Genomic DNA, 72,089 nt, shown 5'->3' on the forward strand with positions numbered 1-72,089 from the left:
AGAAATTCCTTGACTGAAACGGTCAAGAAATTTCCTACAGAGAGCCCCATTTGTAATGACATTTCTTCTCAACTGCGTACTGCGATCAGGAAAATGTGATTTTCTGGACCATTTCTTGGAAGAAATGTTCCACGCATCGAGATAGGCGATTTCTTTTCTTATCAGTAGCAAACCAGCCTTAAAACAGTATTTTTTGACGAGCGTGAAAAAATGCGTGAAATTTTCAACACGTGGGTCATGCGTAACAGAAATAAAAAAAAAATGTTTGGAAGAATTCGCTATCAGCTGATTTTACAGAGCTGATAGCGAATTCTTCCAAACATTTTTTTTTTTTATTTCTGTTACGCATGACCCACGTGTTGAAAATTTCACGCATTTGATAAAATTAAGATGAATATGTAAAATAAACTGGACAGTCGACTCTCCACATTTCGATATCGAAGGAACCATTGAGATAGCGAGAGATCTAAATGCAATAGAAAGCAAGAGAATGAAATGTTCAGAGATAGCTTTAGGTATTCAGTTGATTCAGTTCGATTAATTTATGGTTTACACAAGCTAAACGTCACATCAGGTCCGTCATACTCGGGCTCAGATTGGGTACCACTTCTAGTACTGCATTTGGTCCCTCGGTATGGCAAAAGATACCCAAGTTTGACAGATCGCAGTACACTTTGAACGACATTCTAGATTACCTTATTAGCCATAAAATTTTGGGCAACTGCAAGGGACATGGGGGTCTTTAATTTGTCTTTGGTCACATCGTTCGATCCCTACCAGAGAGAGGGAGCATGCTTGTGTTCTGTAGTATTCGCTCCCAAAACGACAATTCGTCCGCTGGGGTGTGCTGCAGTCGTCATGATTATGTTTCACGAGAGCAATGTCAAACCCATTCAAGATTTCAAAACATTCGGAAGAATATATTTATTTTCCCCGCTTAAGTGAAGTAATGTATGAAATTGAATGAGATCCAATGGTAGAAAACTCATTTATCTATCCACTGGTATTTTTAGTGGCAACGGAGAATGTTCCGAAACGTGTTTTATTCAAGCGCAAAAATCGCGCAAGCGAAAGTTCCAATGAAACTAACCTCACATATCCTGGTTTTCCAACCTCAAACTAGTGCTCATACCAGCCGGATCTGATTTTTTTATGAAAATAGTGCAATAATACAAAAAAAAAAACAAACGTATGTTGAACATAGAGAATGGATATTCCTATCTTTTCCGCCTAACTGTTTCACTGTTAACCGTCCCGGTCAACCAGTCAGTGATTTTCGATAGCGATCGATATAGATTCGTTTTGAACCGTTAGCGATCGCCATCGTTGGTCAAAGATCTATAAAGAATTATGAAGACTGGTTGGTCGGGGTCTTATATCAGGAAAATAAAACATTTACATTTTCCCCCACAGAGGCATGTGATGAATGCGTGAAAAATCAAATCTCTCATCCTCTGACTAGTTGCGCTATCAAAGTGTAAATGGCTAATTCGCTCCCAATGCGACAATTCGTCCGGTGGGGTGTGCTGCTGTCGTCATGATGATGGTTGACGAGAGCAATGTCAAACTCATTCATGGTTTCAAAACATTCGGAACAAAATATTTATTTTCACCGCTTACTTCACTTATGTATGAAATTGAATGAGATCCAATGGTAGAGAATTCATTTATCTACCCAATGGTATTTTTAGGGGCAGCGGAGAATGTTCCGAAGCGTGTTTTATTCAAGCGCAAAAATCGTTCAGGCGAAAGTTCCAATGAAACTAACCTCACATATCCTGGTTTTCCAACCTCAAACTAATGCTCCTACCAGCCGGATCTCAATTTTTATGAAACGAGTGCAATAATACAAAAAACGAACGTATGTAGAACAAAGAGAATGGATATTCCTACCTTTCCCGCCTAAATGTTTCACTGTTAACCGTCTTATATCAGGAAAATAAAACATTTTTCCCCATAGCGGCATGTGATGGATGCGTGAAAAATCAAATCTCTCATCCACTGACTAGTTGCGCTACCAAAGTATAGATGGCTAACAGTATGTTGCGTTTTGCGATTGGAAGCGTATAGTATGTTGCGTTTCGCGATTGGAAGCGTATCCTCTGACTAGTTGCGCTACCTAAGGAAAGGTGGCTAACAGTATGTTGCGTTTCGCGATTGGAGGCGTATTTCCTGGAATCAACCTTAAATGAAATTATGAAGAATCCATGGAGTTCACTCGAGAAATGTTTGAAAGAATTGTTGGTTCTTGAATAAACTGATGAAGAAATCCCGCATAGGAAAACACAATTTGCCATACTTTCCGCACAATATATTCCTTATTTCTGTTAATGTTAGTGTATCACAAACAGTGTGTTATATGTGGAACAATACGAGTTTGATTTTTGTTTACTGTAAAAACTGGTTTGTTCAATCTATACCAAACTGTAACAATATACCGAAAGGTGCATAATTTGTTGGAATATATGAGAATGAAAGATCGTTAGAAATAGTAGCAATGTATGACCACCCTCTCCCAAATGGTTTGTGCATTTTTTGTGCAAAAACAAATACACATGTACATTTCACTATATATTACCTTACTTTTACAGTTTGGTAAATAGTGAGCTGTATTTTTATACACGGCTATAACTTACATGGTCAATAATTCTCACGCAACAATAAAACCAAAATAAAACATTATTTTGTTTTCACACAACTTAGTCAAACATATTCTGGTTCATTTCGAAAAAAAAATGTGTAAGTTAATTCAGTCACATAGCATTTTTTTAGCGTGTTTGTATCCGCACACCGACTGTCAACAAAAGTTGAAGAAAAAAAAAACAGAAATTTGGAAGTTCGCGAAAACTGTACAGCAGCGCCTTGTTGCTTGTTTTTTCTTGTGCAAATTCTATTTCCCGATGTGCAAAAACCAGTGAAACTCGCCACCGTTGCTGCCTTAAATAGCAAGATTTATTGGATTACCTGCGAATGGGACTGCAAATTGGAATAATTTAACCGGATCCGGAGCAACCGAACCCACCTTCGCTAACGGCTTTACGTGCAACAAAATAGGTAAGCTACAAAAAATTAAAGCACGATCAAGACTCGACGTTTTTGTCCACCGTTATGTTTTTTTCTTCTTGTAGGCTGTACTGGTCATACCTTCCGGAATCGTAGCAGTATCTGAAGTGTGAAGTCGTGAAGCTGCTGGGTTTAACCCATCAGCAAAGATATCGTCGGCGGCCCAGAGTCCAAGAACCAGAACTGATTGTGAACTTTTGCATACAGTCAAACCTGCGAGAGTCGATATTTAAATGGTTCAAGTATGGAGCAGAAACAAACAATTTAAAGTTAGGGCTTATTCACAAATTTCATAACGCTATTAGGGGTAGGTGGGTGTTCTCATGATGTTACGGCTCATAAAAAATTTGTAGAGATTTCATACAAAAAGCGTTACGAGGGTGTGGGTGGGTGCCAAGAATGTCCATTTCCAGCGTTATAAAATATGTGAATGAATCCTTATAGCAAAAAATTGAAATTTGCAGTTGGAGAAACTAATAAAAAATTTGTATAATGAATAAAAATAATTTATATTTGTATTTTATTGTTTCTTATTTACATTTAATTACCAATTATTTCTGTACAATACTACAGTAACAGAACTGTACAGTATATGACTAAAATACCATACAGCACCGTAAATCAACAATTAATCAAACATTATTCGTCCTCTTTGTAATTTTATAGTTCAACTATTTTTCAACTATTTGTTCTATAGTGAATTAGGCAAAAATGGATAGTATGTCAACAGTTTGAAGAATTGTGAACGAAAAATTGTGTTCGGGAAAATCTGTGTTTTTTTATGGTTACATAACTTAACCGCCTATTCCCCACATTGTGATTTGCCCAATTACTATTTGCGAAACGGTAAAACCCGTTTCTGGTTTGGTGAGTTTATTGTTATTTTTCATGTAATATGAAACTGTTACGGTATTGTCGCGAATGGTTGTGAATAGTACAGGAAACAGTACAGATATGTTTCACGAGTATGCGGGAGATGATCAGCAGAAGTTTTCTCGCATAATTTTGTATGGGGAAAGGCATCTAACTGCAAATATCTCGTAAATAAAAGCTTAAATAAAAAAAATATATATATGACGCACAACCGGCACCACATTTTTTTTCGAATAGTGTTCTAAATTTCGAGAAATAATTCGTTAGATGCATTTCGCCATACAAATATTTTCCGCGTTACCTTTTAGCGATTTTTCGCCCATAAACACTAGCGCATGTGCATGACTACGTGAGTAGCGAACAGGCATGCGAATTGTTAACACTTTCTACCGCCATTTACGATTCAGCCAGTCAACCAAATCACACAAAGCAGCAGCAGCACAAATTGACTGTTGAACGATAAACTTGCGACAATCGACGCGCCACCATATTTCATATAACGGAGGTTATTAGAACTAACTTGGAGGTTATTTGGCAATTTGGAGGTTAAAATCACCTCCAAACACTAGCGATTTTGCGGTGGGATGTTGACGTTTGATCACGAATACCAACAGGCGCTACGCTGCCAACGGTTCATACACTGCTTGAATGTTTTCTTTCCCTCCTCGATTCGTGATCAAACGTCAACATCCCACCGCAAAATCGCTAGTGTTTGGAGGTGATTTTAACCTCCAAATTGCCAAAATACCTCCAAATTATCAACTCCAAGTTAGTTCTAATCAGCCTCCTGACACCGCCCATACAACCCCATTGAAAAATAACGAGCATATATCTCTGGTTCCTAATGGGAAATGGTTCCCATTGACAGCTCAATGTTTGTAAACAAATAACCGTTTGAGGAATAATAATCGATGATGGTGAAATCTTTTTCTCTGAAAAAATTTCTTTTCCCGCATAACAACAGTTATTCGTATAAACAAACGGTTGCAAACTATTGGATTGCAGTACAGCGAGTCAATTTGGGTTGAAGTGATTAGCTAGAAACACATTTAAGTATTGGAGGAAAAATTCCCTAATATGATTAGGCCGCAGACAGACGTTCAAGTTAGACTCAGCCACTTGTGTAAAAACATGGCCGCCACAAATCGCCAAGTGGCAATAAGCTAACAGATGGCGTTAGTGGCGTATGCGTCCCGCCACCATCCTGATCACATTTCGTTGACGCATGACACACAACCGATCCCACAGTCCACGTGCTCAACGCTAAAAACTATGCACCTTTTTTCGCGCTGGGTGGGTGATGTTCCCTTTTGGTTCTAATTTCTCATGTAAAAGTTAATTAAATCCATTGTAATTTTTACCACAAGTTGGCATTTAATTTACTCACAGATTCATGCTAGTATAACACCATTGAATGATCGTAACTCATGTAAAATAAATTGGCGTGAAAACATCACAATTGTGTGAATCATTTTTAAAGTGATTGTTTTGATATTTTTGTTCAGTGGGTGGTGGACTGGGTGGTAAGCGAGAAGATGAAGCCACGTGCTTTTACGAACTGTCACTGTACTGCAGCAATTTGCTCCCTAGGTGACACCACGGTAGAATTTACACAGGAATTTTGAATAAATTTGTTCCTGCTTAAACGTCTGTCTGCGATTAGGCCATTGTACGTTGTTGCTCTTGAGTTTGATGCTGACCACGAAAACATGGCTGCCTAGCACCGGGTTGGTTCTAATAACCTCCGTTAAATGAAATATGGTGACGCGTCGATCGTCGCAAGTTTATCGTTAAACAGTCAATAACCGTTTTCGGGCAGCTGTTCAGAAGTGAATGATGGGAAAAAAGTTAAATAACTCAATCGCAAATATTTTGCTTGTGTTTTCAATTAATTGAAATCTATTAGCGCTAACAACAAGAGCACAATCATTCCATTGCGATACATATAAACAAGTTCAATTTTATGCTGCTTTTATCGGGCAAAATTGCAAAACCCCGAAAACCGGAAAAATTGTGTCACCACTGTGCTCGAGTCTTCTCGCATTCGGGTTTGAATAGCAGTTGGGAAGAAGAAGATTACAGTTTTGAAGAGCCGTGACATTTTTTTGTTTTGAACGGTCATGGCTTGCTTTGGATTTTGATGGTCGTGTGGAAAGATGTAAATGTAGAGGTGGTAAATGTTTGCTTCAGTACTTTTCCCATCCCTGGTAGCGAATCAGGCCATGCATGTAACCCATTGCCAGAGCTTTTTTGGAGGAACAAAATGAAAACTCCCTTGTCGAATTTATTGTGGAATTTCTGAAAGAGTTGTTAATAGGTTTCCTGGAATGGACCTTGGAGGGGTTTCGGAGAGATTCTTTACACAAACCTTAGGAAAACTACTAATTGAACTTTAACACTTCACTTCTTTTCCTTTGCAAAGGTGAAGTGAAGTGTTAAAGTTCAGTTTGTAGTTTTTCTTAAACGTTCTCTAATAATCCCTCTATATATTTAAAAAAGTGTAGTGACAACCCTTAGATCAATTCTTGTAGGAATCCATATGAATATGGCTAAAAGAATAATTGTAAAATTGGGCGTTCGAAATCCTCAAGAAATTCTTATACAGTTTCCAGGAAAAATCTTTCCGAAGTCTTTCAAAAACTCTGAAATAATCTTTTGAGCATTTTCTTGGAAGAACTCCTGTAGAAATCTCCGAAGGATCTACTGGAGAAATCGATGGGAAAACTAATAGTAAATGTAGAAGTAGGCGCATGCGCAAGTGCGATATTCAAGCATGCCATGGAATAATTAGAGTATAAGTTAATTCGAAATAAACTCTCAGTTATCGTTAGACCATCGTAGGTTATACTTTCATTTAAGGTGAAACATCTCGGAATCCAAAGATGGCCGTCACAATGGCCGACTTGTGCCCCTACTCACGTTTTCAAAGGCACTAAACTGGAGAAATAGTTGGCAAACGATTCTGATCTTCTTATTTTAAGCTTTCTCCTAGTGCACAAAGCCAAAATAAAAATTTCACTGTTGCTGGATGCTTGCTTCCCGAGATTTGTGCCTTTGAAGTTTCAGTGCAATCTTAGAAGTTGATTCCAAGCTGTTTCACCTTAACTCCAAGAGTAAAATCTCTGGAGGAAATCCTATAGAACAGCATCTGAGCAAATTATCAGTTATCCCTGTGGCAATTACTGTTGGTAGTTGCATTTCATTTCATGAAACAAATTCTGGAGAAATGTGTCTGAACATCAACTTAAAAAAATCTCTTCATGAATATCTGGGCAAATCGCAAAATCGTTGGAAGTATTCCAGATGAAATCTGTTGAGAAATCACTAGAAGAATACCTGCAGCATATCCTTGAAAATAATTTACAGACCATTTTGGTTTACAAAAATTGAAGGTCTCTCCATTGAAAATAGAGATAAAAAAAGGGAGCAAGTCTGAAAGACCTAGGATGAATATCCTAGATTTCTGGTAGGAATTCTGAATTTCAGATGAAAATGTTAAGATTTCTATGGAAACTGTAGTTAAACATAAGATTCTTACCAAAACCCCAAAATTTCTTACCAATATCCGAAAGATTTCTACCGACGCCGATTCATTAATATATAAACGTCGGCGCATAGATTTAATGCCATATATCATATCTTCAAGAATATTTATAAATTAACAGTAGGTATACCTATAGGCATTCTGAAGACCATCCTTATAAATTAAAATTAAAAAAAAAAACAGAAACAGCTGAACACAAGACTGAGGGACTTTCTCAAATTTTCAATAATGTAAATTACGGACCCACCTTTAAACTACAATGAAACAATAAGTTATATTATCATTTCCTTGATATACGATAAATCAATGTGTTTACTTAAATGGTTCTCAACGCATCTCGTTTGCACGTGTAGCAAACCTTTCTGGGGTTCACCCCAACCGCACAAACATCACACTATTAAACGATTCTTTTCTATGCTAAAGAGTGTGTAGGATTCCTTATAATGTAAAAAAGACAGTTCATCGAAGGGTGTGGCTGATTACTTGACATGAATGACGATTTTTTTGTTTGTAGAAGATTGAAAAAACTTTCCTCCTGCTGCTCAGCTTCTCTCAGTCACACAATCTATGAGACCCTTACGGTGCGACACAGGACCGCTCCTCGTGGGTTAATTCCGGCTTACGATCCGACGATGATGTTGTTGATCGGGATGTGTATCAGTTTGACGAAGAAACCGATAAATCCCATGATGCAGAACCCGATGGCCGTGGCGATGGCAATCTTCTGGAACTCGCGACGGTCCGGCTTGGTGCAGCGCTTGATCAATCGGATCGAGTCCTTGGCGAAGGAACGGCCCGGCTCGTAGATCTTGGCGATTTGATCCATATTTGTTTAGTTTGAGCTGTAATTAAAAACAAAGCACGTTTTAATATACGAATGTCCAAAAGTCTGTCAATTACAGTTAGCGACTAAGTATCTTGAAAATAGGAAATTTAAAAATACCGTACCTAGGACCTTTTGTCAGAAAAAAAAGTCCAAGAAAAGACCATATAAAAAAAGATCAAAAGAGTGAATGAAGATGATTTTTTGAAGGAACTCATATGAAAAAGCCTGGAAGGAAAAGTGGAGAAATTTCTGGAGGAAATCTTGTAGATCTTCCTGCAAAAATAACTAGACTAATTTCTTAAAAACCTCTGGAATGAATATTTGTGGATTTGCCTGGAAGAACTCGTATAACAACAACTGGAGAGAACAGTGGAAGAATTAGTCATAACATATTTAGAGTAAATTTATATATCTGAGTCTTTTGTAAAATTTTCACAATAATCTTTACGGAAATTACAGGATGGAGAAGCGTTGGAGTACTCCCTGAAAAACCGCTGGAAGAATTTCTGAGACTTAATAAAGGAATCGAGGTATTCTTGTAGGAGTCTCTGATAATCCTATTGAAGAATTCACTAAAAGAATACCTAAAGCGTTTGCTCAAGGAGTTCCTGAAAATCCTGTGCAATTATCGTGTAATAGTATCTTAAAGTTTCTCAGGAACTTCTAGAATTTGTCAGCACGATTCACTGCAAGCAGAATAAGGACAAAGTGAGTTCAGAGACCATTTAGGTTAAAATAGAGACTTTGGAGAGCTTGCGTTAAAACAGATAGTTTTTAAAGACATGAATTAAATAGATACCAAGTCTCTTAAAATAAAACTTTCTACCAGCTTTGAGAATGCCTGAGAAATCTGTCAACCAATCAAAGCAAAATGAGGTAAGCATTCGATCCAGTGTATGAGTTGAAGATGTGGCAGAGAAAGTGAGCCGATTTGGGATTCGAACAAAATCTAATTAGCGATTTTACGCTTGGTTTTAATGCAGTTTTTTGAAATTTTATGTTGGAACTATTTGTTAGGAAGCAGATAGTCATATAAAAAGTCCTTTTGGACCATAAATACTAGTAACCTTTGATACAGAATGCTGATCTTGGCGGTCTGATGGCCAAACGAATTATCGAAATTCTCAGCAAAATAATGAAAACCCAAAACAAATTCTTAACTATTTCGATCAAACTTACTTGTTTAAACGTCGGCGACAGGAAAATCCACACAAACGTGCACTAATTTCACGAAATATTTAACTTTTTCACGCACCACACCAAACTACGTTGCTTCTGCACTGACGAACGAATGAAAAGTGTAATGAATCTGGTCCCCCTTCTTCTGCTCTGCTGATGTGTTGAACCCCAACTGTCAAAATCGGATTCCACGTCGGATGAACGCGAACCAAAACCGACGCAACGTCATCGGGTCAAAATGGCCGCAGCGTTACGCGCTGTCAGTGGTGTGTAACGCGGGTTAACGTGAGGTGACGGATTGGACAGTGATTGAAGTTGAATAAAATGCGGTCAAAATTAAAGAATTCAACAGAACTACTTCAGCAGTTATTTACAGGTCCCCTGCCCTGATTCTTGTAAAACTGGAAACGAAACTGCGGAACATTGTTTAAGAAGGTACCTAATTGATAGTATGCACTTAAACGGAGAAGTAAATTCGTTATTCCTGTAGAATCCCTGGAATTCCTAGAATTAAAAATCAGTACTTACAACAGAGATTGGATTGAGGAAGGATATTTTAGTACCCCAGAATGTCTAGAAATATTTAGGATTTTTTTTTTCAATTCTATTGGAAATTCTCATAAGTCCAGTGCCATCTTGTATTTCTTTCGATTCGTAGGAAACTTGTAATCAATTCCATTTGCTGAAAATTCTGAAATCCAGTTAGGAATGTTGATACTTTTATGGGATTGTAGTGAATCCGGTGGTAATCGTTAAAATTTAATGAGGATCTCCCCTGAAGCACTAGGGTGTTTTATGTATTTTGGACAGAGCGCTAAGCGTATATAATTTGGCCACCTTCATTTGATTTTGCCGTAAATGGCCAAATTATATACACGTAACGGTCTGTCCAAATTACTTTGATCACCCTAGGTCTCCATCGAAATTGTAATAGCACAGAAACGAAACCGTTTCCGAATGAAAACAACAAACAAAAAATCCCATTTGATCCTGATGCTGGAGAGAGAGAAGGGTGCGATAGCCTTATTCTGCTTCGTTCGTTTCTCGACTTTACAATAACGCTTAACACGTGCCTTGCTTTGCGCGTCACGGCACACATGCAAACACAGTTTGCTGCAGCTCCTCACTCTCAGCATAGGTACACAGCCAAACAACTAATGAGCCCCGCCTACTTGCATACAGGCAGATGAAAGATCGAGAGAAAAAGTGTTCACTTGAATTGCAAAGCACATTTTGCTTTTACTTTTTGGTTCGGGTAGGGAAATCCGACGAATGTATCGTGAGATATTGGGGAAGAATAAGAAAGCGAAAAATACGAAAGGTATGTCGCACAACAGGGAGAAACCGCTCTTTTTTTTGTTTGCTAGGTTCAATTTGCTCTTTTTTTGTAAGCTACTTAACCGTTCAAAAGATCCGGTTCACTAAGGGTTCATTCACATATTTCATAACGCTGAAAATGGCCATTTTTGACACCCACCCACCCCCTCGTAACGCTTTTTGTATGAATGTTCTACGAATTTTGTATGAGCCGTAACGTTACAAGGACACCCACCCACCCCCTTCAGCGTTATGAAATTTGTGAACAGGCCCTAAAATGAGTGATTCGGATCGGATCCGTTCACTAAAATGAACCGTTCTGCCCATCTCTACAATCCACAAATGCTAGTTGATTAAGGAACCCCTAAAATTATCAATTCAAGTATCTGCTAAATCGAAATTTGCATTAATGGTTTACATGTCAGTTCAGTGATAACCGAATTTTTACTGGTATGAAGAATTTTGACCACGATTTTGGGGTTCCAAAAAATCTGGAGCCCGGTGCGGACCGCATCCCCTTAGTTACGCTACTGTTTGTGAGAGTCCGCCTTCTCATTGCCATAAATTAAGCAATGTGAGGGGACCCATACAAAGGTAATCTTATAAGATCTTTTGACATCTGCTCTCTATAGGCCAGGAGAAGTGGATGAACTTGTCAATCATTTTCCTGTCAATTTTCATACAAAATCTACTTTTTCTCTGCTATAAATTCACTCTGGGTGAACCACTTCCCCTGGCCTATTTCTTGTAATAGATACATCGATACATCGATCGGAGTGCCTCAATAGAACTGAGACTAACCAAGAAACTTAAGAAGTGGTCGGCAGGCATGTTGGAGATTATCCCCAAAATGAAGTTAATTGCTGCCAGCTCAGCAACGTTACGGTTACCAGACGTACTCTTATTAGAGTACATGTACTCTTTTATCCTTAAAAATGTGCATACTATTCTTTTTTTGCTGCACGGGCTCAAGTGTACTCTTTTTCAGATATTATTGACGATATTCGAAGAAATCAAATCATCCTTGAGGTCAAGGGAGCAGAGTTATTTATATGATTTACCCCCAAGTAACAATTTTAGTTTAACGAATTACTTCCAGGGTGCTATTAATAAACGCCCATAAAACCACGGTCAAGGCGCTGTTGCCTTCATCGCATCCCCCAAAACCTCTTGTAGATTAGACCGTGACTAGTTGGTCCACTCTGAAAGAGGCTATGAAGTGTTTAATTATGTTACACAAATAAAACAAAATAGCATTTATGGTAGTAAATCTCCCTCGGCACTAAAGATTTGAGCACTAGGACAAATAAATCACTTCAAATAAAAAGCACTACGAAATAATTTATCACAGACGTGTTTTCAATCTTCTTTTGTTTGTTTACGTTGGAATGAATCCGGCAAGACCGACATTAGAGATTTACTGTGAAATGTGATGAGAAAGAAGATAATTTGCCTGTGCCCCCTCTGAAAGTGGCATATTTCTAGTTATTAAGCATTTGCTAAAATAATCCGGCTGGTGAAGAATTCAACATTTCTTGGTTGGATTGGTCAGTAATTGTGCTTAAAATTATATTGATTCAGTTTAATCATCATACCGTAGAATGAAATGCGCGAATTCAAGGAGGTAATTTGATTTGAAAAAGTGAAATTGTGGCAACCGGAGTGAAATTAATATGGCGGAACCATAAGTAATAGATTGTCATCGACAAATGCTGTTTTGTCATCACAAATACACAAATAAAGGCACATTGTTATGATTCGGCATTTGTGGATGTAAAATTGCCATAACAAATGCTGATTGAAGATGATGCAGCTTTTTTTCGCTTTTCATGGTAACCAAGCAGCATTGAACAAAGTTTGCAGCATGGAATGTCTGGAAACTCAGTGCAATGCCAAAAACATGCATGCCACTCAGAAATTGATTGTGCGTCTCCCTTTATTTGCGAGTAAACTCAAACCAAGGCGCAGGAGAAAACTTGTTTTTGTGCGAGACAAAGCAAAGCACAATCTCTACTCTTTCAGTCTTTTTCGTGAAAGCACAAAATCCACTCTAGAATATTTTCAACAAAGTATGCTTTGAAAGCGGACAAGCTTAATCACGGTAGACACAACAAGGTAGGCTATTCCCACGTGTAAACAACGATTTTCCATCAAAACATGTGACGTCATTCCTATCGTCAAGCCTGAGGCCTTGAGGATAGCAAAGGAGAGCAGGCCATGCTTTCTTTTGCACTCGTTCGAGTTTGCGATAGGAATGACGTCACTGCCAAATGTCATTTTTCGGAGTGTAATACCTTGCTTCTTTTTACCGTGAGCTTAATATGTGATTTGCAAAAAAATATAGTTGTGGATCTTGACATATTTGGTAAAGTCATAAACATAAGGTGGTGACGAATAGGCCAGGAGAAGTGGATGAACTTGTCATTCATTTTCCTGTCAATTTTCATACAAAATCTACTTTTTCTCTGCTATAAATTCACTCTGGATGAACCACTTCCCCTGGCCTATAGGGTCCTAAAATAATTAATGAAATCTTGTTTTTGTTTCATAATACGAAAGAGCATGTTACTGCAACTACTTCAGCAATTTTTCCCGCTCAAATAGCGGCTATATCATATTTAAACTTTAATTTCAAAAATGGGTCCATGAATGAACCTTGACACTTTTAATCATGTTTGACGTTTGCTTAGTCGACAAAAACACCACAGGGCTTTTAGTTTTAACACTGGGGTTGTTCCTATCTGACATTTTGGAAGGGACACGCGAAACAAAATACACCCAAAATTTGAGTTTAAGCCAAGGGGTGTGACAAAATCTTTGAAAAATATAAAAAAAAAATTTGGACTTAAACAAACGAAAAAGGGTTTATTCACAAATTTCATAAAGCGAAAAACGACCATTTTCGATACCCACCCACCCCCTCGTAACGCATTTTATATGAAAATTTTTCGAATTTTGTATGAGCTGTAACATCTTAAGGACACCCACCCACCCCCTTTTGCGTTATGAAATTTGTGAATGGGCCCAAACATAAAAAGTTGAGTAAACATGTGACACTGACACTGAAGAAGACTGCAAGTGGTAGTCGAAATACGCGTATCTGTCAAAGATAAGCATTTAGGAGCGGAATTAAAAGGTACACGGTACTCCATCTACTTTAAAGTTTCTCTATTTGAGATTCTAGTGTAGAACTAGCCCTCGTGCGTTAAAATACACTCAAATAAAGATTTAAAAAAAAAAAAAAAATATTTGAGATTCTGCTCAGAGGATTCGAACATACATTCAAGAGAAATGGAGGTGGCCAAATTATATACGCGTAGCGCTCTGTCCAAAATACATAAAACACCCTATCATCCTTTTATCAAAGCCAAGTGTAGAACTAGCCCTCGTGCGTTAAAATACACTCAAATAGTTTAAAAAAAAAAAAAAAATTTTATCAAAGCCATCACAAATAAGTATCATTCAGCCACCAGTCAAAAATTTCCAATTTTAGCGTTACGTAATAAATGGACGCTGTCTTATAGGAATTGACATTCTGGTACTTTTAATTGAAAATATGGGGAATAGTTCAACATCGAAGTTGATCTGGGATTCCGTAAATAACTTGCTCCATGGACAGATCATATTCCTCGTTAAAGGATATTAGAATGTATTTAAAATTATAAAGTATTTTTGCCTCAGTGAATCATTTTGATTTTTGGGGTTTTAGCCGGCTTCAAACCACTGTGATGTTGTGCGTAACTCGGAGTAACGCCCGCGGTGACGGATTGGACAGTGATTTAATACGATAATACGTGGCTAAAATTTAAAAATGTAAAAAATCTATTGCCTCAACCTACAAACTACATCAACAACATTCAAAGGTAACCTGCCCTGTATAATTGAAAATAATTATGAACCTAATTTAATTCTATCCTGCAGTAACGACTCTCTCAAAAATGCCACTTTTGAAGTCACAAACGTTGCACTGAAATCCGGAATCCGCCAGCAAGTTGCCCTGAAATGAACAAAAAGAAAACTTTAGCAATTTAATAGACTTATCCCGCCACACCTTACCTGAAGGCAGTAGTAGCAAAAAACATGCCCACATCCCATATGATGTGGCAGCGTTACTCTTTCGTTGCAGTAAACGCATCTACTGCCGGTTTCGAGCTCAATCTTTTTCGCTTCCCGTGATCCGCTTTCCAATTTCAGCATATTCCTCAACCGACGCTTTAAGGCATGATAGTTAACAATTGGAATGGTGAATCCCAGCAGTTCCATAAATCCCGCCCAAATCAGTTCCCTCGTCATGTACGAATAGCCAATGGTTCTCCGCTTGGCTCCATCGATTGACCGGTGATCCAGCCGAAGAATGAAATCCACTAGGGAAGGTTTCCGGCCAGTCCGCAAGAACCGGAAGAAATTAATAAAGTTCAAACAAGTCAAGCAGTTTTCCACAATCGTAATCATCCGCTGTAGGAAGGTAACACCCGTCAACCGGAACTGAATCAGTTCCTTCAGATAAGCCAAGGCTACGGTCAAAGCGTAGTGGGCTTTCAGCTTTCCGGAACCGAGCTGTTCTTTCTCGTAACTAATCGAAAGCATTTGCTGGCCGAAAGTAGCAAACGACTTCCGGATGGAGAAATTCCACAGGGCAGAGTTCGTAAGTAGGTTGATTTCCGGCTGGAAGCGGCTCAGAAGGCCAGGCTGAAACGTTGGACATATTGTTGAACACTTATATCATAGAACAGGTCAAGAAATCGGGTCTTACCGGAAGATTCCGTAAAATGCTGTAAACTTGCTCCTTGAGGATGTTGACGATTTCGTTATCCAACTGAATGGAGTCAAGCTGAAAGATATATCCCGGTAAACCGTGTGACTCAAGCCATAAATCTTGCTACATATTAACACTTTCACTTACTTGATTGACTCTAGGTACAAAGTTAGTTTTCATTTTGCGTTTAATAACTCAAATTTCACTAATTTATTCTAAAAAATTGAAAAATTACAAGACACTTAACTTTGTTTTTGCACTTTTGTTTTCATCATAGCTTTTGTGAGCTCGCAATCTGATTGGTTAGAAAATGCTTAGAATATTTCGTAACGTGGGGCTTGTGTTACACAAATGTTACGCGCCAACAGTAACGGTTGATGGGGTGTACTCACATGGCATGATGAACAAACTCTCCGAAAATAATACTCGCCGCTAGTGTATCAATCACAGCTGTAATTCACAGCTGGGCGGTAGCTCCTTCTTCAGTAAAAAGGTGTGCGTCAGCCGTGTGTGACCAATCCTTAGCCGAATTAGCACACGTTGATCAGCTACGCTGCTACGGTCTGGTCATCGGAACGTGTCGTTCTTCACTTTCCTTAACTTCACGTCTCGAGGTTCATGCCACTTGCTATCCCACTGACCACGCATCGCTTTCTTTACCGCTCTTAATGCATCCTCTCCTGGAAGGGGAATATCAATGACCGGTTACCTACGCACCTCGTCAACAAATCGATCGGCTTCGGTATTTCCATTGATCCCTGCATGTCCAGGGATCCAACAGAATCGGACCGGCTTGGTCCGCACCGCATATTAAATTTTTTGGATCCACGGGTGTTTTGGTTTCCCTGCTTCCAGAGCCTGTAGACAGCTCGCCGAGTCCGTGAGAATAACTATTTCTCAATGAACATTTGGAATGGAGACGGCCATTTTTATGGCGTATGCTTCAGCGGAAAATACGCTGCATTCTTCCGAAAGGCTGTACGTGCCCGCCAACCCGGCTGTATGAAAAGCAGCTCCTACCGTATTGTCTAGCTTGGATCCATCGGTGTAAATGATAGTTGATTGTCAAAAACGGGTCGAGAGTAGCTGTTGAACAATAGGGCGGACTCTTTCTGGTGGATCACCGCCTCGAATATGGCGTTTGACGTCCCACACAATTGATGGCTTTTTTTGCATGCCACACTTGATCACTCGACATTTCCAGATGGTCGATACTGGAGAGCGCTGTGCAAAAGGATAAGACAAGAAATGGTCATGGAATGGATTACCTGCTTTGCTCTTGTCCACAGTTGATCAGCAGAAGTTTTCTTGTTTCATTTTGTATGGGGAAAGGCATGTATCCGGTTTAACCAATGGTAACAACTTCCAAGACCAACGTAATTAGAAACCGCACTTTGCATGAGGAATTATGTTCACTTTTTCCGAATGGTTCCCAATGGCTCCTCCACGTAATCTTCATCCACGCGGTATTAATTGGCGTCTTACATGAAGCTGTATTTCAGATTCAAACAGTTTTAATCGCAGAAAGAGAAAAATGAGAGATAAACATTCGATTTAGAAACATTAAGCAAATTGAACTGTGGGGCGTAATGGTTTGTTTGTTTGTTTTATTTAAAGACCCTTTAATCGGTACGATCATTCGAGTCTGATATGAAATTCATTACAATATCACTTAGGGCCAATTTCTTCACCTTCCTTTAAGCCGTAGACCACGTTTATCCATACTATTAAACCAGGTTTAAGGTCTAAGCGGTGGTAAAGAAACCGTTTATTAATTACTAAAGCTTCTTATGCTACGTTCAGACTAGAGCTGATATTACGTAATATTGGCCATCTTGATATCAAACGTCATACTTCTTATTTTAAGTGAAAACAAGATGTTAGGTTTCTGATATCAAGAGAGCCTATATTACATAATATCAGATCTAGTCTAAACGTAGCATTAAACATACGTTTATCCTTTTCAATACTTTTTTCCATCCAGATAATCCATTCATCCACACTACTTGGTTCTACATAGTTTGAATCACCGCCGAGGTAACCATTAGGCATTGTTATAAGCGGTATATGGGCCGCTAAATTGATTTACAGAGCCAACAGACTTTATATATTTTTTTCTAGTGCTTTTATGCACTGTGACCTTCGAGCACTGAAACAAGCCGTATATGGGTATATAACGCAATAACACAGTGCTTGTAAGCCCTGTGTCTGCAAGCAGCATACAACGGCTGTCAATGCTGTTAAGAGGCTAATGTACATGACGTTTATGCCACCCGAATTATATATGGCTTCGTTCAAAACAAATGTCAAGAATGACAAAATTCGAAGCGGTTTTGAATAGCATGAGGATTGTTACTACGAATGATTTAAAAAAAATACGTGTTAGGTGTGGTGCCGTGATCCTGATTGTAATTTTGGCAATCCGGATGATCTCCGAAACAACGGGACTCAAGACAACGGGGTTAGGGATTGCACTACATCGAATGAAAAAGTTTGAAACTCACGCTTTCCAATCGTTCCAGAGGCTGTCCGGATTGCACCAATAGTTTCCTAAAGCCCTGTCCCGATTTTAGTGCCAAACGCTTAAGTTTTGGCCAAAAGCACATTTTCTAATGTTTTCCGTTGGTTTAAGTCCAAAAACATATTTTTATGTTTTTTTTTTAGATTTTGTCACACTTCTTAGCTTAAACTCAAATTTTGGGTGTATTTTGTTTTCCGTGTCCCTTCCGAAATGTTAGATAGGAGCAACCTCAGTGTTAAAACTAAAACCCCTCTGGTGTTTTTGTCGACTAAACGAACGTCAAACATGATCACAAGTGTCAAGGTTCATTTATGCACCCAATTTTTAAACTAAAGTTTAAACATGATATAGCCGTTATTAGAGCGGGAAAATTGCTATAGTAGTTAAAGTAACATGCTCTTTCGTGTTATTAAATAGCAACAAGATTTTATTAAAAATGTTAGGACTCCATTGCGATCAGGATAGCGATTCTGGGAAACATGAAATACATTGATTTTTAATGCTCTCAGGGGGTTTTCCAGAAGACTTCTCGAATTTATAATTTATTTTATTTTGATTTGAAGATTTTTGTTTTGGTTATGGCCAAAATGTAGCAATAAATTATCCAGGTTCAATTACATGCACTTTATGCCAACACCCAGCATTCATGATGTTTTGATTTACATACGATGCTGAGCAGGGCATATCAGAAAAGCATCGATGGAGCAGATAGGAATGTGGCCGGAATAATCTTAAAATAGTACGAGATGGGAGAACATTAGTTCGAACCACAGTAATTCAACAAAAAAAAAAAATACGACTTGAATGAAACAGAAATAGAAAGAAAAGTACATGAGATAAACAAACTTTTTTTTCTTTTTCATCCACCCACGTGCTATAATTTTTTTGACATCATTCACTTCAGAGACTCGGAACGAGTAGGCCATTTATCAGCCGAATAATTCGCCAAAAGTGGCTTTTGAGCGGCCCATAATCACGATATAGTTCCAATTAGCCCTGTTGGTCATGTCTTTAAATCGACTATAGAACTGATTTGGTGCTGCTTTATACGGCTTATTGGTTACTTGGGCGCTCATGTCATGTCTATAGGCAAATTTAATGCGCCACCATTATAGAGGTCGCTGGGGAGAAGGAGAGAAATGCCATTGAAAATGTTTGTTTACGTCCAAAATTCAATTTTTCGACCCAAAAATTAGCTCGTAATCAATTAATTATTAAACTATTTTCCAACGGCATAATCATTTTGACCCTTTATTATTGCGATACGCGTGATTTCACGGAAAAAATTACCACAAACAAAGAATCCTGAAGTTTATAGCCTATGTAGCCAAACACCAATTTTCTAATTTTATCCCTCTAATCGTACATGAGCACTGGCCGGATCTGTACATTTTTGAAGGAAGAAAAGTTTATCATGTTTTTCAATGCTCTCTGATCGTCTATACAATATAACTATTCCGAGAAAAAGTGTAATATGTGTGCTCCTTCCTATGCTGCACACGGTGCGTTCTCAACCCAACCTCCTTTATGACGGTTCTCCTACTGGCCACCAGATGTCGAGGTGATCGTTTAGCTTTGAAAATATTAGCACAGACAAACAGACGTAACACTTAGAACAAATCTCGATCCAAATCATAGTCACGAGGACATGTACGCCCAATGCTAGAATTAGTGTATGGCCGACGGGCCAACAGATGGCGGTAGTGTGTAAACGTCAAAAACGATGCGAGCGCTGTGGGTGGCGGATTGGCCACCTACCATATATTTGAATCGACCGTTGAAAAGGTGGTTGATGGACAATGATGAGAGTGTGACGTTTGTTTGTCTGTGAATTAGCCTATAGGCAAATTTAATGCGCCGCCAGCATAGAGGTCGCTAGGTAAGAAGGAGAGAAATGTCATTGAAAATGTTTGTTTACGTCCAAAATTCAATTTTTCGACCCAAAAATTAGCTCATAATCAATTAATTATTAAACTATTTTCCATTGGCATAATCATTTTGACCCTTTATTCTTGCGATACGCATGATTTCACAACAAATTTAGCCACAAACAAAGAATCCGTATGTTTATAACCTATGTAGTCAAACACCAATTTTCCAATTTCATCCCACAAATCGTACATGAGCACTGACCGGATCTGTACATTTTGGAAGGAAAAAAAGTTTATCATGTTTTTCAATGCTCTCTGATCGTCTACAACATAACTATTTCGAGAAAAAGTGTAATATGTGTGCTCCTTCCAATGCTGCACACGGTGCGTTCTCAACCCAACCTCCTTTATGACGGTTCTCCTACTGGCGACCAGATGTCGAAGTGATCGTTTAGCTTTGAAAATATTAGCCTATTGCCGTAATGGTGCATTTTTATTTAAGGGTTCTAAATTAGCGGGATTTCCATAGTCTAGTATTTTTCAGGCAAAATTCATGTGAAAAACGAGGAATTCAACGAAATCCGTTGAAATCATGCATTTCACGGTGACAGCAGATGCGACAAAAACAGCTTCAAAGTCATCGGTGACTATGATAATTTTGGAGGAAAAGTTTCGTGATCAATATACTGCCCATAAAAGCATAACTGTCCGATATGGATTTTTGAATCAACACCTTTTTTCGTCGCAACATTCATGTTTTCACGTTATGCCTTTATGGGCAGTATATAGCTCTGGAATTTCTGAGAATCAAAATTTTTCTTGCATTGCGTAATATTTTTCACCCATTTTATATTTTCGGATTCCCTCATTTTATGACAGAATCACTTAGTATTTGAAGATGGGTATATTTCCCAGGGGCACTCTGAGAAAAAATGAAACTAAATAGTTTAAATGCCATACTATTTCACTATCCACCTGGTTGGGTCTAGGCCTCGTTTACCTCCCTACTAAACGGGTCTAGTATAACTTGGATGAAATCGGCGCGAAGATTAGGTTGCATTCATCAGTGTCTAGATTAACTTCGCCCGTGTTCTAAAATTGAGGTTTATCATTTATTAAAAATTAGAACAATGCTAAATTTACCCAAAAACATCTTTATTTATTAATGTTTAATGATTACATTAAAATTAAACCGGGGAATCCTCCACATCATTCATCCTATGGCCTGCACTTGGTGAACACAACTGTGGAATGGGAAGAAAGGGTAAGATGTGAGAATTATCGAAGACGAGTTTTGCTGACGCCGAACTTACCCAACATTCACCCACATAAGGTCGCCCGGCCAGGAGCAACGTTGACCACCGATGTCTATTCGCACAGCGCTTGATTGTCCCCCAGGTATCCGGTGTGGAAAACGATGCGGAATCGCCCGGCCAGATGATGATTTTGATTTAGCTGAAGTTGGTGTTCTCCTGGTGGCCGGGAGTTCTGCTTTCCGTTACTCTCATATAACCCACATGCGAGAGCATATTGGCCGCGGGCCCAACGCGGGCGGACGGTGGTAGTTTCTGCAGTTCCGCAGCTTGATCTTCCATTTGCGTTCATCGAAGAAGTCAACATTCCCTTCCGAAGCGCAGCATTTTTTTTGCTGTTTCTGCCCTTCTACCGCTTGCCGTTGCCGGATCCAGTGTCGTTGATACACCCTTTGATCGGATCTGGTGCACAAGATGCTGGCCAACTTGTCACGTTCCTCCTATTGACGATTTGGAAAGTCCAGGGCTGGTAGCGACTGAGTGTCTTAAAAATAGGATCATTAGAGACCCTGTTTCTGAAAAAATATCAAACAGAGACCGGACAGGACCCTAAAAGAGACTAAAAAACAACAGGAACTAAACAAAAATCAATAAATTAAAAGTAAGAAGAAGATGAAGAGTTTTCTAAAGGTTTTTTTTATAAATAATCCGATTAGGCAATGATATTTTCAACATTTTTTGAAAATTGCTCGTTACATCACGACAAGAATTTTTCATGATTTTCTTCAAGAATTTAATAAGATATAAATACAGCTATTCTTCAAAAATTCCTTCAGATATTACTCCTAACATTTTCTTTAGGAGTCCATATAGCGATTTTTGCCGGACTTCCTCCTACAGTTTCGTTACCTACAAAAAAAATCAATCTAGATATTTTTTTCAAGGATCATCTCAGAAATTACTTAAAAGATTGCATTAATAATTTCTTCAGCAAATCTATCAAAATGTTAGACATTTCTCAAGAGAGTGCTAAGTTTTCCAGGAATTCATTCAGTATTATTTTTCATTTCGTTTATTTTTGTTCAAAATTTTCTTTAGGAATTTTTTTAAAGAGTTTGTTTTATATTTTTTGCAGAAATTACTCACAATTTACAGAGAAGGCTCAATAGTTTCTTATAGAATCATACTAAATTTTTTCTCACGATCTTGTTAGAATTTCCGCCAAAAATTTCGTTAAAATTCACTTAATGAAGTACCCCAGATGTTACTCCTAAGACTGCTTCAAAGAATTTATTATAAATAATTCAAGTTTTTTTTCCGAAAATGTCTTCCGATATTACTCCGACACATTTTTAAGGAGTTCTTATAGTGATTTTTTACAGACTTCCTCGAAGAATTTCATTTTAGATACCTACAAAAAAATCTATCTGAATTTGTCTCAGAAATTACTTAACAGATTGCATCAGGAATTTATTCACTTCATCCCTTAAGAAAATAGTCAGAAATTTCTCAAGGAAGTCCTTAATTTTTCAGAAATTCATTCAGTAATTATTTTTTTGATTTTATTTTTATCTTTTTATTTTAAGAGTTCATTTCATATTATTTACAGAATTTACTAGCAATTTACAGAGATAGCTTAACGATTTTCTTAGAAAATTCTACTGAATTTTTGCTCGCGATCTCGTTAAATTTCAGCCAAAAATTCCCTTAAAATTAATTTCAGGAAGAACTCCAGATATTTCTCCTAAGACTGCCTCAAAGCATTAATCTAGAAATTGTTTCATGATTTTCTTCAGAAAAAATAGTTAGAAATAAATTCAAGTATTATTCCGAAAATTTCTTAAGATATTACTCCGAGGAGTTAGAAGTTCATATAGTGTATTTTTACGAACTTCCTCCAAGAATTTCGTTTAAGATACCAGCAAAAAATCAATCAGATTTTTTTTCCAGAAATTACTTGAGAGATTGCATCAGGATTTTTTTTCGGTCAATTTCAGAAATTCATTCAGTTATCATTTCAATTTGTTTATTTTTCAAGAGTTTAATATATATTTTTTGCAGAAATCACTCCTAATTTACAGAGATGGCTCAACGGTTTTCTTAAAAAATCACACTCAATTTTTAGATCGAGGTTTCGTAAGGATTTCAGCCAAAAATTTCTTTAAAATTAACTTCTCAAAAATTTCTCTAAAAAAAATAATCCAGGAATTATTGCTTGATTTTGTTCAGAAATGCATTAGAAACCGATTCATGTATTTTTGCGAAAATTTATTCAGATATTACTCCGAACATTCTCTTTAGGAGTTCATATAGTGAATTTTTATAATCATCCTCCAAGAATTTCGTTCAAGATACCTACAAAAAATCAATTTGAATGTTTCCTAGAATTACTAAAGATTTGCTTTGGTAATAACTTCGCAATTTCCTTTGAAATTTCCTTCTGAAATCCCTCTGGAATTTCATTCGATTTTTTTTTAATTTTCGTTCCGTCAGAATTCCCATTGAAATTTCCAATGAAATTTCCTTAGGAATTTCTTTAAGAACTACCATTAAGTTGCTTCGGAATTCCCATTGGAATTTCCTTTGAAATTTCCTTCTGGAATTTTCTTCGGAATTTCCTCTAGAATAAACATAGGAATTTTAGTTTGCAATTTCGTTAGCATTCTCCTAAGGATTTTTCTTCGGAATTATTTCTATCGGAATTTCTTGGAACTACCTTCGAAAATTCCTTCGGAATTCCGTTATTTACTTCGGTATTCACTTCGGAATTTCCTTCAGAATTTCTTTGGGAATTCTGTGAAATTTCTTCGGAATTTCCTTTGAAATTTCCTTTTGTAGTGTCCTCTGGAATTTCAATCGTAATTTCCTTATAAATTTATACAGGAATTTCGTTCGAAAATTCCTTTGAAAATTCGTTCGGTTTTTTCTTCGGAATTTCGCTTGAGGCTTTAAATTTCCATCGGAAACTCTGGGAGTTACCTTCGAAATTTCCTTTGGAATTTCTTTCGGATTTTTTTTTTGGAATTCCCTCTTTAATTTTCCTTGGAATTCCCTGCAGAATTTCCTACGGAGTTCTTTTTTGAATTTATTCAGAACTAGCTTTAAAATTTTCATTGCAATCTCAATACTAATTTTCTTTGAAATTCTCTTTTATTTTTGAATTGGAATTTCCTTTGGAAATACTTTCGGAATTTGCATTGAAATTTCTTTCCGAATTTCCTTCGAAATTTCTTTTGAAAAAAACATAAGAATTTCCTCTTCAGAATTCTTTTGGATTTTTTTCAGAATTTCCATCAGAACTTCCATTGACATTTTCTTTGGAATTTCCATTGAAATTTCTTAGGAATTTCCTTTTGACTTTTTTCGGAATTTCCTCTAAAATTTCTTTCGGAATTTACCTTGGAATTTATTTCTGGATTTCCATCGGAATTTCGTTTGGAAATTCGTTCGGAAATTCTTTTGAAATGTTTTTCTGGAATTTTGTTCGGAATTTTCTTCGGAATTTCGTTTGAGGATATTTTATTGGAAATTCCATTTGAATTTCATGGAATTTCTTTCGAAATTTTTTTCGGATTTATTTTTTGAATTTCCTTTGAAAATTGCTTTGGTATTTTCTTTAGATTTCCCTTCAGAATTCTTTTTTGTAATTTCTTACGAATTTTCGTTAGAATTTTCATTGAATTTTACATGGGAATTGTCTTCGAAATTGACTATAAATAATTTTTCGGAATTTTATTTGGAATTTCTTTCGAAATTTCCTTCTGCATTTCCATTGGAACTTCCTGTGGAATTTCCCCTGGAACTTCCTTCGAGATTTCCTTTAGAATTCCCATTGAAATTTCCTGTGGAGTTTCCAATGAAATTTCCTTAGGAATTCCTTTAGAAACTACCATAAAATTTTCCGAAATTTCCTTGTGGAATTTTCTCTGGAATTAACTTAAAAATTTCGATCGGAATCTCCAAAGGATTTTTCTTTTAGAATTTCTATTGAAAAGTCTTGGAACTACCTTCGAAAATTACTACGGAATTTCCTTTGGAATTCCCTTCAGAATTTCTTCCGGAATTGCTTTTGAAATTTCTTCGGAATTTCCTTCTGGAATTTGCTTCTGAATTTTCTCTGGGCTTTCATTTAGTATTTCCATATGAATTTTAATCGGAATTGCCTTTAAATTATTTTTTGGAATTTTCTTCGGGATTTATTTCGGAATTTTCTTTGAAATTCCCTTATGAACTTCCTTTTCAATTTCCTTCAGTATTTTTTGGAATTTGCTTCGGAATTTCCCCTGGAATTCAGAAGAAAGTTCTGAAGAAAATTCCAAAAGAAATTATGAAGAAAAGTCCAAAAGAAATTCCGATAGAAAAACCGAAGGAAAGTCCAAAAGAAACTCCAAATTTTCAAAGAAAATTCAGAAGGAAATTTTAAACAAAATTTCAAAAATAATTCCGAAAAAATCCAAAGAAAGATCCGAAGGAAATTCCAAGGGCAAAAAAAATTCAGATCAAAATTCCAAAGGAAATTAGGATGTAAATCCCGAAGGAAAATTCCAAAAAAATCCGCAGGGAATTCCGAATTCCAAAGGACATTTAAAAGGAATTTCAAAAGAAAATCCTAAGGAAATTCCAAAGGCAAAAGAAATTCCAAAGAAAATGTTAAAGGAAAATCAGAAGGAAATTCCTAATCCCAAAAATAATTCCAAAGGAAATTACGACAGAAATGACGAAGGAAAATCCAAACGAAATCCGAAAGGAAATTTGAAAGGCATGACCAAAGACAATCCCGAAAAAAATATCCACAGTGCATTCCGAATTCCGAAGGAAACTCCAAGTAAATTTAAGAAGGAAATTCCGATGGAAGTTCCCAAATTTCAAAAAACATTCTGAAGGATATTCTTTTGACAATTTCGAAGTAAATTTCAAGGAAAATATTTAAGAAAATTCTGAAGGAAGTATCAAAAGAAATGCCGAAGTAATATCCCTTAAGAATTTCTAAAAAAAACATTGAACGCAATCCCGTAAGAAATGTGTATAGGAATGATCGGAATGATTACTGTAGTATTGGCTTGTGTGGAACCATACATGAAGTTTGGAAGTATATCCATAAAGATTGTTATGAGAGAAATTCATAGTAAAAATTTTGGATGATCCTAACATGGTATCCCTAATCAAATTTATTGGAACACTCGAATAGCTCGTAATAGACTTCCTAAAATAAATTTGGAGCAATTCCTGAGACAAACCGTTGATGATAACGTAAAAAATCCATGACTGAAAGATCTTAAAAAATCGTTCTAGCAACTAAGTACTTGGGGACTTCTTATCTTGGAAAAATCTCCTTAGGAAGTTTCTTTAAAAACTTGAGAATGGACCTTTGAGGATTGTCTTGTAAGAATTATTGAAAACTGTAGAAGATTTGCTAGAATAACTACTGGAGGAATCGACGGAAAAATCTCTGGAGGAAATCCTGGAATAATATTTGGAAAAATCTCCGAAATAATTCCTGTGAAAATAACTGGAGTAGTTGCATTAGATTTCTTGGAGCAAATTCTGGAAAAATTCCTTAAAAATCTTTGAAGGAATTTTGGGACCGATTTCTAGAATCTGAAAATCTTCAAAGAAATTTCTGGAAAAGAAATGCCTGTAGAAGCTCCTAAAAACAGAAGAATCACTATAAGAATCTTCTGTATTTCCCTAGAGGAAAATATTTCTGCAGATAATCGCGTAAGAGTCTCTGAAAGTTTCTCTGGTGCTTCTAGAGTTGTGCACATGCATTGACTGCAAGAATATAGAAGAAAATAGTGACTTTACACTATTTTGGTTAAAAAGAGACTTCAGATGCTTTTCATAGAAAATTGGAATTTTTTAGAGGCTTGCATTAAATTATAAATCAAGTTTCCTCAATTGAAATGCTACCAGCCTTTTGGTAGATATCTTAAACCTCCACTCATTTCAATCTAATCAAACGGAAAAAAATATACCTTGGCCTCCGGTTTTCCAGCCTGTTTCTCTTTAGGTTCCTGGCGAACTATAGCATTCAACGAGCGATCTGACCTCTTCATATCCGACTGGTTGGCCCTGAACGAATCCTACCAAGCTTCTCTGCTCGGATCGCCCCTTCTTGGTCAACCAAAACTCGTGTCATCCAATGGGACACTTCCAACTGGAGATTTTCCGGCCTATTCTTGTTGAAAAACGCCACTTCCTACCGGCGGAAATAGGCCATCCACAGTTGCAGCACCGTCACCCATGGCAAGCGGGATGTTCTGCGAAATGAAAACCGATACCGGATATGAACATAAATTCTCCTGCATATTTGGATAAACTATGAACTTACCTTCTGTTATCTGCTGCGCAAACTTCCCGGTTCCGGGCATATTGTTTACTTCTTATGCACATGATTACCAAGTTCAGGTGGCGACGGTGGACCAAATCAACCAAACAGATCATGGAGGAGGGGAACTTCAGGAGAACATTTTTCCGGTAATTTATATTCCTCTTCTGCGGTAGTTCCAGATGTTGGTTCTGCTCTATTAACCTGGAAGATTCGTTGCTCAAAATTTTGTTGTTTTCCAGATTTTTACGCTCTCCGGATACCAAGCTTTGACGCGGTGAAAACTCAACAAACTGTTTTTTTGGTTATTTTGGTCGACGGTTGTTGACAGGTTGACTTATACACTGGTGAAAATAATCTCGAGCTGAGAGAGACTCGCGAAGAGGAAAAATATCAACGTCATATGCAGCCCAGATTCCGCTGTCACGAAACGTCAAATGCAGCCAGTCGTTTTTGTGGCGGAAAAAGTAAAAAGTATTGTATTCAAAATAAACTATTATTCAAAACCTCAGTCAGTGGAGCAGTTTTCCGAAGATGCTGATAAATCTAAACACAATACTGATTTATTTATAATGTCTGCTACGTTTGCTGGCATTAAATTTCACTCAAAACGCCGTTAATGCTTCGTTGTGATGCAAACGCAATAGTTTTTGGCTGAGATGGTCATGTGAGAGTTTGGACGGCTTGCACAAGATTGATATAAATACTGAGTGGAATAGGAAAAAAACTCAGCAATCGCAGAAAAAGAAGACCGTCTCCGCGAGTCTCGTCTCAGATCTCGAGCTATTCAAGTCTAGTTTAAATTATTATATGAAATTAGTATATTTGTTAAACTGACCCATGTGTATATTTGACAAAATTCTAAAAAGTTTAAGATTTAAACTTTCTACGTTGTGTAAATATTATTTCTGAGTGGGAGGTATACGCAACGAGGTGCGCCTACCGTTCATGTTTTGTGGGTGATTTGGTTTGGCTCACAACGCTGCAAGGCATCCCGCTGTTTGAGTGTTGAAATGCATCAGCATTTGCTGCCTGGCATGGCCCGCGTTTCGACCTGTGCTGTTTGGGTCGGCCCGCGTGAGAGATGATTGTTAGGCGAGCTTTGTTTGTAGTTGACAGCCGTACACCCACCCTGATATTTTCCCTATTTATTTGCAAACAACCGTGAACACAGTACTTAATTTTATATCAAACTGCTTTATGCCAAATGTGTCTGAACCCCAGCACGAATGCAATTTTCTGAACAAAAGCGAAGCAGGAAATCAAAACAAAACAGCCAGAAAATGTTTGTTTTTGATAACGACGGCAAACAAAAATGACCGCACAGAAAAGTAACAGCCATCATGCAGCAGCTGACTCATTATACTAGAAAGAAAAAGTGAAACGAGATCCCAATTCCTCAAGATTTTTTTCACATTCCGCATGAGTTGAACTCAAATTGAATATTCAAAACCATAGTGATAGTGCTAAAGGAGATGTCTTCGGAGTCGGAAGTGCGTGACCTGTTGACCCGTGCTTTGGACGCGGACGAAGCTGGTCAGAAGGAACTGGCCATCGACCTGTATGGCCAAGCGGTGGAAAGTGTTCTTCGCATCGAGAACCGTGAAAAGAGGGACAAACTGAACAAATTCGCCAAACAGGCTTTGGAGCGAGCGGAAGTACTGAAGGGCATCAAATATGTTCCGCCGAAGGATCTGAAAGTGGTTCCGCAGCAACCGGTCCAAAGCAGTGCCGTTCCGGGGAGGAGTCCGGTCCATAGCCCACGATTGGAAGTTAGTGGGGCTAGGTCTGGCTACACCAATGAAGAGAAGAAAGTGCTGGAATATACTTCCCATATCAACTCAAAGGTTTACGTTCCGTTTATGGACATCGATCTGCACGAGAAGTTTATCTTTTCCATTCCTTACACGGATCGGGATGGTCCTCTGGAACTGGCGCCCAAACAGAAGCGGGATTTCGTGCAGTGGATCCGGGTTAGCGAGCTCAGTGAAAATCCACAGTTGATCGCAGGGGACCACGCGGATTTCTACAGCATCCGGCAAACGGTGGTTTCCGATTGTAGCTTTGTGGCCTCCTTGGCCGTGGCCTCTTTGTACGAGAAGAAATTCAAGCGAAGGATTCTCACATCGATCATCTATCCGAGGAACAGTCGCGACGAACCTATCTACAATCCTTGTGGGAAGTATTCGATCCGGATGCATGTGAATGGAATCCCGCGGAAGGTCGTGATTGACGATTACTTGCCCCTAGGGAAGTACAACCAGTTGCTGTGTTCGTATTCAAGCAACAAAAACGAATTCTGGGTCTCGTTGATGGAGAAGGCTTACATGAAGCTGATGGGCGGATACGATTTCCCTGGATCAAATAGCGTAAGTTTTGTGGTTTAATTCGATTAATTTCATAAGGAGAGAATTGTTTATTGATGATCGCCTGAGATATTTCTATCGCCCAGACTGCGTTTCATTCCTTATGCTATATTATTATTATTATTATTATATTATTAGATATGATTAGTAAATATATAGTAGATTTCATATTTTTTCTATATAGGTATAGGTTTTTGCTTACATATATTTTTATATGTTCAAAATACTATTTCAGTATAAAATTAGTTTGATCGCATGCTCTAAAATGATCAATAGAATTTTTTGAACTACGGAAACATTAAGTTTTGCAGCATTTTTAGCATTATTGTGTCAAGTCTATCCCTTTTACCTAACACCCAAGCCTATCCTTTTTTCATTCTCCTATGGCGTTTGCGTGGTCAGCATAGACTATTCAGCCATTACCCCTTCTATCATCGGCTTTGGATTGACTTGCGCTCTTATTGCCTCATCAAACGCTGCAAAATCAAAATTAAAATGAGTTTCTACAGTAAATACTCTAGAAATTGTTTAATGAGATCCTCGCATGATTTGTTCAGCAATTTTTCAAAGAATATTCCTTGCAGAAATGTGTGCAATCTCAAAAGTAATATTTAGAGAGATTTTCTTCAAATTCTGCAGATGAATTGTTAGGGTTCTACGAGAAATTCATAGATAAATGAAATGTGTGGAAATCACGATCCATTTCAAATTTCGTTGCAAAAATCTTTTCAAATATAATAGAAACACTGTACTTTTAGTGGTGGTATGTTTTACCATTATTCCTTTAATGGTGTAAATCATTGGTTTCTCTTATGGGACCCTCCACTATGGGTACTGATGCACTACTATAGATACGAGGGAGAAATTTTGGACTAATGGAACCTCACAGATTTCAAGATTTATGAGAGAATTTTATAGATGTCTGTCAATTCCACACTGACCATGATTCTGGATTTGTACATTATTGCCATAGAAATAAACATTTTTTAAAACAAAAAAAAAACTTTTCAACAAACAATAAGACAACAGTTGAGACAAACGACGTTCATTGGTTACACTTTATATTTATATTTCTCGAAAACTTATTCAAACCGACTCAAATCAAAAAAGTATACAAACTTACTTTATCGATTCTACGTGTTTCGCAGACGAAATTCTACACATTTTGCTCTAAACCAACTCGATTTTTCACTTTCAGAGCGTTTACTTTCCGAATTTACAAAACGACGAAAGTAAGATTTTCAATTTTCGCTACCTAACCACTACTTTCGCCGCTCTGCTGTATGGAGAGACAAAGTGACTTATCCACGAATCAAAACAAAACACTACTTGAGCCGATTTTACACTGATACAAAAACGTCGAAAGTAACTGAATAATTCGGCTTATCATTTTGTAATAAAATTGTTGTGGGAAATAACAGGAACTCCCTAGTTTTTTATCGCGAGCTTATTATATGCAAAATTTAAGCAATGTACACGGCGAAAAAATGTTATAAAGGTGATTCATTTTAAAACAGTTTTAGAAGACAGGTTGGGATTCTTCTGAATTGATTTTCTCAAAACCGTATGGAAGTTACTTACGTCGATTTGAAAAAGTAATCGAGATTTGTGCTTTACTAGACAGAAATAGTCGAGAAAATTCTTTGGGAGCAATCATTTCTCTGAACGGAATCCTTCGATAAAATATTTATAAATAAATTGAGTGAATGTATCAAACTCTTTTTTTATATTTGCAACTAGCTTTGTATCGACATTTCGTGCATTTTCTTAGGGATAGTACACAAGTCATATCACGTTACATTTCGACTTTTTCGATCCCTTCCCCTCTTTGTCCTCAAAAATTCCATCCTCTCCCTTTTGAAGCGTGACATAATTTGTGTTCGACCCCGTATATTGAAGCTTTTTAATCCACGTCGTCCTTTGAATCAACTGCTACGTAGGTACTGTAATATCGTAAACTAAATGGGGTAAGAAATTTGATAATATTTTTACATTAGTTTATTTTATGCTCACATAGAAACAATTCTACATTTTTTTTAATTCAGTTTAACATAATTAGAAAAGACACGTCATAAATGGTACCGACAATTATTCCCACCAATTGTTTTACACCAAAAACATAAAAATAAGATTACGGAGTGCGCTCCGTTAAGTCCGGCAAGCAAATTCGTTTCTCACGCCGCCGGATCGCGCGTCACTGTATTATTTTTGCTTTCCAACTTTTGCGTGTTGATGTCGAGACTTCGGTCGAGGATGGACTACCAACTGATGAGCTCGTTTCATGCTTGTGATAACACAAATTTGTATCGTAGGAATGTTTCATTTATAGGTCGCCAAAGTTGTATAAATCACTAGTTTCATTGCTGTTTAGCAAGCATGATTTATCACACTTTTAAATGATCTAATCCATCAAGTATGCAAAATAGGACTTCAACTTTTATTTGAGATATAATTTAGTTTAAACTGCACAATCAAATTTAGAATAAATCGACTTTTTCAACATGTTTGCAGTTTTCATACAAAATTCTTCGTTTATCTTATACGGCATAATACAATACTTTTCTAAACCATAAAAAATAACCCTTAAGCATCGAATATATTTTTAACTTTGTCGAAAAGTGTTGTTTCTATCTTTATTAACGAGATTTTTAGCCCTGGCTAGTTCATCTCGGGACCAACGGCCAACCAAGTTTGAATTCTGTGGCAAATTAGTCTAATACCTATATTGCCCTACGTTGTAAGGAGCCCAAGTACCCGTAGCGGTAAACGCGCAGCTATCCAACAAGATCACCAGGGTCGTGGGTCCGAATGCCACCAGTCGAGGATCTTTTGGAGTTGGAAATGTTATTGACTTTCCAGTGCACAGAGTATCTTTGTGACTGACTGTACGAACGTAAAAAACGGTCTCAGTTAATAAATGAGGAAGAACACTAAGCTGAGAAACAGACTCTGTCCTAGTTGGGACGTAATACCAGAAATTAAGAAGATTATCAGCTGTGGGGTCAAGCGTCTCCAGTTTACATATTCCAAATCTAATCATACTCAACAGAGACACATCTGTAAAATGAGAAATCATAATTTGTTTTTGATTTAACTTGTGTATTTAAGGTTCAAAAGAATCAAGCAATTGCCATAACTGAAAAGACAGTTTTCTTACGATTAGCCCTAAGATCACAAAAAACCCTGGGCTTGGGATTATATTTTCCAGGGAGCGATGAGTTTTGATAATTGATCGCTGTTGTTAGTAGCTTTGATTAGATGTTGGGTAAATTTCAAAGCAATGGCAACCTCTTTATTACAAAATTTAAATTTTGTCTTCTGACCTAAAGATTCTGGTTAAACTACTGCATAGTACGGCTATCACTTATCAAAATTACTTTCACTTCGGGAAAATATAATTTCAAACTGGCGAGAAGATTACAGACTGAGGGTGGGTTAGGAGCACAATCAGACCCTTGAATGTGCAATGTGGGGTAGTAATTGGGAATGCCATTGACGGTTTGTAATCTTCTACGAGGTTTTCGAAAACCAACAGGGCGCGTGCACCGGGTTGCGGATAGGAGCAAAGGGAGATCAATAGCATCTACTTAAAATAATAGAGCAAAAAGCCGTTCCATGATTAGGTAATGTTTAGCGATCTTCTATGGTGTTCTAGTACTATAACATTTTTCACTCACTAGGAATTCTGGCCTTGATAATATCAATAGTGCTAAACATAAAATAATACCTAATTCTCAATAAGTACAATGTAGCTTCAATGTAGTAATAAATAAAATGAAATCAATTTTCTATACTTGACAAGGTTTTGAAGACAATCAATGAGTGAAAGAACTACCTATTAGAAAAGCCACATCAGCTAAGGCTATACATATTTGTATTTGTATTTGTATTTAAAATAATCCATCTGACAAATTAGTCTTAATGAATAAAAACTTGAACATAACATACACTTAACACAGATTACTGAACTAGAGATCGTATTCTATTAGCAAAATGCCTCGTCGGTTCATCGAACTCGAAAAACTCTTCGACAGCTGAGAATGCTCGGATGCACGCTGAGATGGGTTCGTTGTATCCAAATACGGTGCGATGGAAACTTGATTGGAGCAGTGTTGTACTCCGGAGAACTCGGTTAGGAATACGAAATTATAGCAAACTAAGCAGTTCTGGAGCATCGACTTCGCCATTTAGCAACTTTTCTATAAGCAACGATTGCTGTATCTTTCTTCGTCGATCCAATGTTTCTAGTCCCAGGAGTCGGCATCTATCCGGATACGGTGGCAGGTTATCGGGGTCCCTCCATGGCAAGTTTCTTAGTGCCAAACGAATGAACCTCTTTTGAATCCGTTCAATTCTTAGACTCCACGTGAGTTGGTGTGGATGCCAAACGACGGATGCATTTTCCAAGATAGGGCGTACCAGGGAACAATACAATTATTTCCAGCAGTGCGGGTCTGAAAAATCCTTGGCAATCTTGGAAATAAAGCCTACCTGACGCGTTGCTTTTGAGATGATTGCAGAACGATGCAGCTCAAACGACATTTTCTCATCAAGCTGAACCCCTAAGTCAGTCACATGATCAACTCTGTTGAGAATGATCCCATCAATTTCGTAGTGAAAAACAATTGGATGCGGTGAAAAGTGATCACCTGACATTTCTCTACGCTAATAATTAGCTTGTTTCTGCGGCACCAATCGGCAAACAGTGTTAACGAGTTCTGAAGACGCATACAATCATTTTCAGTCCGTACTACAATGTACAGTTTGAGATCATCGGCATAAATCAGCTTAAATCCTTCACCGAGAACCAAGCCAGCATCGTTAAAGAAAATAATAAATAGCAACGGTCCAAGGTTGCTTCCTTGTGGGACACCAGACTTGTTCGAAAAGGGTAATGATACACATCCATCGATTTTTACTCGCAGCTCTCGTCCCGTAAGGTACGACTCCATCCAAGAAACCAAATGCGTAGATACTCCGAGGCGGGACAGTTTGTGCAAAAGTAGTCGGTCGTCAATCTTGTCGAACGCAGCTTTTAAGTCGGTATAAATTACGTCAACTTGTGCCTTTTCTTCCATGCTCTTCATGCATTTTGACGTAAAAGTCAACAAGTTTGTAGTAACCGATCGGCTAGGTATGAATCCGTGTTGCTCAACGGAGATGTAGCATTTTGTTGTTTCGAAGATAATTCCACACATTATTATTTCGAACAGTTTCGAAACAGCTGACAGGCTTGTAATACCCCGATAGTTTGTAACATCATGGCGATCACCGCGTTTGAAAACGGGTGTTATGAACGATTGTTTCCAGATGCGTGGGAATTTTGCTTGCTGGAGTGACTGATTGAAAATATCGCACAATGGTTGTACCAATGCAGAAATACAACGACAAATAATAATTGCCGGTAATCCATCAGGACCAGGAACATACGACCGTTTTAGCTTTTTCGCGGCCAATAAGACCATATCGGAATTTATGGTAAATGCACTAAGATCAACAACATCTGCAGGGACATCTCGAGTTGCGTCAGCTACTTCCTGTATTGATGCGGTGTTTGCAGCAAATATAGCTTCAAAGTGCCTGGCGAATAATTGGCTTGATTCTACGGCAGTCCTAGCACATTGCTCGTTCAAAAAGACGTTCGTTGGAATTGCAGAACTTTTTCGTTTAGAGTTGACGAAGCGCCAAAAACCACGAGGATTCCTTCTCAAATCCCTTTGTACACGCAATATGTACAACTTGTAAAGAGAGGCATTTTTAAAACGGTATACATTGCTGGCTCGTTGAAATTTTCGTTTATTGCTTGGCGTGCGTTGACGACGTAGTTTACGTTGGCAAGCATTACGCGCGCGTTTTAGTTCCCGCAAGCGAGGCGTACTCCAGGCGGGCGAAACTGACGGTCGTATTCGTGGGACATTCAAAGCAAGCCAATTGTTCAAAATGGAGCAAAAATTTTCGGCCACTTGATCAATGTCGTTGCTAAGAAATATTTCGTTCCAGTCTATGATTAGCAAATAGTCCAAAAGAGCGTCAAAGTCGATTTGACGAAAATTCAGTGGTCGGTTTTCTTGAGGTTGGGCAATCCTTTCGTCGCGTACCAAACACGCAGGTAAAGAGATTTCGAGCGGGGGATGATGAGAATCAACGGGTAACATCGGAGCTAACGAACAGTCAACATCGGCCACACATTCAGAAAGGCAAAAAACCAAGTCAAGAGTGCGATCCAGCTGGTTGCGAACAAGATTCCTTTGGGCGAGGCACAAATAATCCATTCCGTCCAGCAGAGTGCTGCTGGCTAACGGTAGTTGACGACTGTTGCATTGAACAGTGTTATCAACCATATACAAATGTTGGTCATAGGGTCATGGCGAGCATTCGGTATGTATGTCTATGACTGATTCTGATCTAATAGGGGCACTAGAAGACCACGCGGACAATTTCGAAACAATTTTTTTTATACATCGGTCTTATGATCCGAAAGACTCAGCTATGCTGTAATGTCATTTTTAAGCTATTCATTAGTGCTGTTTAATTGTTTATTATTCTAACAAAACTACATAATTATTCATTACTAATCACTGTTCCTATATTCTCTCTTTCTCACCTTCTTATCTGTTGCATGATTATGATCATTACTAATATAATGCATGAGCATGCACAATAAGAATAATTTCAGAATTGTAAGCAGCCAATGGATAACTGGATAGAATAGCTTCGAAAAGGATGCTCAAAACAGAATAATTCTGGTCAGGGAAGTATCAACATCATGAGTAAGTGACACATTTCATTTTAATAATATCAAATATTTTTATATCAATCAGCACCGCCAATCACACAGTTGACAGCCGCTTTTCGTGCGCGATAGACGTGTTTTCACAGAGCTCTTCATAGCTCTCGCTGTACTAGTACCCCACGATCACTGCTACGAAACACAAGATGTCTTCGCATCGAAAAAACACTCTTGTTGTGGATTTCAGTGTTCTGCCGCATCGTATTTCAACGGATCAGGTGGAGGAGTTCCTCAAGGATGTCGTTAAGCTCGACATGGCCGATGTAAGGAACGTCCAGCTGCACAACCTTGACAACTGCCTGTACATCGAAATGCGTGACGCAGGCGTACCCCCACGCCTGGCAAAAAAGCATCATTTGCGACACTACCTGGAGTATCAGGGGATACTATACTACATCCCGATGTACGTGGATGGTCCCACTACGACTGTTAGAATCCATGATTTACCACCGCAGATGTCTAACACCACCATCTCTGCTTACATGGAACAGTTTGGCAAAGTCATCTCTATCCACAACGAACTATGGAGGAAGTATTTTGCAGGGATTCCAAACGGTGTGAGAGTTGTGCGCATGAGGATGGAGAAGTCGGTGCCATCGCATATAACAATCGACGGTCAACATTCACTCGTCACCTATTCCAAAGGGGACAAACCAAAAACAATTCGGCACGAGAAAGGAGGTGACAAAAATCCACGTCATGAGCAAACGTCCAGCTCTGCTGCTGTTTCATCTGCGGCTGCTGTAGATCAAACGAACCAAGCCAACAACAACGACGAACAATCACAATCACCGCACGACGAGGACGATGACGAAAACGACGATTGTGAAAAAGACAACGAACTGGAAACCACCACGAAACGGCGGCTGTCGACAAGACCATCGAGCGAAGAGAATGAAGGAACGTACACACGCAGTCCGGACCAAGAATCTGAAAAAGAAGTAGAAGGAAATCAGTCTCCCGATTCAGGCTGGAGAATTACTAGGTCTAGGAAATATAGGAAAGTTGATATTTGAATTTGATTGAATTAGGTAGATAGAATAATTAATTAATGAATTTATATTTTTTATAACTTTACTAATTGGGCCGTACCGACGTGGACTGAAGAAGCGAAACGAATAAAATATAGGAGCTTAGATGAAGATAACCGTGATCTAGGGATAAGTAACGACTGTTCAGGTTGAGGTTTCAGATCAGACTAACTGTCTCATATATTTCAGATTCGTTCGAGCCCTTCGGCTAACTGATTAGTTCGTCTTACGAAGCAGAACGTCAAATAACGTTTCGATTGCGCTAGGGGTGCGCAAGTAGGATGCAACAATTCTTCCCCTTTTATAATGTTTGAACTATAATTCGAAAGTGAAAATAAACTCACATTAAGTAACTATACAAAAAACAATCTTGAATTCAGAACAAATTCTACTTAAGCAAATCCGAAAAACGCAATTAGTTATAATGATAATCTGCACTACGATTCACTTTTCTCGGGCGTTTAGACCTCCGAAGCTCCACCTGATTCGAGTCAGACTCCTGAAGTCTTCTTTTTCTGCTTCCCTTCGGAGCCTGTATCTCTTCCTCGCCATTGAGCGGCCCATCGCCGGGGGTTATCATCTGGTCGTCTTGTATTATGTCACTTGGTTGCTCTCTCATGATCATGATGTTGGGCCTTTGCCAGGTTGTTGACTTTTTACAGACTCTGATCTGCGTCCTGTGGGCCATTGCGTCCACGTTTCCAATGCATATCTGGAAAACATTGTGAGAGTACTTTTTAATGAAGGTGGCTTTAATCCATCTCGCCTGATTGTGTGAATTGTGATTTCTATACCACACTTCATCCCCAGCTTTCAGATTATCCACAGCATTTACTGTAGTTTTCGGAATACCTCCGCTTTGATGCTCAACATGGACTTCATCATCTGGACGTGGTACAATCATTTGTTTTTTATAATTGTTTCTAGGATTTATCAAATCTAAAATAGTCTTTGGTTTGTATGAAAATATTCTTTCCGATGGGAAATGTCCCTCTTTGGTCAAATTGTTATTTCTAAAATTAAATAGGAACAGATTTATCTGATCCTCTAAATCAAGTCCAGACATTTCCGAATCCATTAGAAACTTCTTGAGGACTTCCTTCACAGTTCTAACCAACCTCTCGGCCTGACCATTGCTTGAAGGGTTATAAGGTGGGCTTTTCATTACCCTTATCCCTTGCCGCTCTAGAAAGTCCACGAAATTCCAGGAGTTAAAAGGAGGACCATTGTCCGAAACCAAAACGTCTGGTAAACCGAATCGAGCAAAATAAGCCACTAATTTTTTTAAAACTTTTTTACAATCTGTGCCATTTTTCATCCATTCAACTTCGATCCATTTGGAAAAACTGTCGACCAACAACAGAAAAGTACGATGTTCGAAAAAGAAAAAGTCAATGTGAATCCTACTGAAAGGCCTAGCAGTGGGTGTCCATTTAGACGAATCTGTGGATTTTTGAACCACTGCCATACTACAGCATGCATCACAATTAGCCACAAATTTTTCAATATCTGTATTGATACCAAACCAATAAACCATGTTCCGTGCTAACTGCTTCATTTTAATTATCCCTGAATGATTTGCATGCAACAATTTCAAAATTTGCTCTTGATGCACCTTCGGTATTATTACCCTATCTCTGAACAGAAGACAATCGTCTACCAACTCTAAATCCAAATAATTTGAAAATACGTCATGAAACTGTCTATCTACTCTTTCAGGCCAACCATTTAACATAAATGTTATAACCTTTTGCAAAAACTCATCAGCTTTAGTTGCATTTGCGATCAATTTATAATCTATAGGTATCTCTTTACTGAAGTTTATGCTTTTGATGGCGTCTGTCAGGAAGTCAGGAACATCCTGCTGTAAGGGAAATCTTGAACAAAAATCTGCATTTGCTAGTTTATGCGCAGGCCTGTAAATTATATCAAAGTCATATATTGCCAAATCTAAAACAAAACGCTGCAATCTTGTAACATAAATAGAATTTCTACCCTCTTTTCCAAAGATTCCCACCAAAGGCTTGTGATCAGTATAAACAGTGAAATGTTGGCCATAGAGGTACTTGTGAAATTTTTTTATTGTACATACTAAAGCTAATGCCTCCAGATGTAAAATAGGATATTTCCTTTGGGCTGCATTCAATGAAAATGATGTAAAACTGATCGGTTTTTCTTGCTCATCTACTATGTGAGCTATTAAGCCTCCGAGACCGTAACTTGAAGCGTCTGAAATCACTACCACTGGTTTCCTTGGATCGTAGAATTCTAAAAAGTTGGTTTTAATAAGCAAATTCTTACTCTCCACAAATGCCTTTTGACAATTTTCATCCCAAACATACCGCACATCATTCTTTAGCAAATTGTACAATGGGTACAATTTAGATGACAAGTTTGGTATAAATTTGCGGTAGTAGTTTAACAAACCTAGAAATGATTTTAACTCTGACTCATTTTTCGGAGCATTTGCTTTTTCTATGGTTGATATTTTATCTGGACACGGACTAAGTCCTTTGTCACTAATGATATGTCCTAAATGCGTTAGCTCTGTAACAAAAAATTTGCATTTTTCAAAATTAACTTTTATGTTAGCTTTTGACAGTCGCTCCAAAACCAATAAAAGCTTTTGCTTGCAATCTTCAGCGGTTTTTCCGGCTATTAACACATCGTCTAAATAGCATGAAACGTTTTCAATGTCTTCCAAAACTTTATCCATAACTTGTTGAAAAATGGAAGCACTTGAAGACGCACCTTGTGGTAATCTGTTGTACTTGTATAAGCCTTTCATTGTATTAATAATAACAAATTTCTTGGACCTTTCCGTCAGCTCTAACTGAGTATACGCGCCTTCAAGATCAAGTGCACAAAAAACCTTGCAATCAGCTAAATTTGCAAAAATATCCTGCGATGTTGGTAAAGGGTAAGTATTAGGTACGATCATTTTGTTTAATGACACTTTACAATCAATTACTAAACGAATTTCATTATTTTTCTTCATAACTATAATAATTGGCGATGCCCATTCGCTTGTATCAATCGGGGTGATGACTTTTTCTCTTTCCAACTTGTCTAAATAAACAGAAACTTTGTCCTTTAATCTGTAAGGAACGTCATAAGCTTTTTTAAAAATGGGGGTATCATCCTTCATTACGATTTCTGCTTTAAATCCATTGATAGGCGATGAAAAGTTTTTTGTAAAAACGTTTTTAAATCTTTTCTTTAGTTCATCAACGGTAATTTCACCCGGCATTTCATTTACACTGTTAATTGTTACAGCTGTTTTAAAAAATTGTCTCCAGTTGGGATAAAACGTATCTAGCCAAGTTAGCGTTAGCGTTAGCGTTAGCGTAGTTACGGTATACTTCGTAGATTGGATACTAGCAACATTCATGTTTCTTTTTAATAATCTCATCCTGACTACTTTCAAGAACAAGGCAGGGGAGTATACCTTGCTCAAATCATAAACAAGAATACTAAAAGCATGAATATCGCTATTCCCGGCCACGCCCATCTTTACCGTAACTTGGGATAGGGGAAGGAAATGTTGATGTAGCACTTACTTAATGAGAGGCCACCGACTCAGCGACACCCTCATAAGTGCTACGGAGTTGGAGGTTGGGGAAGGTATATTGTCAGGATTCGCCTAGAAAGCTGGCGATAGACCATAAATATTTGTTGTTTAAGCGTTTTCAAATTAATCTTTTGAATGCCGGCAATCAAAAGAGAAAACAATAGCTTATTTATAGTATAAATAGTATTTCGCGAAATGCTTGTCGATTGTGCAGTAATATTTTTGCTCAACAACCAGTAAAAAGCAAAACCGATCCCTCCAGGGTCATCGGATTGTGTAACGATACGCGTAAAAAAAAAATCACGCCTATTGAAAAACTGTACTGGGTGGTACTGTATTTTTAGATAATCGAAAAACGAAAGGAAGCGCGTTCGAACTAAACACCCTAGGACACAGTCGGTTTTTCTGCTCAAAATTATACGAAAAGCAGGATCGATCCCTCCAGGATAAAACGTATCTAGCCAAGTTCGGCCAAAAAAGTGGATAAAAATCATTTTCGCAATCAAGTACCAAAAACTGCATAAGCGCTTCTTTACCATTGAATTTAACTGAAACCATTGCTTCTCCCTCAATTTTCAATTTAGATCCATTCACAACCATCAGCGGTTCGCTATAATTACGCAAAGGATTATCAAATTTCGACATAAATCGTCTTTTACTTATAACCGACACCGACGCACCACAATCAACCTCCATTTCAAGGTATTTGCCTTCAATCTCCACTTGCACCAAGCAAGGATTACTAATTTTGTTTATAGAAGACACAAACATACACTGTAGATTACCTGAATCACTGTCCTCGACCTCATCATCATCCCTGGTATGCATTCTCTCTAGTAATTCGACGATGTGGCGGTCTGCTGATGGTCCTGGCCTATATGATTCAACGAGATTTACCGCATCACGATTCAAATTTTTCAACTTAAAGCACTTCTTTTTAATATGGCCTTTTACTCCGCAAAAATTGCATATCATTTGGGAGTAGTCCGGTCGCTGCCATTGCCGCTGTCCACCATATCGTCCTGTTTGAATCCGGAAGTTCCCTGTGTCCATTTCTCGTCTACCTTTATTTGTTTGTTGCCATCTCTCTGACGGCCTGAACCCTAATCTACTTTTTACTGGTCCTCTACCACTGCTTCCTTCGCCGTTGTTGTCCAAATTTTGGTATTTCTTTGAATAATCGTAAATTTGAGACAATCTACTTGCAGCTACACCTTGATAACTTCTATCGCTCACTGCCGCTATCATACCTGGATGCCCTATGCTTGATTGATCAGTAGTGTCCGCATTAGCCCGAGCTACTTCCCATGTAGCTATTATTTTTTCTGCGTTCGTCAAAGTTAATTTGTCTTCACTCAGAAGACGTTGTCTAAGATTTTTGTCCCTAATGCCAGCAATTAAGCGATCCAAGATAGCGACCTGCTTAAAATTTTCAAATCCACAAAACTCTGCTTGTAGTTTTAAATTTAAAACAAAGTCCTCCGTACTTTCGTCGGGGTTTTGTACTCGTGTACTAAATTTGTACCTTTGAACTAAGTCTGGGTCCGTTTTATCCAGACGATTTTTAAGTTTGGATACAATGTCATCTAAGGCTTCCTCTTCGAAATTTCCAGCAGGGAACAAAAGCTTAATCTCGGTAAATATCACCGGGCCACTCATAGTGATAAAGTAAGCCATCTTATCGTCTTCCTTAATCTTGTTCACCCGGAAGAAATATTTCAAACGGGTAAACCAGTCATTGAATGAGGTTCCCCTGCGGTATGGTTCCAAAGAAAACGCCATACTAGAGCTCATTATCTAAATAATAGAAACAAAATTTATCCAAAAGATTCAATAGGCACAATGGATCAATTCAAATTCAACAAAAACAATCAAACCAATTCAAATTTTAGTACAATAGCGTAAATTGATAAATCAAGGCAGATAAAAGCAGAAACAATGATCGTAAAAAATAGAAAAAAAATGAAAAATATGAAAAACAAAAACAAAGGCTATTGTATAAACTACAACAAAATGATCTTTTCACTTTTTAAACAATCGAATAAATGGAAGAAAGATAAAGGACTTACCCTACTCTGCTGATAACCAGTCGGAATCTTCGCTACGCAAATTACGGTCCAGAATTTCACTAAATTCAGCTACTCTTTAAGCCGCCAATGGTCCAGCTCCCTTGAACTTGCGTTGAGGAATTTTCCTTGGATGGGTTTCGTTCTTAAGATTGTCGAACTGTGCGGCGACTAAACCTTTATACAAATGAAAAGAATATTTTTATTTGCAATAACTCCAAACGATGAAATGAAATGTTCGCTTTTATGCCACAAAAGCTTTGTTAGAGCAAAAGAAAAAAAAATGGTCCACCCTATTGTATTCGGTCACTTGCAAAGATGAAAAGGCCTTTTCAATTACTTGCCAGTAAAGCGCACCCCACAATGGCGAAATCACTTACAGGAACCTCTTTCTTTATGTAGTTCAGATTTCAACACACTTTACTTGCCGTACTTACGGTTTTCTACGCTGGCCAACTTACGCCGCTGGCTGGTAATGGCCTTCACCAAATGGTGTATGAAAATTACCTCTATCCTTAAAGCTTTCCAGCAAATCCCAACTATTTTCCGCTGCAAACGTGGAGGATGGCCGTCCCAATTCCAATATCGGAATAAATACCCACACGCACGCGAAAACTAATTTCTTTTTACTCGTCGACACTTTTATATCTTTACTAATTGGGCCGTACCGACGTGGACTGAAGAAGCGAAACGAATAAAATATAGGAGCTTAGATGAAGATAACCGTGATCTAGGGATAAGTAACGACTGTTCAGGTTGAGGTTTCAGATCAGACTAACTGTCTCATATATTTCAGATTCGTTCGAGCCCTTCGGCTAACTGATTAGTTCGTCTTACGAAGCAGAACGTCAAATAACGTTTCGATTGCGCTAGGGGTGCGCAAGTAGGATGCAACAATATTAAAATCCGACACGAATGCACCACGTAGGTGTAAAGTGTCGTTAATAAAAACAAACAAAAACAAACCGCCAATCAGTGAACTGAATTATAATTTTATATCTGTACATGATAGAAACAGATAAAGTTTGTAAAGTTGTCACCATCGATTGAATTGCGTTCTTTATAGTAATGTTCAAGCATTATCAAAAGCTCCTAAAGCGTCGCATCGTGCCATCAGCAGTTCTTAGCATCACACTCATATTGTTATTACTTTGTTGTTTATTAAATGTATATAAAGCGATCAGCTCATTCTTTCTTACTTGTACAATTGTTTGAAATTTTAATGAATCAAACCAAACTTCAAAACTTAAATTAAATTGGTCTCAGCACATTTACATTTTGCAGCATTAATCGCATTACTGTGTCAAGTCTTCTCCAATTTCCTATACCCTACCCCAACCCTTCCTATCATTTCCGATGGTGTTCAAGTGGTCCGCATAGACTATTACGGCCATTACCTATCCCTGCCCCCAGCTTTGGACTGACTTGCGCTCTCATTGCCCCACCAAACGCTGCAAAATGAAAAAATGAAAATGATTAGCCCTAAGATCACAAACAACAGGAACGTCCGTTTTTATAATTGATAAGATGAAGAAACGGACTTTTCCATTTTTGTGGTTTTGTTGTCTATTCTGAAGAAAACGGCTTTTTTAGTTTTGGAATTTGCTTGATTCTTACTTGAACCCTCAATCTTCAAACTTGAAACAAATTATTGCAAATTTTCAAAGCCATTCAAAAGATCTTTGTAGAATTTTACTTGAGTTAATATGAACTAACTGCTTGAAAGTATTATTTGATTTAGGCCATCTGATGAACTTTCTGTTCTGACGTTGTCTTCAGTATTGACAAAATTTTGTTTAAAATTACTTGGAATGAAGCTGTTTTCGAGTCTGAAAAAATAGGATGGGATCAAGTCTTCCCGGGGATCAAGTCTACCCAGTCTCCTCTAAGGATTTACCTATGAATTTTATTTTTTCCAGAACATCGATCTTCACGCCCTAACAGGTTGGATTCCTGAAAGGGCTTCAATAAGAACGAAGGATCCGGACTTCAATGCCGATGCTGTCTTCAATCGACTTAGGGAAGGTCTCAGTGCCGGGAGATGTCTGGTTACTGTGGCCACAGGTGAACTATCCGACGCGGAAGCCGAACGAACAGGGCTGGTTTCGACCCATGCCTATGCCGTTTTGGATATGCAGGAAATTGACGGCGTAATGCTGCTTCAGCTGAAGAATCCTTGGTCTCATTTGCGCTGGCGGGGAAACTACTCTGAGCTGGATGCTGTTCACTGGACACCAGAACTGCAGCAACAGTTAAACTATGACCCCAAACTGGCCGCAAACTACGACAATGGAGTGTTCTGGATCGACTACAACTCGATTTTGAACTTCTTCGACGTGTTCTATTTGAACTGGGATCCGGCACTGTTTCAGTACACTTATTGCATCCATCAGTCGTGGAATGCCGGTGTTGGACCTACGAAGGACGCCTACAATGTGGGAGACAATCCACAGTTCAGTTTGACCGTGCCAGCTGGGAAGGGGTCAGTTTGGATTCTGCTGACGAGACACATCACATCGATTGAGGATTTCAGAGAGAATCGAGAGTATATTACAGTATTAGTCTACAAGAACAACGGAAAACGTGTCTATTATCCTTGTAAGTTTCGTTTGAGTAATTCTCGCTGAAACCATATCATTAAAATTCAATTGTTTTGTCGATGTTTGCTAGAATACGTCAAAACTAGAGTAGTAGGTACTTTATATAACTTGAATTGGTGGACCCTGGATTGGTCGTAAGCCAACCAGCTAAGCAGTTTGCGAAAAAGTACATATTTTTGAAATACATTTGAAACTTCTCCATACGAGAAAGGATGTAGCTGGTCATTTTTCCATCTATATCTTGACAAAAACGCTTCTCCTCTAGTTTCGACATATTCTACCGAGCAGCGAAAAAAAAAAGTTGATGTCAGCTAGAATTATTCTTCATTAATTTGAGTTACTTCAAACTCAAAATCATCCCATCCATTGCAGCCGATCCGCCTCCGTACATCGATGGAGTCCGAATCAACAGTCCGCATTACCTCTGCAAAATCCGCCTGGATCCGAGTTCGATTCGGAAGTACACTCTCGTGATATCACAGTATGAGAAAACGGCTACAATTTATTACACGTTACGAGCATACTGTCGGGATAAGTTCGAACTGAAGAAAATCGACAGTAATTTCCAGACGGTCGAGAACGTAAGAATGTTACTAAACTTCCCTAAGCATTGGTAACCATTAACACGTGTTCTAATTCTACACAGATCAACGGAGAATGGAAGGGCCGCACGGCCGGCGGTTGCCCCAATCACCCGGCCACCTACAAGAACAATCCGCTCTATCGGTTGCACGTTGGTCCCAAAGACACCAGCCAGCTGGTGGTCGAGCTTCGCGGCCCCAAAGTTTACCAAGTGGGACTGGAATTGAGTGTGGTCTCGCTGGAAGACCCGGAAGTGACTGCGCCCTTCATATCGCAAAGCACCGGCAGCTATCGGTCCGGGTTTTGCGTGCTGGACCTGGAGAGCATCCCGGCAGGAGTCTATCAGCTGCGTCCGTCCACGTTTCTGCCCGAACAGGAGTCGCCTTTCTTTCTCAAGTTCAAATCGACAACGAGTATGGTCATCGAAAAGCTAAATTAAGGAGTTAATCGGGGGTTCGGGGCTTGTGTTAAGTTTATTGTGATGACGAATGCTTTAGCTTGAAGCGGAAATTTATTTTAATGAATAAACTAATGTAAATATTATGGCACAAATATGTTATTAAAAAAAGAGATGAAAATCCATTATTTATAAAAGATAATCCCTATGTCGATGTCGATACGCAAATTTTGAATTAAGAAAATTACAACGACTTTTGTAATATTTTAACAAAGTCAAAAATGCTGAGTTATCAATAATTATTTAAATAATTTGTACTGTAAATTTGAATTTCAGTAGCGATCGAAACTTGATAATAATACAAATATGCCTCCCTCCCTTCGTTGATGAATAAATAAGCGAACTGGACTTTTTTTTATTTTAGAAATTTATCTATAAATTCCTGCAGTTTCTTTTAATCAAATTTCTCCAATTTTTTCACAAAGAATTTCCAAATATTTATCTTGACATTCCTGCAAAATGGTCCTCAAAAGCACAAAGAATAACTTCATGAAATGTTACAGGAATTCTTGCAGAGATTCCTTCAAAAGTATAGACTTTTTGGGAATGTTCAAAAAATAAAGCTGCCCTGTCGACGATGGATTATTAGTTAATGAGTTCATTTCATGCTCATATTTCAAATTAGTGAAATATGTTCACACACATCTTTATCGTAAAAACAGTATGAATGTTGGGTTTGTGAGTAGTGTTTAATCCGATAAATCTGTTGCATGCGCCTTTGTGGGCAAGCAGATGTTCATGGATTTGATTGAAAATAGACAAAATTACTAAAGGAATTTCTTAGACAATACATAGCGGGAGTTTTTACGAAAAAATAAGGATTAACTTTCAAAGAATTTCGGCATAGCCAAGTTTTCTTCAGATGAATGGCAGAACTTTAACCTGGTGTGAAAAATGTAACAAAATCGACCATAGTGTTTTATTCCAGCAATAAATTCTCTCTTTGATATTGATTTAATTATTTAAGTATTTTCGAATGAATAATTTTTTTCTTAAACCATATTTTACAAAACAAAAAATGCACAAATTATTTGATTAGTTTCCAACATATTTGTAACATAATTTTTTAAACAACTTTTCGATATTCTTTATAGAATTTAAGTATAATCAAATTCTTCAAGGAATATTGAACATTTGCAAATCTCTTGGAAATTAGTCAAATAATATTGTGGGACTTGTTCATACTTTCAAAGCGAATTCTTCCTGGGGACATCTTTTTCTTCTATGTGTCTACTTTTTACTAGCAAATTGATTCCAGATTTACCTAAAATGTTACTTAATCTTTAAAAAGATCAGTTCTCCCTCACAATTCTTCAAAACAAATCATTGATTCTGCCTTATGATTTCGCCCCTAAATGCTTATCTTTGACGAATCTCTGACATTTCGTCGAATGACATTTAGTCGAAAGTACATTTGGTCGAATGGACGTTTGGTCGAAAATAATTTAATTCAGTGCTGCATTTGAACGCGTTCAGTTTGCGTTCCAGTTCAAACCATTGAACGAGAGATCAAGGAGGCTTGAACATTGAGCAGTTCAAAAATTTGAACCCGTGCGAGCTGAAAATTGAACGCGAAATGAAAACTGTGGTCATGGCAGACACACGACATATTTGAATGCGGAAGTTTTGCAAAGAAGTTAGGAACATTTTAGGTTCTATATATTTGTAATGATAGGAGTTCGATATGTTCTGATGTAGTTTTTGTCAGGTTTTAACTTTAATGTGCATTTTGAAAAGATCGGGCCGTTCATGAGCAAGTGCAGAATCTTGCACGAGAGTTCAATGTCTACTAGGTTCTCGTGCAAAATTAGAACGCGTTTAGTTCACTTTTGGCTCGCGTTCAGTTTAAAATGCATCTCTGATTTAATTGCTTCAAGAAGCATATGATATTTGGTCCAGAGGAAATTTAGTCGAAAATTTGGTCGAATTTTTCAGATTATTTTACCGAGTGATATTTTGACATTAATACACAGCGATTGAGATTAAAAGAGCGGAAAGCATGCATGGTTGGAGCTATTACTAGAGGTTGCAGATGCAAGAACAACGTGATAGAATGCAGGAAATCTGCATTGGTTTACTGCTATTTATTGAATAAACTTCAAGCTTTTAATAAGCGACGAGCGATACTTTGGGATTCCAGTGGATCTTTCAGATTCACAAAATCGATATTTTTGACGTTACTTGATGTCATTTTTCTCATCCAGGCTTATTCTGCGACTCGAATGAATCGCGACGAGCTGATCTCAAATAGAAGCATGTGAACTTTCATCACCCAAGTCGACTCGTCTCACCTCACGCGATACATGGGTTAAACACAATTATCTTGTTTGATTACTTCCGATTTAATTAATAATCAACTTATTATCGATAGAAGTCATCAACTCCGCTATCAAGCCCACGTGTTTGCCCAAGGAAAGTGATTTAGCTGGAAGTAACAATCATAGAGTTATTTTTTCATGAGTAGGAAACGTATCCTACAGGCGGAACTTTCGATGGACTCCGTCAAAATCGTTTCCTAAAAGCCATGTTGATGGCCAACTCGTCCTCTTCAATTCAACGTGATCATGCTCAACCGATTCAGGCCTGGTTCTCGCATTCCAAATTCTTACCACGGTCGTACGCTGTAAAACTTGATACGTAATAAAGCATCCGAGCACTTACACTCGAAGTTGTCATAGGATAAAGATCAACAAATATATATGAAGAACGATTATATTTTAAAAGAATAATTAGTTCAACCATGTTTAATATTACAATAACTGAGCAATGAAGATATTGAAGAGATTTTTTTGTAAATATTGATGACATTTTGAAAGAGTAAAGAATTATGTTTCCAACGTTCAACAATGAGTACTAGGAACAATTATCTTCGATTCAAAATTGGATGAAAAATGAGTACATGTACAAGAATAATTAATCCTATATAGATATTTATACATGCATGCTAACCACGCTATAAAGCGTAGGTAAAAAACATAGATAGATTCGTCATTGACTTCTATTGAAAAGTATGTTTGCCCAAAATAAACTGTTCTGTTGAAACAAAAAATATTTAATACAAAATAATGTTTTAAGGTAATTCGACCAAACGTTAATTCGACCAAATGTCCCTTCGACCAAATGTACTTTCGACCAAATGTCATTCGACCAAACGTCATTCGACCAAATGTTCTAAAGCTTCAGTGTCAGTTAGTCGTATCCACTATTTAGTCCACTAGTGTCAGTTACCACTGAAGAAGACTGTAAGTGGTAGTCGAAATACGCGTATCTGTCAAAGATAAGCATTTAGGGGCGGAATTCAAAGGTACAAGGTGCTCCATCTACTTTTAAGTTTCTCTATTGAGATTCTGCTCAGAGGATTCGAATACATTAATAAGAGTCCTTAAGAAATGTTTCCAAAAAACATCACAAATTGCGTCAAAAATTCATCAACGTTTTTTTTTCTACAAATTTTGCTTCAAGATTGGGAAGAAAATTGTTTTTGGAATGTCTTTTGCATTCGAATCTTCAGGGGAAATTTGTTGAAAACATTTGCTTCTGAAATTAAAATAATGGAAAAAAAAAATGTAGAGACACATGTAGCAAAATAACTGTTAAAGGGAATGTGTTTATTGAAACATTCATAGAGAGATTTACATTGAGCTTCCTTGAAAAACTTCTTTATAAATAATTTTACGTATTATTATCATAATCCATATTCTTGGTTTGAATTTTTACGTGATACGAAAGCTGAATTTCTAGACGCTTTCTGGCAGAATTCTTGAAGACTAGAAGTCTTTCATTGTACCATTGCCCATCTATTGTTCTGCCTGCTTCAACATTTTGTTGTTTCTTCTTTCTTCGCATGATGCTTTAAGGAACTTTGTACAAAAATCTTTCAATACTCCAAAAACAACATTTTTAAGAATCTAACAAAGGTAAATTATGTGAGTTTCGCAAAATACAGAATTCTTATACGTGTGGTTTATAATTTCTGAAAGTCCATCAGGAATTCCTTAACAAATTTTCAAAGCAATGCAAAAGTTGCCCCTAAGGTTCATTAAAATCTCACATTACGAATTTTACCACAATACATCTTCGGCAGTGTTCTTAAAAAACGGCAATATTTTCGCGTTAAACTTCTATAGCACTACAAAATAATCGAAGAAGTTTGTTTGGAATTTCTAAAGGTTGGAAAAATGGGTTCTTTCTACATCAATATGTTCACCATAGTATTATGAATCATAGGAGTTCATACAAAATATTATCAAAGATTTTAGTTACAAATAGTTTCAGTAAAAATTCCACTCGTTTTAACACCAATCATTTTCTTTTATTAAAGACGATGTGAAAAGAACAAGAATTTTTGTAGTACATCCTACAAACTTTTCTGCGAGGTACTTTGTCAACAAGTTTCTGAAACTCTACAGTTTAATTCTTGACTTTTACGACAGGAATTCAGAAGTTTTTCTGAATTTTATTTAAGCTGCAATTATTCAAAAAAATTCCAACAAACTTCTTCCAAACCTTTTGATTTTCGCCCCCTCGAGACCAATATTTTTTGGAATATGAAATTTGAACATTTGTATTGAACGGTATACTAACGTTGAATTGTGTATTAATCAATCATAATACTTCAAATAAAATACCCCAAAAAGAATGTCTAATACTTGTACATCCATAAAAGAGCCATGCAATATCTATCATATGCATCAATTGTTATTGTATCAGCAAATCTATTATTCTGGCTACTGGGTGATCAACGAATAATTTTAGGTTCACTCTGCTTTTTTGTCTTCTTTTTAATGTTTCTTAAGTGTTACATTATCACCTTGTATTTTACAACCTTGAATTTATAATATCAGTCTGGCAACACGGAACATAATAAAGACTCAGTCCTATCCAACACTCACTACGTAAAGACGTGTTAAGTTTCTTTCCGATCCATTAACAAAACATAATGTCAGAAAAGCTAAGTAAAAAGATTGAGACTCACGCGTGCATACGGTTTAGTGCAATCATCCGGTAAAAGTTATGTCGTAATAGCGATAACCGTGAAGAAAACCGTAAAAAAAATATTCCGTAGCAAAATGGCTTCCGAGAACGAAGACAATGCCGGAGCCGTCGGTGTAAACTTGAACGTAACCTCACCAAGCGCCATCGCAGTGGCCGCAGCTAGTGCCGCTGTAACTAAAGTGATAAATAGTAGTATACCATTTCTCGCACCACTATCTTTGTCTGGAAATGTGCGTCAACATGTAGAGGATTTCATAGAAGAATTTGAAATCTATTTGATCACGTCTGGTCTCGAGAATCGAGAAGAAAGAGTGAAAATAGCCACTTTCAAAGGGGCGCTTGGATTAGAAGCCAGAAATATTTTCAAGAACTGGCCGCTGGAGCCAGCAGAAACGAACACAGTGGTTGCGTGTTTGGAGTCTTTGAGAAAATATATGGTGCCCAAAAGAAACGTCAAACTTGCTCGCTATGAGTTTTTGCAATGTAAACAGCAAGGGGCTAGTGATGTTTGTGAGGGCGAAACAATGTCGCAATTCATCAATCGAGCCAGAGCACTCGTCAAAGATTGTAACTGGGGAGAAATGGAAGAAGAAATGCTTCGTGACATAATCGTTGCTGGTTTGAGTGATACCCGACTGAAGAAATCGTTCATTGACAAACCAGAACTAACAGCAAAACAGGTGATCGATCAGTGTATGTCGGAGGAAGCAACAAGAATGGAGCTGGAGAAGAATAAGTGGGTAGAAGAAGAACACGTTGTGAATAAAGTGTATAAAAGAAGAAATAAATCGAAACTGTGCTCTCACTGCGGAAACGAATACCACAAAAGCTTGGCAGATTGTCCCGCACAAGGCAGTGAATGTCACTATTGCAAGCAGCGGAATCACTATGAAGTAATGTGCTGGAAGAAACGAGAAGATCTTGAAAGGAAGAAGAAAACCGATCTGCGGGGCAAGAAGAAGACAAGTGGGTGGTTCAATAAGAAAGTTCACACTATTGACGAAGAAGAATCCGAAGAGAGCAGTTTGGAAGAAGATTTGAAAGAAGCGGTTGATTCAATCGAGTATCTGTACAGTGTGGAACAAGAACACGCTAGTCTCCTAAAAGCCGAACTAACATTCGAGGACAGGCATAGTAAACCGAAACAAGTCAAATGTATTTTGGAGATACCGGAGCCACTTGCAACGTAGTAGGCTTACCGTCGCTGCTGGAAATTCTAAACGTGAAATCAGTTGCACTGGATAAAAGTCAGGTTGTCCTGAAGGGATTTGGAGGCTCTTCGATTAGTACGGTTGGAAGAACAATCGTCGATGTTCGCCATAAAGGAAAGCAATACAAAGCAGTGTTCAACGTAGTACCGTTGTCTCAAATGCCGATACTCTCCAAGCATACGTGCCTGAAGTTGCAGTTAATCAAGCTTTGCATGACAGTGAGTGGTCAACAACAAGCGGAAGCCAGAAACATCATATCCCGATTTCCAACAGTATTTGAAGGATTAGGTAGACTCGAGGGAGACGTACATCTTGATGTAGACCCGTCCATTCAGCCAACTGTGCAGACCGCTCGCCGCATTCCAATTACGCTGAGGGACGAGCTAAAACAGCAACTGGACGAAATGGAAAGAATGCAGATTGTCGCCAGGGTGAATGAGCCCACCGATTGGGTGAGTAACCTTGTACTAGTTAGGGATGGTACACAAATTATGTCACGCTAAATTTCAACTTTTTCGACCCCCTCCCCCCCCTTTGTCACACTTTTTGTATGAGTCTTCTGAAAATTTTGTAAGGCTTGTCACGCTTCGTTTGACCCCCTCCCCCCCTTGGAGTGTGACATAATTTGTGCATTACCCCTCAGGCGAAATGATAAAGTTCGAATTTGTATTGATCCAATTTTATTGAATAATGCACTCAAAAGGCCGCATTATCCAATCCCAACAATAAATGAGCTATTACCAGAACTTGCAAACGCAAAAATTTTCAGCACTGTTGATGCTAAATCTGGTTTTTGGCAAGTAAAATTGGACGACGAAAGCTCCAAGCTCACCACCTTCTGGACTCCATCAGGGCGCTATCGATGGTTAAGAATGCCTTTTGGAATCTCACCGGCACCGGAAATTTTCCAACGGAAATTGCACGAAGCAGTCCATGGTTTGAAAGGCGTGCGTGCGTTGGCTGACGACATCCTTATTTTTGGCTGTGGAGCAACCGTCGAGGAGGCCATGGCCGACCACAACCAAAACCTGCAATCCTTTATGGAGATAATGGTGGCGAAAAATGTCAAGCTAAACAAAGATAAAATTCGTTTATGCCAGCAAACAGTTAAGTTTTTCGGTCACGTACTCACATCCGATGGTGTAAAACCAGATCACGACAAGATTCGCAGTATTACGGCAATGGAAGAGCCAAATGATGAGGCTGCACTTCTTCGTTTCTTGGGAATGGTAACATATTTAACGAGTTACCTGCCACAGCTAGCTACAGTTGCTGAATCTTTGAGACGTCTGACGAAGAAAAATGAGCCATGGAAATGGGAATCGGAACATCGAGAAGCATTCAAAAATTTGAAGTCGCTAGTGACGAAAGCCCCGGTACTAAAATACTTCGACGCTACGAAAGACGTAACCATACAGTGCGACAACAGCAGTGTTGGGTTAGGAGCTGTGCTCTTACAAGATGGTCAACCAGTGTGTTACAGCTCGAAGTCGCTCTCACCGACTGAGAGACGATATGCGCAAATCGAGAAGGAGATGCTAGCGATATTGTATGCTTGTCGGAAGTTCGAATTCTACATTGTTGGAAAACAAGTAACTGTTCAAACGGACCATCAACCGCTGGTGAGAATTTTCAAGCGACCGTTAACTGACGCCCCAATGCGATTGCAGCGAATGCTGCTTGAACTACAAAGATACAAGGTCACTTTGCAGTTCAAGCCCAGGAACGAAGTGATTATAGCAGACATGCTGTCGAGGGCAGCTCTCGCCGATGGAGATAATACGAATCAAGACATTTACGACATATACACTACGGATATGGACTTCACCCTGACAGAGTTGGAGCATATAAACGTGATGGACTACGTTCCTGTTTCGGATTACAGGCTGGATCAAATACGCAAAGAATCTTCTAAGGACTTGGATATTAGAGTGATGCAAATTTTGAAATATTGGCTCCCCTATGCCCCTATCCCCTATCCTGTCGGCAGGCAACAGTGGTGCTCCTGGCGGGTAGAATAGATCAAAGTAATCCAGACTACTATGTTCTACAGCAAAACAGCAGTGTTGCTCTGAAAGTAATTGAATGATCATCTCAGCATGATTTAGACTTTGTTATCAATAATAACAAATTATCCTTACGTCTAATCAAAATGTGGTCTTCGGTAAAGTTGTAGCTGGGAAGATTTGACATGAGTAGAGTTTGTTCACTTTTCCATAAATTATTATTACGAGCGATTAGAGGACTGAACACAAAAGGTTTGTCTTTTCCATAGTAATTTCCATAGAAACTTCAAATGGCCTGTGCACAACCAAATTTCTTCCAAATCACTTCAAATTTTGGGAGTATAATTTTCATCATAATTGACACCGTTTAAGCATAGGGGAGCAAAAACTTCAAAATTTGCATCAGTCTATTGGATATCCAATGGATCATTGAAGGACGGCCCATTAGGGTCGAGAACGTTCCGGATCGCGTACGGGCATTTTGGAAACACAGAGCGGATTTGAGCACACAAAATGGGATTGTCCAGACCGGAAATTCTGAAACGTCTACATGCTTCTCATTCCGGCATTGAAGCTACAACGAAACTAGCTCGGGACACAGTTTTCTGGCCAGGAATCAATCGTGACATAAGGGAATGTGTTCAGAATTGTGACATTTGCCTCAAGTATTCGCCAAATCAACAAAACCAGCCAATGCAAACTTATCAGATTCCATGCTATCCATTCCAAAAAGTTAGTTTGGATCTTTGTGAAGTACAGTTTGCGGGCAAGAAGAAAGTGTACTTAATCACAGTGGACCATTTCTCGGATTTCATCGAAGTCGACGAGTTGCAGCGAGATGCAACTGCAAGTACCATTGTGCAGAAATGTTGTAAGAATTTTGCTCGGTATGGTACGCCAATGTACGTGACGACGGATCTTCTTCTTCTTTCTGGCGTTACGTCCCCACTGGGACAGAGCCTGCTTCTCAGATTAGTGTTCTTATGAGCACTTCCACAGTTATTAACTGAGAGCTTTCTTTGCCGATTGACCATTTTTGCATGTGTATATCGTGTGGCAGGTACGAAGATACTCTATGCCCTGGGAATCGAGAAAATTTCCTTTACGAAAAGATCCTTGACCAGCGGGATTCGAACCCACGACCCTCAGCATGGTCTTGCTGAATAGCTGCGCGTTTACCGCTACGGCTATCTGGGCCCCACGTGACGACGGATGGAGGTCCCCAATTCGTCAGCGAAGAATTTCGGAATTTCGCTGAGAGATGGGAGTTCAGACACACTATGTCAGCACCTTATCACCAGCAAGGGAATGGAAAAGCAGAGTCTGCGGTAAAAATTGTCAAACGTTTGATAAAAAAATCTTCCGAAACGAAAAGTGATTTCTGGCAATCACTAGGGTAGAAGCACCGGTTTTGGCCATGCGCCAGTTGTAGCCATAGTGGATTATACACCATTTTACATAGCCAATCAGCATGAAACCTTTTGTGTTCAGTAGATCACATTCATATGATAGAGCTACATTCATTTACTCGTCCAAATTGATTCAAAACATAAGAAAAACAATTCATTTTCCTTATAATTTTAACTCCCATACACCTAATTTCGCCAGGGCACTCCTAATTTGGCCACTCTCATGAGAAATCAATGCAATTGGCCAATTTAGGAACCGAAGTTAAATCTCTGGCCGAAACTGGTTCTATTGGCCTATATTGACCAACGGGATTTTCAAAGCGAAAAAAATGATTTTAGCTCAGTTTTGATATTTTACACACATAAAATGGATTGAAAGCTTGCAATTGACATATGTGTAGTATAAATACGCCTTCCCATTTTATTTTTATTGACATTTTCCCTTAGGCTGGCCAAAACCGGTGCTTTTACCCTACAACAATGGCGTAATGTACCGAAGAATTGTGGAAGCTCTCCAGCACAGCGAGTGTTCAACCGTCGAACACGGTTCAATATTCCCATGGCAGAAGGAAAATTGAACCCAAAGTGCAAGAAGGTGTGAAAGAACAGATAAAGTATAATCGACAACGCACCAAGTACTACTACGATCGTACAGCTCGAAATCTGCCAACTTTAGAAGTTGGACAGCCAGTATTCGTAAAGAGGAAACCGTCAGATGACCGCTGGGATAAGGGAATCGTTCACAGCGCATTCAAAGATCGGTCTACGATTGTGGACATACAAGGGCAGAAGTGTCGGAGAGATAACGTCATGATCAAGCCAGCGGGAACAAGCCGTTCTATCGAGCAAACACACCTTCCAGAACCGCAAGCATCACCCGGAAAAAAGCTGAAGGCTGAAGAAAACGACACTGCTAACGAGACGTTCACACCCACATCGGAGATTACAGCATCTTCAACGGCTCATGACCGCCCGAGACGTACAACACGAGAGCCGAGGTGGTTCAAAGACTATCAAATGTGTTAATCCATTAATTGTTCTTTATTCTTATTTGAAAAAGGGAGATGTTACATTATCACCTTGTATTTTACAACCTTGAATTTATAATGTCAGTCTGGCAACACGGAACATAATAAAGACTCAGTCCTATCCAACACTCACTACGTAAAGACGTGTTAAGTTTCTTTCCGATCCATTAACAAAACATTAAGTTGTTGAAATTTATTTATGAAGTTTTGGGTAATTAATTTTCGGCTGTTCTGGAAAGAGTCCAATCTAAAGATCCACTTAGTATTTGACCGCGTCTTTTTAAATACTTTTGTGGCTCTAGTTTTCATAGCGAGGATCTTATCACAATCTAAGCTAAGCTAAGCTCAGTTCTTTGAGGTATCAGATAAGTTTTTGGTTGAAATCTCAACGGAAGATGGATTTATGGAGAAATTCCAAGAATTACGGTAAAAATACACTACGAAATTTATGGAAGAATTACTTCAGAAAACCCTAAAGGGATGCCTGGAGTAATTACTGGGAACGTCGTAGTATTTGAGGAAATTTCTGGAGTAATTTCTGAAGGTGTCTTTAGAAAAATTGCTAGTTCTTCAAGCTATGTTGACAGAAATTGTTTGAAAAATCTGCGAAAGAATCATCGATTTAATTCTGACGATAAGTGCTAATTCTTACATATTCTTGACTGAATCCGAAAGAGAAAGCGCTTCCGTGCGAAACCTGTTGACTGACCCCAAAACCCAGAGAGCTTCCGGTCTACTCAATGGCACACGTGATCTGAAGACACATCCGTTGACCATGGACTGATTGCTTAATATGCTGCGAGCTGTGGTGGCGTGTAGTGTTCGCATGGTCACCGCCGCTTAATTAGTTCTAAGTTACTTGGAGTGGGTAATGCACGATGGCTGTACGGAGCAACTGTCGCTTGCCATTTGACGGCATCTGTCGTCGGGGCAATCAAGGGAAATAGATCGAAACACAAACAGTGAAACCTCCCTTCGTCACTCAGTGCATACGCCAGCGATTTTCAGATCGTGCTTCCCGGAGCACTTGGTGCTCCGTGACATCCCAAGTAAATTCCACAGATGCTGAATTCCATTAGAGTAGAAAAACTCCAGTGGAATTAAATAGTATACAGTATGGCCCAGAAAAAAATTCGAAAATTATTTGAACGTGAATATAGCATCCACAAGCGTTATTTTCATTATTTTTGATAGTGATTGTAATTTCTGTTTATTTTAGTATATTCTGACACAACTTCGCTATCCAGGACAATTTTTGTCATATTTTTCTTACTGTCCTAAATAATGTAATAAAACAAATAAGTTCAAAGGGGTTTTCCGCCCAAAGCTAGAAACAGCGTCTGATTGTCATATATGGTGATAAACTTTCCATCTTCAAAAACCACACTTTATTGTTGAAAATTTTAGTTTGTTTGGTATCAGAGGATGGAGGAGTTCTTAGAGAACGTGTTTTTCATGATCACAATAAAATATTTGGCCAGGGTCATAGTTTTGAGGGCATTTGCGTCTTATAGGTTTGATATGCCATTATTTTTGTTAAAGTTGAATAAAAACTAAATACGGAGGCCTATAACAGATTTTTGAGGAGAAATTTGTTCCTTCGGTTAGAGACAACTTATATCAATACTAGCTCATAGGTTTTAAGCAAAACGGAGCCGCTTATCACACTTATATGAAGGCTCAATCGAAGCTCTTCAAAATGAGCCGTTTTTTCGAAAATATGTTTATGTCTCCAATTATCCAGGTATGAACCGATTCTTTCATTTGATATGGGCGTATGCTGGAGACAAGGCCTGTGAAGAATCTCACGCCATCGTTGATGTTTTGGAAGCTTTCATCACACAGATATTGACCTCGACGTCCGCATGATAAAATTTGAAGGTATGCTTCCAATTCCTCTCTGGTAAGGTGAAAGTAACAGATAAAAATCATGTCCAAAGCGAAAACTGAGTCTAAATAGATTAAACAATACAAGTAATGAATCATATTTATGTTTCATTCACATTTTCTATGCAAAAACTACCATAAAACATGATATGACGATTTTCGCATTTTTTATGGGCCATACTGTAGTATTAAATTCATTCATTTACTCCCACTAAACAGCTCGAAGATATTATATAATCATGGTGAAATATGCATTAAACTTTGAATTAAACTTTGAAGACAAGGTCAATGTCTTAAAAACGGCACTGTTGCGATAAAAATGGTACGTATGACCAGCCTTAGCCTGAAATAAAACAGTGTACTGAATAAAAACATGTTTAAGCCTATAATTAATTGTTATAAATTGCATTGATTCTACACGTGTCGAAAATCCAATGTTTCAAACGGAGTCGCGATTAAGAACAAGTGGCCTACTCAACAACTCAATTTGAAAAAGTGCTCCGCAAGTCAGAATGTCTGAAACCCCCTGGTCTAAGCAATCAAACGCCCACCGCGCCGCGTGAGCCATCAATCGATGATGCAGGTATGAAGCGTTGCCCGTGGAGGCTGTATTGCTGCTAACTGGCCTTTGATGTAATGGGAAGCCAAGAGGAAGTAAGGTAAAAAGGTGTAATACGCCCCCCCTTAAGGAAAAACTGCTCTATCGCAGTAGCAAATGCATCATTTCTAAAGTTTCCTATGTCAATGTGTTGCTTATAAAGTTGGCCATGCTCTGCACACAACTCTCTCTTTCCAGGTTGCTTCAAAAAAGTGTACAAGATGTTTTTTTGTTAACGGTCCCAATGTTTACGTTTCAAAACAACCAGGGCAATATGCCCTTCTCATAGAAAAAAATTTCACAGCGTTGTAGAAACGTTTCCAAGGAGAATTCCACCACCTGCTAATCTTAAAAGGGTCCATTAGCAGTCTTCTTCCGGTAAAAGTTTTTGTATTAAGTACAATAGTAAAGGAGGGGCTTCATTTACGGCAAGGCTTGCTTATCGGACGCATAATTTTACACCAAAAACCTGATTTTCGATATTTTTAGAATTTCTATTGATTGTTTCTACTTCTCAAAGAACATATATGTGCAACATCATTTTTTCGCAAATATTTAAGATATGTGTCCATAAATACGTACAAAAGAAGCCTCGATCCCGTGAAAATGAAGAGGGGCGTATTGCCCCGTTGGGGCGTATTACACCGAGTTACCCTATCAATTATGCACGACGGGATATTACTGGCGAGTGAGAGGATTTTCTTCCTGCCATCAGCTATGAGGTCTCGAAGCAGTCTCCACATGACCACGGAAGTATCCTCCTACATATATCGTTGTGCATCTTCGCTTATCAATATTCCGCTGAGTGATGCAATATCCGTCCGTGGATGAATCTATGACAAAAGGTCGAAGGACAAAAGGTCGAATGACAAAAGGTCGAATGACAAAAGGTCGAATGGACAAAAGGTCGAAGGGACAAAAGGTCGAATGGACAAAAATTTAGGAAAAACAAAAGGCCATACTCTTTAGATAAAAAAAAAGTAATCACAAGCGCTACAGCTAAGATAGACGAGACGAAAACGCGCATATTTGCAGAAAGACCATACTGAGGGAGGTTTAATTTCAGCTGGTCAACGATCTTATCGGGGTGAAATGTTGTTAGACTTTTCAGGTCGTAGAGCATCCAGAGTTACTGCTGTGTACTTGCTGTAGCCTTATGTGCAAGAGACATGCTCACCCGTGCACTGTACATTTTGAGACCGATGTTGGTGTTCCTCGCTTTTTTTAGGGTAATTTCTCAATGCGTCTCATGCGCTTCGTCACATGCGTTGTTCACAAACTGCACAATAATTGATGTGAAGACGAAATTTTAAACACGAGAATCGAAATTGTAGCTTCCGGATCGCGCATCTTCGACCGTATCATGTAGACCAACTGGACACCTGCATAATAAGGTAAAAATAGCTGTTGAGACTCTTCGTTACTGAGCAGTTGTTTAACAACTTGCATACCGATGGCGAGCAGCGCATGTGTTGAATCTCCCCTAGCGCGCGCTTTTAGAATTTTCGTGAACCTAGCGCAGCACACTACGATTCTGATGCGTTGAAAGGCTGTTTGGTTGAAGGCTCATTAGTTCATTTATGTTCTCCTGGCAACTCTAAGTGTATTGAGGTGCTGGCTGGCTCCCTGTAACAATGTTCAAGGCGACTAGGCTTTTTCTGCTGCATATGTTAAAGTGCTATATGAAATAGCCTCTCTTCGTAGTAAAACCATCAAGTAGTTCGGAAGAGAAATGAGTCTGAGTTCAAGAGTAATGTATGTGTTTTCTGTAAACCTCCATTCAGAGTATGGGTAGATTTCAGGTCGTCGGTGGTGCGACATCACACCTGCATTCCTTGAATTATCTTCTAACGGTTCGGGTTGCAGATCATCTCCTTATAAAAAGCATGTTGCACAAATGCAAAAATAATCAAATTATCAGAAAAGCTCTCAGTAAATGCTAGAGTAGCTGAGAAGCAGACTCCACCCTAGTTGGGACCTAATTCCAGAAAAAGGATGATTATTTTTCCCTGAAGCTAATTTAAATCAGTCAAAACCAACAGTCAGATAAAACTCTAATACATAGCCCTAAAACAAAACTTCAAAAGAAGGAAATCCTTTATTAGAAATTCAATTGAAATGCCTATAAAGCATGAAGATCAGCCTTTATTTATTAGAAGGCAACATTTCAAGTGAAAAAAAATTCAGGCTAGATGTAAAAGTGAAATCTATGAAGAACAGCCGATGTATAAAAGAAGGAATAATCGTCGATACAAGAATCTACAACAGTATAAAACCACTATAATGTGTAACTCCAAAAGAACAGCCAATGTTTAAAAGAAGGACAAATCTCTATTGAAAATGTATCAAATAAAGATAATAATAATTACTCTATGTTTTGGAGTATTAAAATAATAACAGCTGACGTTCTACCAATTATTGCTACAAACGGTAGTCATAAAGAACAGCTATCATTTAAAAGAAGGAAAAACTTCAGATGAGAAGGGAGGAATTTGTGGTCAAAATGTTGGCAACTGAGTGTACGACAATCTTTCCAACGGTACAATTTGGACTTTTCGTCCACTCGACCTTTTGTCCATTCGACCTTTTGACCATTCGACCTTTTTTTCCATTCGACCTTTTGTCCATTCGACCTTTTGTCCATTCGACCATCTGTCCCTTCGACCTTTTGTCCATTCGACCTTTTGTCCCTTCGACCTTTTGTCCATCCGACCTTTTGTTTTTCGACCTTTTGTCATTCGACTTTCTGTCCTTCGACCTTTTGTCCTACAACCTCCGTGGATACCTATGCATGTTGCCATCACTTTATGCGGTGCACTCAGCTCATGATGATAGAGACGATTTGACCTCATTCATCAGCCAAATCGAGTTCCCCCTTCGGTTTCCATTAGGCTTCGATGTGGTCGAATTTGATTCGGTGCTTAAGTGGTACGCTAAGGTAAGGTGAATGAGTCACTACACGAATTCTTTCCGTTGATGGTAATGAAACTGTACTTCTCAGTGCTAGGACCCGTGCTTTCGAATTTGCTGACCCGTTGGCGAAAATAACCTTCTAAGTATAATTTCTTGAAGAATTTAAGATGAAATATATGAAAGTAATTACTTTTATGATAAAATCATTGAATCTTTGGAGATGTCTGTGATGGATATTTTGCACAGCATCCCATAACAAGACAGTAGTAATAATTTCTATTTTTTATATGCATGCTTTTGAAAAAAAAAATCTTGATGAATTATAGGTTGAATTTACTAGAAGAAGTTCCTGGAAAATACTTGGAAAAAGGTTAAGAGAAATTTCAAAAGAATTCACTCATTTGTAATTGCTGGTGGACCAAGGACTTGAACACAATTCTATAGTTAGGACAGCTACTATTTATTATCAACTCAAACCATAAATCTAAAGATGACAGCGACATCTACTACGACTGCAACATTGTTCACTTAGTTATGTGTACCCCTTTGAAACCATGACCTATAGGAAAAGTTCCACCCACAAGTTCCATTCGCATCAGCTGGAACCTCCCTAATCCGAATCCATCGCTAGACTGAATTGCCACAATTGCTGCCTTCATTTCAAGCCTCATAAACTTTTTATTGCCCCGCAGAAGCGTTACAATCAGGCAATGACGACGACGCACCCGGGAACTTAAACTAGCCATGAAAACGCGCTGAAAATCCAAATCCTTTTCTGTCGGCAGTCCTTTTCTTCCCTTTCCTTCCCTCTCTTTCAGGACTCCAAAGGATAATGAGCTGAACTTTCAACGCGGTTGCACTTAAATTTGATTTAAAACTAGCCCACAAAGCGTCTGTAACGAATTAGTGCGAAATGGCGCGCTCATACAGCCGCAAAAGGGTACGGAAAATATCACCAGAAAACCAGAGAAAGGCGCCCGCGGAACTGGGAAACGATTTGATTTGCTGCTCTTTCCTTCTGCTGGGAAAACTGCCCTGCGTTAAACTCTATTAGTGTAGAAATAGAGTGATTCAAAATTCGGGAAAAAAGTTGGAAAACTCAGTTTCCCATATGTTACTTACTATCCTTACGATAAAAGTAGTGTTTTGTGATATTTTCGGCATTCTCAGTGGTGATTTAAAGGTATAAAGACAATGTAGGTTTATAAGTAAATAATTACGGAGAATATTTTCACATTTGTACTGTTATATTTTATATTTATCAAATTTATCATCTCATATTGAAAACTCGTTCTTCAAGCCATAGTAATGCAAGTTGCTGAAGAGAGAAATTCAATTCGATGGATGTGTTTTTTCTATGTTTTCATTCCGAAAGAGGCAAATGATCATCACAAATGAGATGATTATCAAATTGCTCCGATGAATGAGTAGAATGCAATGATAGTTTTTCCAGGCACCCGAGTAGCCATTGACAAAAAGGAATAGGGAAATGGGAAATAAACTAATTTGTTACGAAGATTATTTTTATACCAGCGTTTATATGTGGTAAAAATTGCACCATAATTAATTTCTTAGAATTGATTTACGACTCATGATTTCGCCAGAAATCAATTAAATAAATCGTCAATAATTTGCAAAGAATTTGCGATGATATCTTAAAGAATTCTTCTGAGCATCTTTCCAGCAGAACTAACTAGTTATTTTAAAATAAAATCAGTCAGGAAAAGTCGGTAAGAAACCTCTCAAGGGGTTTCTTTGAATATTCTTCCAACTGCTTTTCTTAAGATTTTTCAGGATTTCCTCTAAGAATTCTTCCTGAAAATTGTCTTTGAATGTAAATACTTTTCCAAGATATAATTTATGATTTTTTCCCCTAAAAATAAGAAAGTAACTTCATGAATCGGTCTACAAGTTTTTCTAATGATTCCTTACAACAGAGCGTTGATGATTAGCGGGACGCAATGATTGATCAAGTGATGAATGATTAAATTTAATTTTATCATGATCAATTATTAAAATTTTTGAAGTCATGATTAATTATTGTGTTTGATGATTAAGCCAAAGTATGATTAATGATTAAATTCAATTAATGATTATGATTGATAATTCAACTCAGTATGATTAGTGATTATGATTAATGCTTATGATTAACCCTCACGTGCCTGAAGTCATCAAATTTCATCATTTCATCAATTTTAATTAATAATTAATAAAATTAGGGTGCCGGTGCCATTAGTGGACTACCTAAGCTTTAAAAAATCATAACAAAATAACTAAAAGCCTTTAACAGAGATCTTTTGGCGTCAACAGAAAGATTTCAATCTCTACTATATGGGAAAAACATAACATTATGTTTTGAGCCTAAAATCGCTTGAGCCACTATTGGTACACGTGTTCCAGTAGTTGCGCTAGTGCTCCAGTAGTAGACGTTCGGGAATGATACGAGGAATTTTGAACAAAATGGTAAATTTTTACATGGGTTTTACATTTTTCCCTCGAAACAGCAATTTCGAATGAAGCATAAAGATCATCTCTGGGACTTTTCTTCATTTTTATACATTAATTTTAAAAACTGCCTCCATCCGTTGATCCACTACTGGAACACGACGGCGACTATTGGTGCAAGGGAGCAAATTTTTTGCGTTAACTTAATTATTTATATGACTTTTTGATAGAATAAAAAGCTGAAATTTGGCAAATTGACTAAACTAGAGGCGATCTATCCACCAAAAATAACACATGTCGTTTTTATCGAAAAATGTACGTTTTATTCCATAGTCCAATCTACTGGTACATTACATCCATTGGTACCGGCACCCTATACTTTTTTAAATTATCATTTATCGTATATACAAGCATCGAAACTTTGTTTTGCGGATATCTCAGGATCCTGACCACTTAGAAAGATGGCGTCTTCGGCAAAGTTGTTCAGTACCTCAAGCGCTATCATTTTAAAAGCTATGAGATTCAAAATTTTGCCACCAGGCGGCGCTAGTGAGCATGAAACTTTTGTTTTGCGGTTATCTCAGGATCCTAGCCACTTAGAAAGATAGCGCCTTCGGTAAAGTTGTTCAGTAGCTCAAGGACTTATAAAAGCTATGAGATTCGAAATTGTGCACCAGGCGACGCTATTATATTGGCCTTTTGAAGCGTAGCTTGCGACACATCCAACTAATAATTCACGAATTATCAAGTTTTAAACGGTTGTTTCAAGCGTGATTGATAAATTTGAACATATGCTGGGTTGTTAAGGTTTGTCGGGTTCCCGGAGAAAGTATTCAAAATATTGGTAACAAACTGGTTGAATTTCAACACTTCACTTTATAAAAGTAAGAAGTCTGTACAGAAAATCATTAATAGAGCGAACAAACACCGGTAAACATTAACATCTGCTTATTTTGTGGTTATATTATTATTATACATATAAAAGTTAAATGGTATTTGCTCGCCTTTCTAGTGATTTTTAGTTTTTTTTTGTAAAATGAAGTGTTAAAAATCTATTAGTTGTTAATTCATACTCCAATAATTCCTCCAAAGTGAATGTGAAGCACTATATTGGTAGTTCTGAAACGTAGCTTTCCATATATTTAACTTAATGAATTTTGCAAACCAAGTCGTTCAATTCATTCGCAAGGGAATTATTGAAGTATTAGATATATGATTATTCTGAAGAATTTGCTTGTTTAGGGGTATCCAGTTTTTTTTATACATACTGAATCTACGTTAAAGTTTGAACCAGAACCCAAACTTTTAAAATTGTCCGTGCCCTTCAACTATTTTATTAACACGTTCGATATTAATATGAAAATCACTTTTGAATCATCCCCCCGCAAATTTTACTTCTGGGCTTATTTAATCATCTATAATATCAATATTAGGATATTGAAGCGCAATAAAATTGTGGTATACTAAGAAAAAAAATGTGATCTTTCGAACAAGCTACAAAACACTGCAAATATTTCATCACTAAACAACTCAATACCTGGAGAAATGTTGGGCGAAATCAGTTTGAACATTTGGTAGGAAACTAACGAGATTTTTATGAAAAACTGGAAAAATATTTTTCAAACAATATTTTAAAGGAATTTTCGCTCTGCCTTGATTTTTTTTTTATCTTATCATTTATTTAGCAGGCTCAAGCGCTCTTAGGCATTACGGAGCCGGATTCTCTTGATTTATTTTATAAAATCATATTTGCTTCTTATTATCTAGGTTAGTTTTGGGGAACCGTAAAACTCGCGGTTTGGTCGAGGTTAAGGAGCTCTGCCTTGATCTGAATTTAGATTCCAGTAAAAACTGTTTGAGATTATAAATTTGCTGTAACGAAGCTTAAAAGATTTTTATATCAGATTTATTGCTAATCAAGGGAAAAAATCATCGTTAAAATAATCCGTTTGTTTGCATACTTCAAGGCGTTTTGTGCATACTTTCTGGAACTTAATCATTAGCCTTTGCATGATTAACCATTAATCAATGATTATTAATAAAAATAAAGATTAAATGGCATCTTCTTAAGGCACCGTCCACAAATCACGCAATTCTCGAAGGGGGAGGGTTGTAGGCTCATGTGGTACGACTTAAACAAAATTTTGAAAATTTTCATACAAAAAACATTACGGAGAAGGGAGGGCTTTCCCCGGGGTTCGAAAATTTTAATTTTTAGTGCTACATTTGCACACATGCAACGAATGTGCAATGCACATGACAATCAATGGCTTTACTTTTTATTGAAGAGAACAATTCAAATTGAAAAGCTTCAAGCATGGTTTATCGTTTATAAATATCAAATGTTTAATCAAGATTAACTTAACGCTCTGTTACATTCAAAGGATATTTGCAGACGATGTTGGATTGCAAACATCGAATGTAAACAAAAACAGCGAGGAGCTATTGACAGAAATACCACCTACTAGAAGAAAAGGACTAATTTTCGATCTCAAAAATTTTGTACCAATTTTAGGATTTTCATACAAAGTATACAAAAATCTTATGAACGGCTACAAAATTAGTGCTTGGTCGAAATTTGATGATCTGTCCCTATAAACAGCAGTTCTTCATGTGAATGATACCACTCACAACCTTCCAACCGGGTCTTCGGATTTGGATCAATTACAACTGAGAAAATGCACTGTCTTACATGGAGGAAATATTTGACGGTATTTTTTAGTCTTATGATAACGTCCGCGGATGCAAAGAAAAGCCATACTGTACTTGGTAGGATTTGAAACTTCCTTGCGCATAAGCTATCATTGTTTTTGTCACACGATATCAGAAATGCAAAATTTAACATTTTTAATAAATCATAATAATAAATCATTAATCATGATAAACTTTATGATTAATCATTAACGCTCTGCCTTAAAACACCTCTTTAGGAAATTTCTTCAGACATTCTCTCTCGAACTCGTTCAGTAATTACAACCAAAATTTCTCAAGAAATCATTAAAAGAAAAAATAAGATGTTTCTTATGTTATCTCTTCAAGATGTTTTACAATAGATCTAAAAAAACATTTACTGAACTTTTTCTATTTCATCTTAGTTGTTATTTATAGTTCATGAGATCATTACTTACAATTTAGTTTTTTTTTATGATTGATTGTATTGAACCTCAATCTGGTACGATGTGCAGGGATGGGGTGCGACTCAAATCAGTTCTCTTTCGGTGCTACACGCGCTGCTGCGAGACAGCACCCTGAATTCGAATGAGATGTGCATGAGTAATTTTTCTGCAGTGCACCCTGGCAGTGCTGACTCGCAATGTAATTTGGGCTGTGTGGTATCGAGTTGTCTCATTCTCGCTCTTTGCGTTTCGCACACACGTAAAAAATGCACTTGAATTCATTTCATTAGTATGTGACTGTCAAAACTCTTAAACACGATGAACATAATTCATCACCACTTTAGGTTTCTGACTTTATCAAATATATTAAGATCAACAACTATAAGGTTTTGCAAAGCAGTTATTAAGCTCATCCGTTTTCATACCTTGCTCAAATTTTTCTAGAGTGAATTCGTGTGCTTTCACGAAAGAGATTGAAAGAGTAGAGATTGTGCTTTATTTTGTCTCGCACAAAAAAATATCTCTGCACCTTGCCTTGAGTTTACTCGCAAGAATGGGAAACGCACAATTAATTCCTGAGTGGCATGCATGTTATTTTCGGCACAGCACTGGGTTTTCAGATATTCCCTGGGGATGTGATCGATATTTTTGACCTAATATAATATTTGTGTCTTCATAAATTCACAGTTCACAATTCAATATTTAGGGTCATTCACTAAAGGAACTATGGATAGTTGATTTCATTTTGAGGAATGCCTAAACCTATACGAAGCAATTGATGCATAGTTTAAGAAAATTGTTCATACAAATCGTAAACGCTGAAGCTAACTAATAACACAGCGACATTTTTGCGTGTCTCAAGGATAAAATTATGTGTCTCTAGTAGAAGTTGGGTCGCTGAATCTGAAGCCGTTCTCAGAAATGTTCCAACACTGGTTTTATTGAAGTTTTCATGAAATTTAAAATATGTTTTATCAAACTTTTTTGTGATATAATCTACCAAACATGCTAGATTCTACCCCATTCCTCCGAATGCCATTTCTCTGAATGCCATCACCCCGAATTCCATTGCCCCGAATGTACCATTACCCCGAAGTCCATCACCCCGAATGCTATTTCCCCGAATTTACAATTATCTTGACATGATGATGACATTTTCCCATGATATTGAAATTCGGGGTAATGTCATTCGGGGTGATGGGTTGTGCGGGGTTTTGGAATTCGGGGTAAAGGTCTTCGGGTTAATGGCATTCGGGGTAATGGTGTAGTATCGATTTTTTTCAACATGCTTGCACTGCCCATAACTGTATATTTGTAACACTGCCCATACTCGCATAACAGTCCCATATTATATGGGATTTCATATATAAATGGGACTGTTATGCGAGTATGGGCAGAACATTCGACAAAAATAGACATTGAGTTAATGGAGTACCAAGTGTGCGTTTTATAGCAGTATGGGAAGTAACTAGAATTTCTAAAAAATACCAAGAATTCAAAAGTGCTTATTTGAGGCTGAAATTTCGTACAGCTTATAATGGGTGAATAGTCAAAAAATAATTCTGATAGAAATTTCATTGTTAATACATAACGAGGTTCATGTGTAATCTCAATGTGACTGTTATGCGGTTACAATTGCCAATGTGACAAAACAACTTAGTATTTTTTCGAGTTTTCTAGAACAATCTCACAGATTTCAGTAAGTGGATCGAAAGTGTTGATCATTTGATGGCCCTGCACGGTATTAACTCGATATTGCCAAAAATGTCGAATGTGACAAATATGCAGTTACGGGCAGTGCAGTCTTCATATAAAATTTTTCGTTTCTCTTATATGGCAAAATACAATACTCTTATGAACCACCAAAAAATAACATTTTACCATCGAAAATATTATGAACTTTGTTGACAATTATTGTTCATACATGAAGTATGAATTCTGTGACAATTTAAGCAAATTGCCGTACAAGCTGGCATCCGGAACAGGCAATTCAATTGAATATCGAAGTGCAGATGCATCATTTCAAGTCTATGAAATGATGTTTTAACGAACTACACCATTAACCACTTCCTTCTGAAATACCGAGGACCTTAGGATACTTAGCAGATACGGTTACCAAAAATTAATGATGTTACATCAGTACATCAGAAAAGATTGTTTTGCTTTTTTTGCTGATATTTCAGTTTTGAGAAAACCGATATTGTCAGTTTTCATCAGTAGGGCAAACGCTCCCTTAGTGGAGGTAGTTCCAATAGTGGAGGTAGTGTATTTTGGCATGTTTCGCGCTAATAAATGATTATGTGATATTTTTGTATTATGTACGATGCGAAAATGATACAAGTAATCGAATAATATTCATGACTAAAAAAAAACTATTTAAAACAATTATTTTGCTTAATTTTTTTGCTCCTTTGCACCTATAGTGGTGCATCAGTACCCATAGTGGAGGGTCCCATAAGAAATCAATGGTTTGCGCCACTAAAGGAACCATCCTTAAAATATACCTCCACTAAAGGAACAGTGTTCCTATTATTGGTGCAAGGCTTTTTGCAGGGAAATTTCAAATGAATCGTGATTTTTATACATTTGAATGATAGAAGGATTTGAGATCTATCGAATGATACGTTAAAATCATATATTTCATGATCTTAACACCGTGTTTTAGCAGTTTTCCCTTAGGTGCACCACTAATGGTACACTTGCCCTAGTTGACCACTTAAACGCAAACCGAGTTTATCAGTTTCATCTTGTAAACCGAGAGCAATGCCGAGCGGTCGGCTGTGTGGATCTCGGTTTCAGAAAGCCGAGATTCGGCATTTAATCCTAAGTGTGTAGAGTATCTTCGTACCTGCCTACCGATTGCAAAAATGGTCAATCGGTAAAGAAAGCTTTAATGCTTATAATAACACTAAGCTGAGTAGCAGGCTATGTTCCGTTCGAGATGTCGCCAGAAGGAAGAAGAACTTCATGAATTTTACCTTGACTTCCTCCAAACTTCTCCAAAAAATGTGATGAATTGCAGCCTATGAAAAAAACTTTACAGATATGTGGAAATATTTGAACACTGATTGATTCAGAATCACCATTTATCAACAATATTCTGTATACGGCAGTTGGTATTGAAAATACTGAATAGGTAGACTTATTCAGTTTATTAAGCTATAACAAATTAAAACATACTGACACGAAATGGAAAACAATGGATAGATTGTACACTAGACTGATGCAAATTTTGAAGTTTCTGCTCCCCTATGCTTAAACGATGTCAATTATGATGAAAATGATCCTCTCAAAATTTGAAGTAGTTCGGAAGAAATTTGGTTGTGCATACGCTATTTGAAGTTTATATGGAAATTACTATGGGAAACGCAAACCTTTTGTGTTCAGTCCTCTAACTGCTCGTCATAATAATCTATGGAAAAGTGAACACACTCATCTCATGTGAAAACTTTCCAGCTACAAATTTTTCGAGAACCACATTTTGATG

At 37.8% G+C, this 72,089-nt stretch overlaps 3 protein-coding genes and 1 long non-coding RNA gene across 4 annotated transcripts; 2 read left to right on the forward strand and 2 right to left on the reverse strand.

Annotated features, from left to right (window-relative positions):
- The first annotated feature begins 2,831 nt into the window (after positions 1–2,831).
- On the forward strand, positions 2,832–3,312 carry LOC110679169. Its single transcript, XR_002502278.1, has 2 exons — positions 2,832–3,054; positions 3,129–3,312. It is a non-coding gene; the product is annotated as an uncharacterized LOC110679169 (long non-coding RNA).
- A 4,423-nt stretch (positions 3,313–7,735) lies between these two features.
- Positions 7,736–9,651, reverse strand: LOC5566551 (protein transport protein Sec61 subunit gamma). The gene is made up of 2 exons (XM_001650878.2): positions 9,486–9,651; positions 7,736–8,322 (listed from the first exon to the last, which is right to left on the reverse strand). The coding sequence occupies exon 2, from the start codon at positions 8,304–8,306 to the stop codon at positions 8,100–8,102; it is 207 nt and encodes a 68-aa protein (XP_001650928.1). The 5' UTR covers positions 8,307–8,322; positions 9,486–9,651; the 3' UTR covers positions 7,736–8,099.
- Positions 9,652–14,601: 4,950 nt separating this feature from the next.
- On the reverse strand, positions 14,602–15,852 carry LOC5566535 (peroxisome biogenesis factor 2). Its single transcript, XM_001650877.2, has 4 exons — positions 15,706–15,852; positions 15,556–15,633; positions 14,859–15,491; positions 14,602–14,799 (listed from the first exon to the last, which is right to left on the reverse strand). The coding sequence occupies exons 1-4, from the start codon at positions 15,736–15,738 to the stop codon at positions 14,713–14,715; spliced, it is 831 nt and encodes a 276-aa protein (XP_001650927.1). The 5' UTR covers positions 15,739–15,852; the 3' UTR covers positions 14,602–14,712.
- Positions 15,853–28,822: 12,970 nt separating this feature from the next.
- LOC5566552 (calpain-7) lies at positions 28,823–47,089 on the forward strand. Its single transcript, XM_001650875.2, has 4 exons — positions 28,823–29,900; positions 45,275–45,953; positions 46,328–46,536; positions 46,602–47,089. Exons 1-4 carry the CDS (start codon positions 29,007–29,009, stop codon positions 46,974–46,976), a joined length of 2,157 nt encoding a protein of 718 aa, XP_001650925.1. The 5' UTR covers positions 28,823–29,006; the 3' UTR covers positions 46,977–47,089.
- Positions 47,090–72,089: the final 25,000 nt, after the last annotated feature.

The sequence above is a fragment of the Aedes aegypti genome, chromosome 3 (genome assembly GCF_002204515.2).
Source record: "Aedes aegypti strain LVP_AGWG chromosome 3, AaegL5.0 Primary Assembly, whole genome shotgun sequence".
Taxonomy (NCBI): domain Eukaryota; kingdom Metazoa; phylum Arthropoda; class Insecta; order Diptera; family Culicidae; genus Aedes; species Aedes aegypti.

Coding starts and splice junctions, on each gene's coding strand:
- LOC5566551 (XM_001650878.2), bottom strand. CDS start 8,306: ATGGATCAAATCGCCAAGATCTACGAGCCGGGCCGTTCCTTCGCCAAG.
- LOC5566535 (XM_001650877.2), bottom strand. CDS start 15,738: ATGAAAACTAACTTTGTACCTAGAGTCAATCAA. Junction 15,634..15,705: donor TTGTACCTAGAGTCAATCAA/GTAAGTGAAAGT, acceptor TATATCTTTCAG/CTTGACTCCATTCAGTTGGA. Junction 14,800..14,858: donor TTTGCTACTACTGCCTTCAG/GTAAGGTGTGGC, acceptor TGTTCATTTCAG/GGCAACTTGCTGGCGGATTC.
- LOC5566552 (XM_001650875.2), top strand. CDS start 29,007: ATGTCTTCGGAGTCGGAAGTGCGTGACCTGTTGACCCGTGCTTTGGAC. Junction 29,901..45,274: donor ATTTCCCTGGATCAAATAGC/GTAAGTTTTGTG, acceptor TATTTTTTCCAG/AACATCGATCTTCACGCCCT. Junction 46,537..46,601: donor ATTTCCAGACGGTCGAGAAC/GTAAGAATGTTA, acceptor AATTCTACACAG/ATCAACGGAGAATGGAAGGG.